At 44.5% G+C, this 72,089-nt stretch overlaps 2 protein-coding genes across 2 annotated transcripts in view; one reads left to right on the plus strand and one right to left on the minus strand.

The window, feature by feature from the left end:
- Window positions 1-1,956: 1,956 nt before the first annotated feature.
- On the minus strand, window positions 1,957-49,752 carry LOC311615847 (melanoma antigen preferentially expressed in tumors-like; the record flags this gene model as incomplete). Its single annotated transcript, XM_084871284.1, has 5 exons — window positions 1,957-2,515; window positions 3,604-4,209; window positions 4,598-4,917; window positions 5,382-5,401; window positions 49,596-49,752. 5 exons carry the CDS (start codon window positions 49,750-49,752, stop codon window positions 1,957-1,959), a joined length of 1,662 nt encoding a protein of 553 aa, XP_084727410.1.
- Window positions 49,753-61,482: 11,730 nt separating this feature from the next.
- LOC311615848 (claudin-34-like) overlaps window positions 61,483-72,089 on the plus strand; it is a gene marked incomplete at both ends in the record, with an annotated part of 10,698 nt that continues 91 nt past the window's right edge. The window contains 3 exons of the mRNA XM_084871285.1: window positions 61,483-61,718; window positions 66,919-67,104; window positions 71,514-72,089. The exon at window positions 71,514-72,089 is cut by the window's right edge and continues 91 nt beyond it. Of these exons, the coding sequence (XP_084727411.1) occupies window positions 61,483-61,718; window positions 66,919-67,104; window positions 71,514-72,089 (998 nt within the window). The remainder of the gene's footprint in view (window positions 61,719-66,918; window positions 67,105-71,513) is intronic.

Raw genomic sequence — 72,089 nt, forward strand, 5'->3', positions numbered from 1 at the left:
TGCCCTTCCTCCCCCCAATCCTGCCCATTTTTATACTTTTCCTCAAATTCCAGAGATTCTAGTTCCAATTATGGACACTGTTCCCTGTCAAGCTGGGATAGGATGACAAGGTGCAAGAAGAGAAAGAGAGTGTTTGATTAAGAGATAATTTTGTTCTCTGATCCTCTTTCATGGGGTTTGGGAGACTCACTGTCTGTTACAGATATCTCAGCATTTTTTCTCCTCTATAGAGGTAGCATAAAGTGCCTTGCCAGTGTGGCTTAGTAGACCTATGATGCAAGAGGACATAGTTCAATTCTCAATTGGGGCACGACCCCAAGTTGAGGCCTTGATCCCAGGGGGCATACAGGAGACAGCCAACTAATGATCGTGTCTCATAATTGCAGTTTCTATCCATCTCTCCCTCTCCCTTTCCCTCTGCAATTATTAAGAACTGTACTTAAGAATTGGTAATATATGCTCCCAAGATGGTGGACCCAAACTAGAGTGGAAGGAAGAGAAAATAAAGTAATGGCAATAAAAAGAAAGAAGGGCCAGGTGCTGTGTGTGGCAAGCTGTGAAGCTGCTGATACCCAGCAGAGAGCAGCAAGCACATGAGTGGCTGGCACTGAGTGAGAGACAGAAATAGCACATTAAGGAAGATGAGAGGAACACGTGGAGGCCTGTCCCTGGGCCTGGGTGTGTGGCCTTCTCCCCAGGTGCTCCTATGGCTGAGCGCTCAGTGAGCCAAATGAGACCGCCCAGGGCCAGAATGCAGTGGCATGTGGGCAGAACGCCTGTTTCTTGCTGGGCAGCTGACTGTCCTTTGACTATGGGAATCCAACGGCACAATATGACTTCTCCCTTTCACTTGGTTGAATTGCCCCTCACGGTGGCCCTCCAAACCCCCAACTCCCCAGAGTGACCTTCACCTGTGTCCACTTAATTGCTCTCCCAGAACTGGCTTGGGGTAGGCCACTCTTCACACACAAAACTCAAGGCCTGTCACTGCTCAGAGTTGGTTTACCACAGCCTTGACTGATAGTAATGAAGATCATGTGGAGAGAGCCTTCTCACATTATGACCTAGCCTCCACAGAGGGGTTCATATTAGTAAGGGACACAGATATTAAGCAAAGGTTTATGCCAGCTTAGCATTTTGGTGAAAGGAATGTAACTGTGTTTACTGGCCACAAGTATTGAAATTCAAGCAGGGGCTGCATCCAGGGGGATGACAGGTTTGGATTTGGAAGTTCAGGCCTCTGACTAGCTGGCAGGATGATGTCCCTTTCAGTACTGGGGACCTGACTTGTGCACAGGGAAGCCTACCATGGAGTGACCACATGCCAGTGATGGAGGCTCCCATTGGGGAGTAGTGTTTTCATCCATGGACTCTAGGAAGTTGTAGTTCAGTGGTGCTAATGGGAGCCACTTGTTCCAGTCCATGTGGATGCACCTTCTGTGGGCTGATCTACTGAACAGTCACAGAGCTAAGGGAAGAGGTACTGGTGCCCCAGAAGAACCACCAAACCAGAAAGGATAAGTGGTGATGGAGCTGCTGGAACCAACCTCACACTAGTGTCTGTGCATCACAGATGCTCATGCCCTCTTATTGGACCAGCAACTGCAGATGGCAGAATTGGTTAGCATATCATAGGGGACTCCAAATGGTTCACATTCAGTTTCCTTTATTGCTGACATTTATTCACAACCATTCAAACAAAGGTAATCTTGCTTCTACCTGCCAAGGCTGAATCACACCTCCGTAGAGATTCAGATGCACATCTCTAACTCCTTAGGACCCATCTCCCCAAAGAAAACATCTGCCCCCAGTCCGCATCTCCCCCCACCACTGAGTAATTGTGAGAAGCTGGCTGCTGGGTTCCTTTAAGATTCACTTATGTATGGGATTCAGTGTCCAAGGGCCCAGAGTAAAGCCTATGAGATGTGCACCCAGCTAGACAGGCATGTAACAGGGTCACAGATTGGGGTTTGGGTTATACAAGGTTCTATAGACACCATGAGGACGGGGGTAAGTACAGAACCAGAACATGCCTGGGAGGCCCAACTCCTGCAGCATATGCTTCAGCCCCGCATGCACCTGGGCAAGTAGGCCCAGATCGATGATGTTGTTGTTTCTTTCCTCGTAACTCTCCAGGGGGGCAGGATACAGCATACAATTCAGCTTGCTCAGCCTTATGGTGTGGCGAAGCAGGTCCTCCAGGACAGTCATGGAGATGGTGTTTTCACAGAAGCTTAAGGTCATGAGCTGAGAGCAGTGGCTCAGGGCAGGCAGGAGGTCCTTGAACTGGGAGTCCATGATCCCACACTCATCCAAGTCCAACTCCTGCAAGGTGGGGGAGGCTCTCTCTAACAGCAATTGGAGGGGCCCAGAACTGACGTGGGTCAGGTTGAGCCTCCTTAAATTCAGGACTTTCAGCTGGCTGACATTGAGATGCTGGGAGAGATGTCTCAAGTCACTTTCTAAGAGCATGCAGCTAGTGATGGACAGAGTCTCCAAGGGGGTCTTCAGGCAGCTGGGGAGACACAGAGCAGTTAGGTGAGTGGGGTTGGAATGGTTAGACAGAGGGAAGCGAGCATGAGACGGGCCTTAAGGTAAAGAGGCCCATGTCACCTTAGTGTCAGGTCTTCCAAATGATGATCAAGCCCAGGACCTTGCACAGTGAAAAGTGTGATTTAGTCAGTGCAAATTTGAGTGGAATCCTTTCTGCTCTGCGAGGGATTCGGCTCCATGAAACATCACACCCTTCATTTGTTCATCTGTCACCATACACCCAACCTCAGAGACACAGATGTTGTGACCATGAATGATGGGAGGTAATGGTGAGAGGCTCAGAAAGGAGCTCAAGCAGTAGGCAACCACAGAAATTTAGTATTGGAGACAGGAACCAACATGCCATCCATTTGGGCTCCCTACCAGCGACAGCCTGGACTCCTGTAACCCTCATCTCTTAGCCCATGAGGATACTGGCATAGTTGCAGAAAGGGCTAATCTGGACATGGTTGGGTATCATCCAGCTGGAGCTACCATCCTGCAGGAACTTAGATCACTGCATCTTCTACAAACTCCCTATCCCTTTATATGATTCCTCCCTCCAGAATCCTGAATTCAGGAGGCAATCCTTAGCAGAAGCCTTTGGCAAGCCTTGTCAAACAGGTGATTAGAAGCAGGTTTAGATTGAAAGGCTGCCATCACCAAATCGATGTGTGGACATAAATCCCTGAAAACTCACTTCTGATGGGCTTTCCTCTCCTCGCTGCCATCCTCATGATTCCATTGCACAATCTTCCCTTGCACACCACTTAGGATTCCCGAGCTCCCATCACCTCACCCAAAGCCCCCATTACCTCCATTCCTAGTAAGGAGTCTCTTCAGTGGCATCTTTCTTATTTCATTCATCCTACCTTTGTCTGGAGGTGGGGGGAAGTTACTTGACAATATGCAAGGGGACAGAGCAGTGAACAAGACACTGACTGTGTGGAGCCTCTAGTGACTCAGGCTCTGTAGCACTGCTGATGAATGGCACCTAGGAGGTCCTGTCACTGTGGAATGAAATGAGAAGGGGCTTGCTCTGGTCTGCAGAGAAACCTCGCCATCCCTCACCTGAGCATCTGGTCCAAGCGGCCTTTGAGGATGGCAACATCATCCAAATAGAGCTCCTGGAGGCAGGAAAGCCTGAGGAACTGAGAGGTGAACAGGCTAACACAGTGCTCCTCCTGCTCCAAGGTGGTGTGAGAAGACGCAAAGACATGGGAGAGGAGGAACCGATGCAGATTGCCCATCTGGCCCAGGAAAGGAGTGAACTTCCTCAGAGTGGACAGTTTCCCAGTACAATTTAACTTCAAATCCTGGACAGAGTTAAGCTGCACCATACCCAGGATGTTAATGTTTTCCTTTGACACAGCATAAACCTTCAGCTTCTTACAGCAAAGGTGCAGCAAACCTCTCCTCTCGCTGACTTTCTTAATAAGGTAACTGAGGGACTCATCTAGGACACCTCTCTTGAGGCAAAGGTCTATTAACACCTCCATGGGGGCCAAGGGTGGCTTTGGCCCCGTCCTTAAGCTGTCCAATTTCCCCCTCATCCTCATGGGCTGTGGGGCCTCAGGATCCAGCAGTGAGCACACATCAGCTCTGGTTCCGGCCCATACGATCCAGAACTCCTGATGAGCTCCCTCCTGTAAATTCAGCATCTGCATTTTCCACCTCCTGTGGAGAAAATAGGAGGTAGACAGGGGTACATTAAGATATCAGGGAATAAGACCATGGCCATGAGTCTGGGAATCTTGACAGCTGGGCCAGACACCCGATGGGACTTTTACTCCTTACTCCAGAAATCAGATGCTCCTTGCACTACTGGGATCCTTCGGGGTTCCCATTTCTGGTACCTTTAAGTGCCACCAGGAAGGGGATTTCATGTCCTTCCTATCACCCTCTCATTTTCAACAGCTCTATATATCTGTAGCTGTTTTCAGAATGACCCTAGTAGTGGCTCCAAGGCCTCCGTGAGCTCTCCCTGTGGTCCTATACGATCCTATATCCCAGCTTTAACTGCTCACACCCCCGGGACCCAACCAGGCTATTGAAACCCCCTCACCTGGGTCGAGTCTCCTGGGCAAGCAGGGCATCTAGCCCATCGAGCACAGCCTGCAAGATATCATGGTAAGGCTGCTGATGGTTCAACAAGGCCCCCAGAGGGAGGCAGGGGAAGGGCCAAGCCTGCACCAGAGCCTTCAGGACATTGCTGTGCCTCCCAGCCAAGGCTGCTGTGAACAGAGGTGGGAAGAGCTCCATAGGCAGCCACTCCACTGCAGCAATAGCAGAGGCTTCATTCCTCAGCAGGCTCTGGCATGCCAGGTCCAGGAGTCTGAGTGGAGCCTCACTGTTCATCCTGATGAAGTGGCGCTGAAAGAGATCCTGGGAAATGGTCAGGAGCAAGGCATCATGTCAGGCTAAGCATGAGCAACCCATTCCCTCTCCCTTCAGAGGAACCAGCTGAGGGCCAAAGGCACTGCTCTGGCATCAACTGGATCGTCCCAACTTACCCCAAACCCATCTTCTGCTTAGGGGCCACAAGGCCACTCAACATTGCCTCTCCTAGGCTTGTGCAGGATATATACCTCATCAGGCACCAAGGAGTGGTGAGATGACCACTGCACCCCTCTGGCATGTACTCACTGCCTACCTGAAATTCTGCTGTGCAATGAATACTGGGAAACCAGAGAGATGGCCCCACCCTTTTCAGGGAAACCTTTCTTATTATTGCTGAGGGACTGAAAGCCCCTGGAGTAGGCAGCAGCCCCTGGTCGATCACATCTCTTGCTAAGCTACAATAAATTAAATGGATGGGAAAGATTAAGGAACACCCACAGAATGCATACCTTGTGTCTTCTGATATATTCTAAAAGAGTAAAAGCAGAACAAAAGTTTTCATAGCATGGGGGAGCTAGAGATGAGAAAAATAACCATTAATTTGAGGTGTACATTTATTGTGTGTCCCTTCTATGAATATTAGAATGACCACTTTATCCATGACAACAGAGAGCTCACATGCCACAACTAAGCCTCCTCCCAAAAGAGACTGCAAGCCCTCGTCAGTGTTACTCAGTTGGTTGGGGATTCCCCCTTGCACCCAAAGCTCATTTGCAGGTTCCATTCCAAACTCCAGTACAGACTAGGCAGGAGCCAGTTGATGGATGATTCTCCAGTCAATATTTCTCTCTCTCTTTCTCCCTTCCTCTCTTTCTAAACATCACTTGGCTTTTATTAAAGAACTCCCTTAAGACCTGTTGTTAGACACATAGCCTGGTCTCCAAAGAATCCAAAAGGGATATTGCTACTTTGGCCTGCAGTAGGTTCCTTGGGAATACTCTATTTCAGACACCATGGAAACTTGCCCTGAAAAACTATATGAATGACACACATCAAAACAGAAATAAAAACCTTTTGGATTGAGTCTAACCTGCTTCTACTGGCAAAGACAACCTTAGTTCATTTATGATGAAATAAACCACAATTATCTGTGGGACCTCGGGAATCACCTTAGGCTTATGATTCACCAGACTGGGTATGATGCAAGAGCCCTCTGCTTGGCTGAAACTGGTTTGGCTCAATGGATAGAGCATCGGCTTGGGGACTGAAGGGTCCCGGGTTTGATTCCGATCAAGGGCATGTACCTTGGTTGTGGGCCTGTCCACAGTGGGGGGTGTGCAGGAGGCAGCTGATCGATTACTCTCTCTCATAGATGTTTCTAGCTCTCTCTCTCCCTTCCTCTCTGTACAAAATCAATAAAATATATTTTTTTTTAAAAAAAAGAGCCCTCTGCTTGAACCTGGACAGTGTCTCTCATGCTCTTGCCTCTGGTCCCTCAGCCTCCTCAGAAACCATTATACCCCATCTGGCCACACCTTCCTGTTGACATCCTAGCTGAAATGGCAACTTCCAACTGAGAGCTGAACCTTAGTACTGGTTCTCCAGGCAGTTTGCCTGATTGGGTTTTGCCCTCCGCACACCTCCAACTGAATCCTAGGTCCTTTCATGGTAGGAAAAGAAAATGAAACCAACCTGGAAGTAGACTTGATGGGTTGTTGGTACCACATAAAAATTCCCTAGTATTCCTGGTAATACACCATTAGCCAGACAAAATATCCTCTCAAGAGGAAAAAGGAATACAATGCAAAAGCATTGAGTACCAAACAGTCCCTGACACATGATGTTACCTCAACTGCAAACTCATGCCTAGTCAAAGAGTAACAGAGGGGCAGTTGTTGTTTCAGATTTTGAGGATCAAGCCTTCCCCAAAGGAGGAAGGGCCAAAATCACATCTAGGGATTGATCATGAGAAGGGAGGGGTGCAAATTTGCAATGGGACCAAGAAAGTGAGCCAAAACAAAGTGCACCCTTGGGAAACTCACAGGCTCTGACTGGGTAAACTAGAGAACTGAAAAGGCTGGTTGTTAAGAAGGAAATGGGTGGATCCCTTAAACCCACGCTTATGGGAGTACAGGCAGGAGGTTCAATCACCCTCCCTCTGTGGAGGTAAAGGCCATTTCCTACAGAAGAACCAGATGAGCTCAGCAAACTGGCTTGAGAAAATTAAATGTAAAAATATGGGCTATGCAGAGGAAAGAGGAGAGGTGTTTATTGGAACCTGGGAAATGACTTACCCAGTTATAAAAGCCTTTGAGAGGCTAGAATTGTGTGTTCTTTTGAATCTTGGAGGCACAGAGAAAAATAAACCTGGACCAAAAGCCCTAAGTATCTTTATCAAAGAGCTGCTCCCAGATGGCATCTATTTAGCAAAGGCCTCCTATTTCACACCTCGGTCTTCCACAAGTAGCAGATTAGGTCCAGGCAAGTTCCAGGGTTCTGGCACTAAACATAACTTCCAAAGAATGTTTGGATAATTAATGTTTGCTCAACCCCAGGGAACAACACATGCTATTTGGCTTCAAAAAGTTCCTTCTAGGCCTAAAACTCTCACTCAGATTGTGAGGGAAGAGTGTCCTCTCTCAGGATTAAGCAGAGTGCAGAGATACACCTTCCCCTTCAAAGATTTGAAAGTGTATAAGTATTTGGAATATTTGGTAAAGCTATGCCATATTATAGGATGTCCCATGGCGCACTGAGTCACAAATTGGATCTTTTGAAATTGAGACTAGAGAGAGACACACAGAGAGAGAGAGAGAAAGAGAGAGAGAGACACATACCCACAGAGAAAGAGAGAGAGAGAGAGAGAGAGAGAGAGAGAGAGAGAGAGAGATAGATCAATTTTCTGCAGGGTCTTCTTTACCTCCTGCAATATGATGCCTAAACAACTCTCATATTCCAGAGAAAGGGACCATGTGACAGCTTACTATAGCGTTGTTCAACAGAAACTTCCAGAATGGTTAATTAGATTTCTGAAGAGGTTCAAACAGTAATGAGTTCAGGAAGTTAATTTAGATTTGTATCCTGGGTTTTTAGCAGGAGTGGTGCCACGTGAGGGCTGTATTTCTCTTTAACACTGACATTACATGCACCAGAAAGAACCTGGAAAATTATAGGAGCCCAAGCTCAGGCAGCTTCTATAAGATCCCAGAGTCCAAGAGATTCAAGGAGGCATGAGGGATCACTTAGAATGACCTAGAATCAAAGTCAAAGCTGAAAATTCGTTGTTTTTTTTTTTTAGAATATATTTTATTGAGTTTTTACAGAGGAAGACAGAGGGATAAGGAGTTAAAATCATAAATGAGAGAGAATCATTGATCAGCTGCCTCCTGCACACCCTCCACTGGGGATGTGTCTGCAACCAAGGTACATGCCCTTAACCAGAATCAAACCAGGGACCTTTCATTCTGCTGATGCTCTATCCACTGAGCCAAACTGGTTTCAGCTGAAAATGCCTTTTTCCTGAGCAAGAACCATTTCTCTTCCCAGGCACAGCATGCTTTCCCAGGGCATGAGCTGGGGCACTGAAAGCAGGAGCATATCTGCATCAAGGGCTGTCCTTCCTACCCAGTATAGGAGAGGACCTGCCACCTCCCAGCACCCATACATGACTCTGGGTGTTTTCACCACATCATGGTCCCCTTCCACCTGCCCTCATCATGGCTCTCACTTATGTACTGGCTACAGCAGCCTTTGAGCACACGATTCCTACTGAGATCCCAAAGCATCTGCCCTTCTGAGCTTTTTCTTTTCTTTTTTTTTTTTTTTTCTTCAGTTTTTGAGTGGGACGGAGGTAAGTAAAATGTGCTACCAAGGCTGGGAGCCCTTGTTATGCATCCCTCGGGTGTCAGACAACCTCTAATAAGCCTGATGCTGAAACACCCACTGACAACAGAAATCAGAAGACCTCCCCAATTCATCTGAGCTCTTTTGGAGAACATGACATACTACAACCTGCAGAAGGGAAAACTACTTCCCAGATATTTTCCTGGATCCAGAGAGGAACCAAAGAGGCTGGAAGAAGCCCTTCCTGTGTTGCAGAACTGGCCCTGCATCTGTGAACCTTCTAAGGACCTGGGGATAAGTCCCCATGGATGGGCTTACCCACATTCAGCTCTCTTTGCCCAGCATTTGAGCAGACATGCATCCACCAAATTGGACAAATGAACACATTCCTAGAAAATCCAAGCTTTCAAAACTCAATCAGGGAGAAAAAAAAAAACAAAAAACATGAAAAGACCCATAACTACTGATGAAATTCAAATAATAATCAAAAAGTTTCCAGCAAACAAAAGCCCTGGACCAGATGGCTTCACAGTGGAACTTTATGAAACATCAAAGAAGAACTAAAATAAATACTTCTCAACTATTCCAAAAATGCAAGAGAGACACATACTTCTGAGATATTTCTATAACTATAGCATTATTTTAATACCAAAACCACATAAAGACACCACAAAGAAAAACAATTACAAACCTATGTTTCAGATGAACATACATGCTAAAATCCACAGCAAAATTCTAGCAATCCGGATCCAACATTACATCAGAAAGATCATAAACCATGAGCAAGTAGCATTTATTCTATGGATGCAAGGCATATACAATAACCACAAGTCAAAAAATGTGATACATCACATAAACTGAGAGACAAAAATCACATAATGATTTTTGGATGATTCCATGCAGAAAAGGCATTTGACAAGCCCAACACTCTTTCCTGATAATCATGCTCAGCAAAGTGGGAGTAGAAGGATCCTATATGACAAACCTATGGCCAACCTCATACTCAATGGGTAATATCTAAAATCATTTCCCTTGAGAACAGGAACAAAACAAAGATGCTACTTTCAACACTCCTGTTCCACACAGTACTAGAAGTGATTGCCACACTAATCAGACTAGAAAAAGAAATAAATAGCATAGCACCCAAATTGAAAAAAAATAAATAAATGAAAAGTAAGTAAAACGTTAATTATTTGCAGAGGACATGATACTGTACATAGAAAACCCTGAAGAGTACACCAATAATTATTAGACAATAAATGTAGCAGGGTACAAAATTAACACCATAAAATCTATGACAGTTTTATACATATGTTTACAGAACAGAAATTTAAAAGCACAAGCCCACTTATTATTGCATCATAAAATTAAGATACCTAGGAATAAACTTAACTAAGGCGGTAAAAGACCACTACTCATGAAACTACAAGATGCTGAAGGAGAAACAGAAAATGGCTGCTGTCAGGACTGCAGACTACAAGATAGTATGTGAGTGAGAAAACAAATGGAGAGTGTGTGGTCCCACAAGAGTGTTTGTTGGTGAGTTGAGGGACAGTTATATTTCAGGTGACTGTGGGGGACTACTGGACAGGGCTTTCCTGAAAAGACAGACCCCTCTGCTGCTGGGTTCCCGCCCAGAGTGACTGGCTAAGATGCAGAGACCATGCCATCTTAAAGGGGAAAGTGGATATTATGGGAAAGAGTGAAAAGCCTGGAGAATCTACAACTATGGCACCCACCTAACAGCTGTGAACCTGAGAATATGGATCCCCAAATGGCGCAAACATGCATATTCAGAGGAACTCTACACTCCCTCACAGAAGGTCAGATTTCACCTGGGATAAGCTGAGGCTCATTGTCCGGGTAGGAGAGAGAAACTCATGAACCATGGGAGCTGGAGAACCTGGGGAAGTCTCCACCAAGAAAAATCCGTGGCCCTTGGGGCTGGCATGATCCCTGAATGTGGAAGTGGGCCCTCACAACTGCTACCAGAAGGAACCCTAAAAAGCAACCCATTTACATCTGGACACAAAAGGACAGCCTAAATATTTTGAAAGTGTGACAGCTGCTTAGACCCCAGGGAGGAAAAAAGACTGCACAGACTTGCATACAGCCCTGGAGTTTGCACACTTACTCTGGCTCTTTTTTTTTCCTCTTTAAATCTTTGCTTCTGATTACTAACGCATTAAATAGGTTCACCCAATTGGGGGCACCCAAAGAGACTGCAGGGGAAATCTGTTTTTCTGGAACCTGGGGATCAGAGCAGAGAACCAGCTCTTGGGCAACCAGCTCTGGAACCGGGGAATAACCATCAGAGAACCAGCTCTTGGGCAACCCATGCCCACAAACAAGTATTAAGTGCTACAGGGAAAACAAATTCTAAGCACCAGCTAAAGATTGACCCAGAGGTCAATCCAGAAACACTGCCACCCAGAGGTTGAATTTCAATTAGACTCCTGTGTAAACACAAAGAAAGCAATAGAGATGTACTAGAGAACTTCAATACTGTCCTGACTAGGAAACAGCTTTGCCAAACAGAAATGTAGAGAAAGTGAATGATCTTCACGACTGCACATTTTAATTTTTTAAAAAATATGTTATGTAAGGAACTATTTTCTTTTTTCCTCACTTGATTTTATCTTTTTAATTATTAAATTTTTATTTTCCGTCAATATTATTACTACTACTTTTATCCCTTTTTTTAAAAAAGTGTCATTTCATTTTCTCTATTTGAGATTAGTATTCTACATTCTATTTTCATCTTTCCTTTAGCATCGTTTTACTCTTTGAACTTTCCCTTTGTGCCAACAATTTTCCTCATTATTCCCCTTTTGTTGTCCTTTTTCTCGTACCCTGTTTCGGCTTTAGATTTTCCCTTTCACTTTTTTCACTCTTAAAATTTCATACATATACTCCAATCTACTGCTGCAAGTACATACACACCTCTCTTCTATTTCTTTACTATCCAGTAACTTTCCTCTCTTTGTTGTTTACTTGATTGTTTATTATATCATTTTTATGCTTGTTTGTGAGATTGTTTTGCTTATTCCCTTTTGCATGTGTTTCTGGTGGTTTGTTTTTTGTTTGTTTTTTTTTTCTTTCTTTTTTTCCCCTCGCCATATATATATTAGTTTTTGTTTCTAGTTTGCCTTCAGCTCCAGGTACTTGTTGCTGGTTTTTGTTGGTATTAGTGACTGTTCTATTCAAGTTTTCTCCCCATATATGAAGTTTGTTCTCCTCTTCTTTATTATTTTCTTTATTTTCTCTATTACTTTTTGTTCTTTTTCCAAATTTCATTTTTGCACTCTTTTTTTCTCTTCTTTTTTCTCACTTATTTCTAATTCACATTTCCCTCGTGGTCACATTTATTTGGGGTTAATAAATCATGAATACATTTCTATTCAATGCCGTGTGCATTCTACCTGGTTGTGTTGTATTTTGTGCCTTTAAATCAATACAGGAGAGAGGAACTACATAAACATACACTTGGAGAAGTGAGATACTGGGGAGCCAAAGAAACAGCACACATGTGAAAGAAAAACAGGCACCACCAGAAAAGGAAGTAAAATTAAAGTGAGCAACCTGTCAGAGAAAAATTCAAAAAAAAATTATCAAAACGTGGTTGAAAAGAATGGAAGACAAACTTGAAAGTATGGGTAAGAACCAAGAGTAAATGAAGAATATCTAAGAAAGAATGAAATGGCTGCTATAAAGAATAGGAAGCATCAAGAGTAGACTAAAAAAAGCAGAAGACCACATCAATGAGCTATAAGTTGAGGAAGGAAAAATACCAATGTAGAAAGCTTCTAGAAAAAAAATTAAAAAGCAGGAGGAGAGCCATAAAAAAATTAAAAAGCTGGAGGGAAGTCCTTTAGGACATCGTGTAAGAAAACAACATCTGCAAAATAGAGTTTATAATTGGAGTGGGAACTGAGCAATGAACAGAAAACATGTTTGAAGGAAAAAAATGACACAATATTTCCCTGATATAGGAAAGAAAAAAAAACACAAAAATCCAAGAAGCTCACAGAGTCCAAAGCAAAATGAACCCCAAAAGAACAACCACAAGGCACATTGTATTTAAATTGGGTAACATCAACCACAAAGTAAGAATCTTAAAGCAGTAGAGACACAGAAAGTTACCTACAAGAACCCCCCCTTGAGACTAGCAACTGCTTCCTCAACAGAAAAACATCAGGCCAGAAGGTAATGGAATGAAATATACAATTCATGCAAAGGAAGGTCTGAATCCAAGAATACTCTACCCAGCAAGGTTATCAATCAAAATTGGAGGTGAAATCCGGAGCTTCAAAGAGAAAAAAGGATTAAAATAGTTAATTAACACCAAACCAGTAATGCAAGAAATGCTAAAGGCCCCGTTGGAAGAAAAAGAAATTAAGAAAGAAAGTCAGAAAGAAAGAAAAGCAAAAAGAAAATAAAAAAAAGAAGAGATATCAGAACTGAAGAAGGAACACAGGAATAAAGAATAAAAATGATGACAAACAAGTACCTATCAATAATAACTAAATGTAAATGGATTAAATGCACCAATCAAAAGACAAAGTGTAACAGATTGGATAAGAACACATAACTCATATAACTGCTGTCTACAAGAAACCCACCTCAGAAAAAAAGATGCACACAGACTGAATGTGAAAAAATAGAAAATTTTATCAGGTGAATGAAAATGAAAAAAAAAATGATGCGGTAGCAATACTTATATCTGACAAATATGATGTTAAAGTGAAGGATATAAAAAGACATGAGGAAGACCATTTCATAATACTAAAGGGAGCAATCCAATAAGGAGAAATAAGTCTAGTAAACATATACATAATTGATACAGAAGCATCCAAATATATAAAAAACTCCTGGAGGATATCAAGGGAGAGATTGACAGCAATACAAAAATAGTAGGAGATTATAATACTCCACTATCACCACTGAACAGAGACTTTAAACAGAAAATCATCAAAGAAACATCAATCCTAAATGACTCACTAGATCAGATGGAATTGACATTTTCAGGACATTTCACCCCAAAGCCACAGAATATACATTCTAATCAAGTGCACATGGTCATTTTCAAAGATACACAAGATATGGGGTCACAGGCAAAGACTATTCAAATTCGAAAAGAGGGAATGCATATCAAGCATCTTCTTTGAAAATGACCCAAACCACTAACCTCAATTAATATTTGACAAAGGAGGCATGAACATACAGTAAAACCAAAACAGTCTATTCAATAAAAGGTGTTGGGTATATTGGACAGATACATGCAAAAAAATGAAACTAGACCACAAACTTACACCGTACAAAAAATAAATTCAGGACTTAATCATAAGACAGGAAACCATAAAATACTAGAGGAATCCACAGGCAACAAAATCTCAGACATACCCCAAAAGCAGCTCTTCATTTATACTACTCCTAGGGAATTGGAAGCTAAAGAGAAAATAAACACGACATCAAAATAAAAAGCTTTTGCACAGCAAAAGGAACCATCAACAAAACAACACTAAAACCCAATGTATGGGAGATCATATTTGCAAATGTTGTCACTGATAAATGTTTAATGTTCAACATCTACTGGGAATTTATACAACTTAATAAAAGATGACCCATAAAAATGGGCAATGAACCTAAATAGAGTCTTGTCAAAAGAAGACGGAAGCCCAACAGACATCTGAAAGCACGCTCAAAATCATTAATTATATGAGAGATGCGAACCAAAACAACAATGCGGTATCATCTCACACCTGTCAGAATGGCTATCATCAGCAAATCAACAAATGGTTTGGATGGGGAGAAAAAGGAACCCTTGTGCATTGGTGGTGAGAAAGCAGACTGGTGCAGCCACTGTGGAAATCAGTACTTTTAGTCAAAAGAATAAAAATGAAACTCACAAATGATCCAGTAATCCACTTTTATACCCCAGAAACTAGAAACACCAATCAGAAAGGATATTTGCTAAGGTGACCAGACATCTGCTTTTGACAGGACAGTCCTGATTTTTAACAATTTGTCCTGCGTCCCGTGCCGTTTTTTGTTTGTTTGTTTGTTTGTTTTTAAATCCCGATTGTTGGAAAGAATCTTTCTGGGACTCTTGTAAAACAGCGCGGGACGCAGACAAATTGTTACAAATCGGGACTGTCCCGCCAAAAGCGGGATGCCTGCTCACCTTCATACATGCACCCCTATGTTCACAGCAGCACAGTTCTCCATAGCAAGGATTTGGAAACGGCCAGACTGCCCATCAGCAGATGAGCGGATTGAAAACCTGTGGTGCATCTGTACACTGGAGAACTACGCTGCCAGGAAAAGGAAGGGCCTCTTACCATTTCAACCGCATGGATGGGGCTGAGGAGCTTCATGCTGAGCGAAGGCCCTCCGTCAGTCAGAGAAAGACAGATATCACGTGATCTCACTCAGGTGTGGGTTATAATAAACAACAGGAACTGATGAACAAAAATGGATCCAGAAACAGGGAAGCAGGGGGCATCACCTCCTGTCTCCAACCTGGCCTCCGCTTTCTCGGCGGCGGAAGCAGAGGACAATGTAGGCCACAGGCCGTATGCTCTGTCCTTTCCCAAGCGGACACTGACCGCCGTCCAGCGGCCACGTTTCTGCCCCTTCTGCCCCCCAGGCCCTGGAGCAGGCCTGAGAGCTGGGCTGGCCTGAGCGCCCACAGACTTGAGGAGCCAGAGGAGCCAGAGGAGCAGATCCCGGGGCAGGGGTGGGGAGTGGGGGCCACTCTTTGTCAAGGACAAAGTCGGCCAGCTGAGATCAAACAATCAACGCCAATGCCGGACGGAGTTCCGTGGATTGTTGCGTGTCCGTCTCCGCAGTGAGCGCCGCCATGTTTGCGCCGCTGGGGCCTGGCCTCGGGCCAAAGAGCCAGGCTGTGCCCTCAGGCCTTCACTCCAACCCCGGGGACCTCATTTTCAGAGGGAAAGTGCCGGCGGGGGAGGGGCTGCGGAATACCAGTGACCAGCTCAAGTTCACCCCGGAGAAAGCAAGAACCAGAGTGTGGACTTACCTTCCCACAGGCCGCGCTCCTCACCACCTGGTCTCCTGCACAGCACAGCGGCTGCAGGGACAGAAGCGGTGGCCGCCTGGCAAGCTTCCTGGAGCTGCGCTCTGGGTCCTTAGGAGCGAAACCTCGCGAGATCCCAAGACCGCGAGCGGGGTCTCCGGGGGGCCCACGAGGGGGGCGCTGGGGCCCGCACACCAACTGCAAGGGGTGGGGACCGGAACTGGTGGGTGGCTGTGTAGGGGACGCGGTGCTTCCGGTGTGAGCGTGGGTGGGTGGCTGTGTAGGGGACCCGGTGCTTCCGGTATGAGGGTGGGTGGAGTGGACTCGCTGGGAGGGAGAAACAGGAGGCCCAGACCCCCAGCTTACCTCCCACGCGACACCCCGGGTCTGTTTCCCTGGAGCCCTCGGCCCCTTTCCCTCTGAGGTTTGGGCTGCCATTCAATTCACGGGGTCCCTGAGCGAGGCTTGGACCCCTCTCCCACCCCCACTGCAGCCCTGTGTCCAGAAAACTGCTCCCTGCCCTCAACTAGTCCACTGTCCCTACTGTCTGGCCCCGGGGACATTGTTCTAGCCCCCTGGGCAGAGGAGAGCTGGCCACATGCAATTCTCTCTCCACAGCTGCTCTCCTCATCTTCCCCTGGGGTTTGGGTAACCAGAACTCTGTCGGGAGCCCCCGGCCCCCCTTTCCTCAGCTCACCTCCCCCTGGCTGTCTTCTCCCCAACAAATGCCTTCGCATGGATTGTTAACTGGGCCTGAAAACAGAAAGAGAGGCAGGAGGCTCCTGAGGAGGGAGCAGGCCAACAAAGCTGAGGAGACATGGGAGGGAGAAAGGGGGCCGAACCTCCAGCTTACCTCTCACTCGCCACCCCTGGTGCATATCCTGTGGCAGAGCTGCCTTCAGATTAACCTGAACCTGAGCTCTCTTCTGGGGTGGTTCCTCTAGGGGACCCAGGGGGCTGATACCTGTCATTCAAGCTGGCCTGAGGCATCTCCCTGGGGTCTTTGAAATGAGCTTCTGACAGGGGGGAAGGGCATGTAAGAAGAACAGGGCCACAGTTGTTTAATCATTACTCACCTAACAGAATATGAATAAGAGGCCCTGGGACCCTGGAGGACGAACCAGGCTGTATAAAAACTTAAGCTGCCTCCATGGGCCCATTACTCAGAAAGGGATTGCATTTTGGAAACAGACCAGGGACAGGGCATGCTTTGACCCTGGGTTGGGGCTAGGTCGACCGGAGGTCTTTCTCAGGAAAGCTCACCAACCATTCTGCCTTCCCAGGAAGAGGCTGAGCTGTTGCTAGGGAGATAGAAGATTAGCTACCATGTTGTAGAGTCTGCGCTCCTGAAGGCTGACTGCAGGCCCTCCCCTCCCCTCTCCCTGTTACACTTGTAGCTGGCAGCTAAAGGTAGCCATCTTCTCCCCAGGGGGTCAGAGCAGCATTGCCAGGGAGGGCGCCTGCTGACTGCATTGTCTGGATAAACGCTAACCTGTGCTTCAACTCTGTCTCTGCTTATTTTGGCTCAAGTAGTGACAGGCAGCCTCAGACACATTGTGTCCCTTTCCCTTCCTCACTCAGGCTTGGGAAATACTCAGACTCCTCAAACTGTGAGACTTTTCCTGAGAGGGATAGTGGCACTAGGCACTGTGTCCCTGCCATGCAGGTGGCCCTGCATCTCTTTACCATAGGGTGTGGGGAGGCCATGGGTCTGAGAGTAACAGGCAGCGTGGTGAGGCTGCCTTTGTCTGTAATTCCTCCAGAAGTTCCCCATGCCTATGAACTAGCAGAGTTTTAGGTTTCCAGCTACATGGATGAATGGATGAGTACAAATGAGGCCACTGCACTCATCCTCAGTGGTTCTGGGACTGTCACCAAGAGCAGAGCACTAGAAATCAACAACTACACCAAAAACCTCAATTGTTTCACCTGGGAGACCCCGCTCAACTACCTATAACCTCAATTGCTTCACCTCCCTCCTCTCTTCTATTATAGATGCATTTGGCATGTATTTGCCCCATGTTGTCTGCAAATGCCATGCTCAGAGCTACTCACAGTCTCTCCTCACAAGGTTTAGGATGCAATAGAACGCACACACACACACACACAAACACACACACACACTGGAAGCAAAGGATACCATTATCTACAATTGCCACTTTGTAAATAATTCTGTCAAGAAACACAGGGTCTGGTATGGAAACTTACAAAGACAGACTACTCCTGCCTGAGGCCTGAGCAAGGAGGGGCCATTGGAGGGCTTGGAAGGATCCTGTTCTGGTGTGAGGACAGACGGCACAAATGCTGGGAGAGTAAAGCGCTTGGCCAATATGAGAACACAAGAGAGACTGGGGTACAAGGGAGATGATAAGTGACAGAGGGCAGAGGATGCATCATTGGAAGGTGATTTTCGAGCCAGACTCTGCCAGGACACTTTGAAGTTTCATGCTGTCAGTTGTTGTTTCTTTCTGTTGAAGACACTGAGAGGAGACAGATTAAGCCAGGAGTAAGATCAGGGTGGGCTAATCAGGAAGGAATCTGGGGCTGACCTGTGCTTCCATGACACCCCCTGTACAATAGCCTCCTGATTTAGTAACAGGCACTTGCAATGGCCTCTGGATGGCCAGTCCGCTGCAGAGTTAGCCTATGTGATAGGTCTTAGGGAGCACTCAGGGTGGCTGGTGTGCATTCCCTAGGATGTGACTTCAGATTTGGTGAACCACACATTTTGAAAAATCCTTTTAGGGTAGTATCCAGGAGCCCAGAGGGAAAAGCAGAGACCTTCACCTGTGGGCGGCATCTTTCTCCCAGATTCAGGCCTCTGAGAGACTGGACTTGAAGAGGGTAGGGCCCTCCCAGGTATGTGACTGTTCTGGGAGAGGTCTGGTGGCCCTCCCAAGGGTGTGACTGTTGGGGGAGAGGTCTGGTGGCCCTCCCAGGGGTGTGACTGTTGGGGGAGAGGTCTGGTGGCCCTCCCAGGGGTGTGACTGTTGGGGGAGAGGTCTGGTGGCCCTCCCAGGTGTGTGACTGTTGGGGGAGAGGTCTGGTGGCCCTCCCAGGTATGTGACTGTTTGGGGAGAGGTCTGGTGGCCCTCCCAAGGGTGTGACTGTTGGGGGAGAGGTCTGGTGGCCCTCCCAGGGGTGTGACTCTTGGGGGAGAGGTCTGGTGGCCCTCCCAGGGGTGTGACTGTTGGGGGAGAGGTCTGGTGGCCCTCCCAGGGGTGTGACTGTTGGGGGAGAAGTCTGGTGTGTAGATACGTACACTCACCTGAAGGTCAGCGGCTCACTGACAGGAGGGGCTCCCACAGCTCCAGGCCCTGGGACCAGCCTCAAAGCACCTTCTTGGGAGGAGGACAGAACGTAGGCTGCCCCACCAGTCCTGGTCCAGTCCTGCCTGGAACTGAGTGTCCATCGGTTGCTATCCCGGTTGCTAAGTCTCACAGCTTGGAACAAAAGAACTTAGAATCCTCAGAGCTCAGGAACAAATTTGCATGGAGATCCCTCCTCACCTGAGAAGCTGGCTCTGGAGAGGTTTAGAGAGTCAGTCGTGGGCGTCCTGTACAAATGTCAGAGTCTCAGGAGGCATAGCTCTACAAGGTCTCTCCCAAGGCCTGGGCTCTACTTCCCTTTCTGTCCTCCCTCAGGACCCAGGAGACAGTTCCCAAGGACAGTTTATGTGGCTAACTGGACTGACTCCTCTCCCTCCCCTCCAGGTTCACCTGAGTCACCCCTCCCTGCCTTCCCACTCTTCTCCAGGTCCTGGACCCAGCCTACCAGATACCACCTCTTCCCTGTCCAGCTGTGGGATCAGGAGGTGTTCTGGGTGAGCTGGAATGCCACCATCTCCAGCACTGGTACCAGCAGCCACTATGGAATGGATAACCCTTCCTCCTGGGACCAACAGTGTCTGGGAAGCTCCCCCACACACCTGATTGATACTGTCATAGGATTGCAGGGAATTCTAGCTAATAGACACCTGCTGAAGCCCTCATGTGTACCATGTTTCACTCAAACCAGGCAAAGGCAACTACCGTCCTCAAGCAGGTTTCCCTCTCTGAGTCTTTTGGACAGGAGTGGGCTGGGGGTGTGCAAAGTTTCTCTCTGAGACTTTTGCCTCTTAAATTAACAGCTGAAATTCAATATCGCCCACAGCAGGTTCAGTGTGGTAGAGTCTTGGTCCTTTAATTCTCAATGATATGCTACATGAGGATTCAAGCAGGTATCTGTCAGCTACATAACCTGTGTCATATGGTTTCTTAATTTTCCTGACACGTGTTTTCTCTTCTTCCTGGACCACCTGCAAATCCCCCACTCTCACTTCAGGAAAGTAATATCCCATTACCCCCTTTCTTCTTTGTTCAAATATGCCATATACCGTCCATCTGTCCTGTCTTAGTGGTTGAGGGTTGCCCTATGAAGCCATGAGGTCAGCATTGGATATCCCATATGGGGACATGCCAGTTTTCAGGCTGCTTCCCCAGAATGGTGCAGCACATCAAGGATTCTCTCTCATTATTGATGTTGATACTTCTCTCTCCCTCTCCTTCCTCTCTGAAGTCAATAAAAATATGTTTTAAATTTTTTTAAATGTCTTATACTGCCACAGTGTCTTTGAAATGTTTATGCATTTATTATATCTATGTGAAACTTCCTTGCACATGTGGTAAACCCTGATGTTCTCCTATTAATCTTTGTTTGCTGGTTGGCTATTAGCCCAGCCTAGAAGAACTTAGCCAACACAAAGATATTAATGAGTATTTTACTTTCATGTTTTCCAAAAAGTCTTATTTTGATGTCTCTCAAATGCCATCTCATTAAGTATTGAGTCCTAATTTTAATCCTTTTTAATCAGAAATGCTGGGTCTTAATTTGCAATCCCCAACATTTAAAAAAATAAATTCCCTCACACAGCCAAGGTGCTCCAAACAATAACTGAAAAATGTGTTACATTGAAAGTTAGATTAAAATAAAAACTCAGTTTCTCAAGTGCACTAGATACATTTCAAGGGATAACTCAACACATGTTGCTAATGGCTATCATACTGGATGGGGAAGCCTGATTATCTGCTATGTTCAGCACAGCAGGTACTACAAGGCTGAGTTAGTTGTTTCCAGGCATGGAGAGGGGCTGTGTTGGTGGTACTGGTCCAAGGGGAGACACCACAAGCACTGGTCCAAGGGGAGATACTGCAACTCTGTTTGCCTGTGTGGCAGCTGCAGCCACAAGAAGGGACACTGCAGGGAGCCTTTGTTTGGGCACCAGTGTCCAGATCTTCAGTCCAGGGATCACTAAGTTTGTGGTGAGCAGAGGTCTGTGGGCTCTGCCAAATCTCCAAGGTGGGTGTAGGGTGTGGGCATAAGCTGTGGGTGAGGCTCCAGGTGCCCCAAACAGCCCTTAACTGAGATTCCAATTGCACCAATTGGTGAGAGAGTGACCTATGCATAGTTATCATGACCATTTGTTTAGACTGTTGTGGAACTGTGGAACAAACCTTGGCTCACAGTTATGGGGACCTCTGGTCCTAGCACTTCTCCCTTGAGTAACTCTGCTCAGGGGCCCTGTTTCCATGAGGAATCCCTCACAGATCTATTTTTAAACATACATACCAGCCACACCCCCTTGGCCATATCCCAAGAAGAAAGGTCACTCTTGAAGACCCCATCCTCAGGGGTCTGAAGTGAGGAGAGACAGGGAAGACAGTCCATGCTCAGAGAAGGCCTTTGAATGAAAAGCCATAACCACCTTCCCACCCCCACCCTCAATGCAGGTCAGCCTGCTATGAACAGTAACCCATGAATAGGCTGCCCTGCCCAGCTCTGGGCTCAGGAGGCCCTCAGAGTGCCACTAGCATGGCTGGGCTTCTGTGATCCTCACCACCCAAGCGAGATACCATCCTTTGGGTTCTTGGGTGACCAGTTTATTTATTGTGACACACCAGGAGCCATGGTCCTGGACTTACCAGTCTGTTTGTGCCTTGTTCTCATTCCCAAGTTCATGAACTCTGTCTGTTCTGAATCAGCCTCTCACAATTCAGGGCTTTGGGACAGAAGCTCTGGAAGAGGCAGTGACAGTGGGGGTGGGGGCAGTGTGTGTGGGATTATAATGAGGTGGATTCACACCAATAAGAATGGGCATTCTGCTGAAGGATGCTGTCAGTTCTTAGCCTTTGGGGATCTCACACTTATTCTCTGGCTGCAGGTTTGGCACCCAGCCTCCCTCACCATTTATAGTCTCCAGTCTGAGAAGGGGGCAGATGTCACAGTTTTATATCCCATCTGCGGACCTTAGCACAGTGCAGCAAGCCCCGTGGGAAAATGAGAGCAAACCTGCCCTGAGCTCACAGGATCCTGCTTGCTCACTTCCTGTTTCCCTGTGTGCATATTTATGTCTCATACTTATGCATATTTATGTTGATATTTATGTCTGTGTGGCTTGAGTGCTCTCTGCACTCCTCTCATCTTTCATCATGGACATGAGGAACCTACTCCAGTTTGGTGTTCATGGGGAAAACAAGTGTACCACAGGGGACACCAGATATTAAACTTTGCTTCCCCTGGAATCTAGTCAGCATTGTCCTTTACTGGGGCCTTGCTTATGCAGCCTATTGCTGAAACCCTGGTAAATGAGGGAAGTCTTGAAGAATTGGTGGGATGAAAGAAGAGAGAGGAGCACAGATGAGACCTTCCATTAGGCTCACTGTCTCCTTTGACACCACACTCAATCAGTATTTCATGGGGACTGAGCTGGAGGAGTTCTGGAGGGACAAAACCTGTGCTGTGTAAAGAGTTAACTGAGGCCCATCCCACTGCCCTTGTACCAAGCTTGGCACAGTTCCCTTTCCATCTTGATGAAATGTTTCCCAATTGGCTTTGCTGTCCTACTCCTCAAAAGATATGATGGGGGTTTGTCTGGTGAGCCAACTTCCTCCTAACTGCATCCTCCTAACAGGACTAGACAACAGCACGAAGAGATTAATCCACACACAGGCATCATGAATGTTCAGTCTAGTGTAGAACTTGTGAACAAACTTGGGCTTGTGCTTCTGGAGTCCAGTGTATCCCTTTTCTCCCTTCAGTATTTTCTCAAACCCAGAGTGCAGCCATCAGTCCACACTTCATGCTTCTCCTTCCTCCCTCTCGAAGCAATGCTTCACAGGGACCACAGGGAGTCCTCTCCTCTCTCAGGTGGAGACAAACCCTGATCACCTGTTCATTTCTTTAATGCTAACTAGGGGCTGGGCCCCGTGCTTCCTCAGCCATCAACAGGTACCACTGCATGTCACCAAGGCTCCACACTGAAAGCCGCTTCCTATCCAGGATGGGAGAGTAGGAATCCCTTAAAAAAAACAATAACAGCAACAAAACAACAACAACAACAAAAACACATGGGTACCAGTATGGGAATTCATAAGAGACTTCCTAAAATGGCTTTGATTGTAGAAGGATATTGTCCTCTTTGGTTATGGTAAGGCATATTTTAATGGGAAGCACTCATGAAGGCTGCAGAAGCGAGACTGTGAGCAAGGCAGGGTTACACTGATGAATATTTGCAGATCTTTCTTTTGCTTTGTGAGCAGACTCAAGCAGTGGGAACAGACTCTAGGCTCTCCATTTATATGAGTACTTCAAAAAAAGGACAGCTGGGTCATCTTAAAGGATGTTTAACAGTCGGTTTGGGGTAGCTCCTGTGTCAGGGACACCTCAGTGAGCTACTGTGCAAAACAGCCTGAGAACAGCCCCTCAGAGAACCTTTCCTGTGTGTGTGTGTGTGTGTGTGTGTGCACATGCACTCGTGTGTGTGTTCGTGCCCACACTCCTGTACAGGACTCAAAGGCTGGTTCTGAGCATGAGCAATGAGTGCCCAGAGATATCCAGGTGGTAACCCCTGGGAACTGGAAATGTTACCTATTAAGGAAAAAGGGAGTTTGCAGATGGGTTGAGGCGTTAAGATAGGACTGTCATTGGTAATTGTATGCCTTGGCTACATGGCCCACAGGACAGGGCAGCGGCCCACCTTACTAATGATTTTTGGGTGTGACTCTGATCACAACCTTCCAGAGAAGGTTAGCATTTGAATTGGTGGACTCCTAAAAAGAGATCACGATCCCTATGTGAACACCATCAATGCACTGAGAGCCTGCCTAAAACAAATGAAGGAGCTCACCCCTTTATTGCTGAATCACTGGGGAATGGGGCATCACAACTCTTCGCATAGGCCTCTGTCCTCAGAATGCATCTTCCACCACCAGCTCCTCTGGTTCTCAGATCCTCAGACTCAGGCCAAATTTGACCAACAGCTTTCCCAGGCCCCCCAGCTTGCAGATTGTGGTTCTCAGTCTTTGAAATCACACCAGCCAAGTATTCATAATCTCCAGCTGCTTCGGAGAACCCTGACTAATGCAAAGGCAATGGATTACTAGTGTGTGAGGAGGCAGATCCAAGGACAGGAGAGCAGCAGGAGATGGGATCACAGAGCAGAGATTGGAGTCATGTACCTACAGCTATGGAATGCTGGCGGCCTAGCAACTGGAGGATCTAGGAATCAGACTCTCCCTGGAATTTCCAGAAGGAACTAGCCCATCTTTCACCTTGACTGCTGCTATTCCAAGACCTGGAGCTTCTCAGTCCCACAGAACCCTTTCTTTGTGCAATCTCCTTTCTCCCCACAATTCCACAAATCAGTCTGTCTTCACATGGGCCCATGTTTCTCATCCAACCATCCTATTTGGGTTGGTTTCAGTTCCTGTGTCCTCAGTCTTGAGTCTAGAGCTACCTCACAAGCAACACCCTTGTGCCTAATCAATTGAGGGAGTAGATAATCAGCACTGAGATGAGCATTTTGGCCACATGTTGTGGCAGGGGACACATTCCAGGCTAGAGGCAGTTGACAGACAAAGGGCAATGAGCTCATGGGGAAATAGAAAGGGTCAAAGGGCCCAGTGTTGAGTTGGAAAAAAAAAGGAGATGCTAAGGAAATAATCAAGGATAGCCCCTTCTCACCCAGCTGCCTTCCCTGAAGAATCCAGGGTCTTGGGCCACCAGGGGCTGTACCATCTTAGGATCCCAGGGGAAGCCAGGGCCACGATGAAGGGAAGGTACTTGCTTGGCTTTATGCTGTCAGAGGATGTAGTTTGAAGCACTGCTTCCCTGGGAGCCAGCCACAGTACAAGAAACAAGGTACTTACTGGTTGCTGGGCACTAAGGGCCAGTGTTCTGGCCCATTCCTGGGGAAAGCCCTTCCTTGATGATATGGGACCTTCTTGCTGGCCTCCAGTCTGGAGCACCAGAAGATGGGGCTTTTGCACCACTGGAGACCCCCATCCTCACTCACAGGGCCTTATCCACTGGACCATTTTCCGGGTGTTGACTCTGGCCCCAATCCATTCTTGGCCTGGCCGCTTCTGGCTGATCATGGAGCCAGCCCCACAAAAGCCCAGCCCCCTTGTTCAGGTCACTGCTGCCTGGCAGCTGGCCTGACTACCAGCAGCAGTACTTCCCCAACACCCGCCCCCGTGTCCCTGGCGACGAGCCTTTCTCCTGCTTAGGTCAAAATTTCCTGCTCTTCAGCTGGTCCTGCCCCCTTTTTGACATGACTGCCTTCAGCTGTTCACCTGCTCGCGCCCCCACATTGACTTGACCACCTTCAGCTCTGGGCCCTGCCTCTTGCCCTTGTTTCAGAAACCCCACCTCTCGTGCATTGGACCAATGAGCGAGCACCGCTGGCCATGCTGTACTGCTCCTCACACACAGGAGCCTAGGGACCCACTTCTGGAAGTGTACTTTGGTACCTAAAAGCCCCAAATGCAAATGGCTTTCTTCTCACATGTTGCCAACCACCCATGGCACAGTTACACAGCATGGAAAGAACAGCCTCCCCTTTTGGACAGCCATGGGCTTCCATGAGACTTGGAGGACCCCACCACAGAGTATATATCACAACAGAGTGCCCTGGGACCCCCACGGCCCTGTCTATGGGCTTTGACATCTGGGAGAGAGCTGTGTCAAGTCCCCAAAAATCACTTTCCACTCTGGGAGCACTAACCTGCCCCTACTAAGATACCCTGTTCCCCTAAAAATAAGACATTGTCTTATATGAATTTTTGCTCCCAAAGATGCACTAGGTCTTATTTTCAGGGGTTGTCTTATTTTTCCATGAAGAGCAATATGGTACACATTTATTGTTAAATGAAAATAAAGGAAATTTATTACCTGTATAAGGTACAGCAGTACAGTAATTGTCAACAGAAACCAGACAAACTGAGAATTCTACAGTATCAAGAATATACTTATTTATTCAATGACAATCATTTCGACATCTTCTGGAACATCATCATAAAAATCCAATTCCTCAGTTTCCTGGTGAATTTTTTTGACTCCATTTCTTTCAGGATCAGTGGACCAAAACTCTCATGTTTAGCCTAGGAGGGGCCTTATTTTCTGGGGATGCCTTATATTTCATTCAGAAGGAAACCTGTAAGTAGGTCTGATTTTCAGAGGATGTCTTATTTTGTGAGGAAACAGGGTACTTACTGGTCGCTGGCCCTGAGAGCCGGCTTTCTACCCCATTCACGGGAACAGCCTTTCGTTGAAGCAAGGGACTTTCTTGTTGGCCTCCAGTCTATTCCACATGAAGATGGGGCTTTTGCACATCTGGGGATCCCCATCCTCATTCTCAGGGCCCCATGGCCTTATCACTGGACCATTTTCCGGGTGTTGACTCTAGCCCCAATCCATTCTTGGCCTGTCCACTTCTGGCTGATATTGGAGTCAGCCATTCAAAATCACAGCCCCCTTGTTTAGGTCCCTGCTGCCTGGCAGCTGGCCTGACTGCCAGCAGCAGTACTTCCCCCACACCCGCCCCCGTGTCCCTGGCGACCAGCCTTTCTCCTGCTTAGGTCACAATTGCCTGCTATTCACCTTGCCCTGCCTCTTTGTTGACATGACTGCCTTCAGCTGTTCACCTGGCTCGCCCCCGCATTGACTTGACCACCTTCAGCTCTGGGACTGGCCTTGCAACCTTGTTCCAGAAACTCCGCCCCCTCGTAAATTGGACCAATGAGCGAGCAGCACTCGCCTGGCTGCCCTGCTCCTCACATACAGGGGCATAGGGACCCAACTCTTTAAGTGTTGTTCGGTATCTTAAACCCCCAACTGCAGATGCTGTTCTGTTGTCAGGTTGCCTCCCACCGACGCCCCAGGTCCACAAGCAACGGGAGACCAGAACCCACTTTTGGTCAGCCATGGGCCTCCATGAGACTCGGAGGACCCCCCCCCCCATCATATCACAATGGAGTGTCCTGCGACACCCACGACCCTGTCCATTGGTTTTGATATCTGGGAGAGAGCTGTGTCAAGTCTCCAAAAATCACTTTCCATTCTGGGGGCACTGACCCGCCCCTACTGAGATACCCTGTTCCCCTGAAAATAAGACATTGTCCTATATGAATTTTTGCTCCCAAAGATGCACTAGGTCTTATTTTCAGGGGTTGTCTTATTTTTCCATGAAAAAGAATATGGTACACATTTATTTTTAAATGAAAATAAAGGAAATTTATTACCTGTATAAGGTACAATAGTATGGTAGTTGTCAACACAAACCAGACAAACTGAGAATCCTATAGTATCAAGAATTTACTCATTTATTGAATGACAATCATGTCAACATCTTCTGGAACATCATCATAACAATCTAATTCCTGAATTTCTTGGTGCATTTCTTGTGACTCCATTTCTTTCAGAATCAGTGGACTAAAACTCTCATTTTTAGCTTAGGGGTGGCCTTACTTTAGGGGGATATCTTATATTTCACTCACAAGGAAACCTGTAAATAGGTCTTATTTTCAGAGGATATCTTATTTTCGGGGACTGGCTTAAAGGTAATAATTGCAATATAGATTATACAGCTCTTTAGTTGTATTATTTAAAGGCTCGTATAAAGAGCTCTGAACCTCCTTCTACATATGAGAAATATGATGTCTCCCATAAATATTACTGTTTCAGTGCTAATTCTTACCCTTATTGCCCAAAAGTGAACCTTTTACTAGTTTTATTTGCTGACTAGATCATTCAAAATTCAAGTTCAGAGGTATATGATCATCTTAACTACACTGATGCTCTCAATACTTTCAATTTCACAACATAATTTTATTTATTTTATTTTTTTTTTAATTGCTCAATACATTTATATGATAGAATGCCATTCAAATCTATGTTCGTAAGTATAGATGGATCTCAAAAACCCAATGACAAGTTTCCAAACAATCTTTACAGTATGACACAAATTAGGTAAAATATACCAACAAACAATACAATACATTTACTAGGAGTACATGTGCATGTGTGCAAAGATATTTAAACAAAAATCTGGAAGGATAAGCACTAAACTCAAACAATAGTTTTCTCAATGCACAGGAGAGAAGATCAGCATTAAAAGTGCTGCATTAAAAGTGGTGCCCAACCCAACCAGCGTGGCTCAGTGGCTGAGCACTGACCTATGAACCAGGAGGTCATGGTTCAATTCCCTTTCGAGGCACATGCCCAGAAGGCAGCCAATCAATGATTATCTCTCATAATTCACGTTTTTCTATCTCTCTCTCCCTCTCCCTTACACTCTGAAATCAATAGAGTGCCCACCCCTGGCAGGTGTAGCTCAATTGGCTGGATATCATCCCTGTGCAAAAAGAGGTTGCTGGTTCTATCTATTCCTGTTCAGGGCACCTGCTCTGTTTGAGGACTCGATCCCCAGTAGGGGGCGTGCAAGAGACAGCTGATGGATGTTGAGCTTTCACATCAATCACAACATAATTTTAATGTGAGGGATTTATCTTAGAATTTAAGAAATCTCTATAGAAATAATAATTAGTCACTTTTACATTGTTTTTCACATCTATGTGCACACTGTGATTTGGCAACCTGCAATGCATAACTCTTTCAAGTGTGCCTTTCTACCAAGTTTTTTTTTTTTTTCTTTATTAAAAACAAACCATCTGAATCCACATTGATCACTTTCAGCCTGTTGAAAAAGACTTATATTCTATTGATTAAGATTAGTTACTTAGTCTATGTATTTCCTAAACAAGTATACAATTCTTGGAAGCACGCAATATATCTTTATTTATTTATGTGCTTCTTAGAATGTTCATTCAACCAATATAATGTCTTGTCCTTATAAAGGGTACTGGCCTTATAACTAACCATCCTAATACGTTTTAGGTAAGGACACCATATTATCAAGGTTTCCTGAAAAGAATAAGTGTTGAAATCAAGAGTGCATCCTTCCACACTATTGAACCAAGAGCCTTAATTTGGCTCCTTCATGACCCAAACACGGAAAGAAACAGTAAGAGACATAGCCAGTTTCTGTTATTATATGCATATTGATCATGCCTCAAAACACATTCCCTGATGGTGCTATCGATCCGAATATGCACTCACAGAACCTTAGGGCCTTCATGCAAAACTCCATCCTGAAACCAAGTGAAAAAGAAGCCTATTGGACAAAATTGTAGCAGGAAATTTAAAATTAAGTGGAATCTAAAGAGGATTAAAAATGCTGCAGAGAAAATGGATGTTACAGGGACATGGCCCCAGAAACAAACTGATATGACAACTAAAACGCAGAAAAACTCCCTGAATAATCAACAGAAAACTCACAGGAGAGAATCCTGACAACCCAATACCTAAAGTAGAGACCACATACACGCTGGTAGAAGTGGAGGAGGCAAGAAAGGGCTAGCCAGATACCAGCAAACAGCAACTGAGGACCCGGAGAGATATCTCAGCTGTGGGGGTTGCCACTGGAATTCTGGGGTCTAATCCCCAAGCTGGGCCCTCCAGTGGAGAGCACCAGAACTGAGAAGGGTACCCACAGAACATCTCGCTGTGAAAAGCATCAGGGCTCTGTCTGACAGCCAGAGGTCTCTGGAAATTCAGGCACCCTCTTAAAGGGCCAACACACAAATTTCACCACATGGGGGAGGCCATCTCTTGTTTTTGAGTGATGGTCAATTTGTATATTATCCTTTGATTAGATAGGTAAGTGACCATCCAACTGTCCAACTGTTCCCTATTATGTACAATGACCACCAGGGGGCAGAGGCTCAATGCAGAATATGCTGAGCTGTGGTGACTTGGCAGCTGCAGTTTTCTGGAGATGCTTGGTCTGATTGGCTTGTGGGTGTGGCTGGTGGGAGTAGTTTGTTGGTGTAGTGGAGTGATGGTTAATTTGCATATTACTCTTTATTTTATTTTTTTAAGTAGGGAATGGGAGTTCTTTTATTGAGCCTTTAATGTACAAGGGAAGGAAATAGTCTTATTCTTCCTTGATCTTAAAGTCCAGCCAATGTAAGTGTGTCTTATATCCTTCAAAGTTGTGGGTACTTGTTGCACAAGTATCTCTCAAAGTCACTCCATTATAGTCTCTATTTGGGTATGTATTTTCTTTGGTTCTGTTATTTTTTAGACATTTTCAGTACATCCTACCATAATTTTACCCTTGTTCTTTTGGATTTATCAAGAATCATTTTTTCCCCAGGACAAGGAAACGTATGCAGATTTCTACATCAATAACTGAGTTTGTGTTTTTGCAACAATTTTTTAATCTTTTTAAAAATATACATTTTATTTATTTTCCACAGAGGGGAAGAGAGAGGAATAGAGAGCCAGAAACATCCATGAGAGTGAAACAACAACCAGTTGCCTCCTGCACAACAACCAGTGGGCAGACGCTCAATGCAGAATATGCTGAGCTGTGGTGACTTGGGAGCTGCAGTTTTCTGGCGATGCACCATAAAACTAGAGAGGAGGGAGCCTGATTCTGGGGTGCCTGAGAATAATCCTCTCGCAACCCATGACCCCTACAGGGATGTAGGAGCCAGTTTTGGCCTCATCCTCACAAGCCACACCTAGGGACCCCACCTGTCAGAGGGAACCCCACTGGTTCTGCACATGACCTTTGAGCCATGGCACCACCTCAGGTGCTGCTGACCTGGGAGGGACCTGGGAAGGTTAACTCCAAGGCATATCTGGCCCATGCCAGCCTTGCGGCCACCTTTAACTAATTCCCTGTAAACGGGCAGGAATCTATTTAGGAACTTGAGTTTAGGAATGATATCTACACATAGTACATTTTCTTGTGCATAGGACCTAGTAAAAACATCAACTATGTTTCATAAATCAAATAAAGAAAATTCTGAGCTCAACCAAAATCATGAGGCAAATCCTACTATTGGCTCCCACCCAACCCTAAAAGATAAAGGTCAACAGGTCAATATGGACTGCCTTCCTTTAAAGTACCATAAACCAAACTCTCCAAATGAAGGACAGGGACATTAGTGAGTTATGTACTAGAAGTCACTGAATGATCAACAACTTAATATATGGTATAAGGAGTATATACAGAAATTGACATATATAAGATTAAAAAGCCTAAACCTGTTTGGTTCAGTGGATAGAGTGTCAGGTTGTGGACTGAAGGATCCCAGGTTCAATTCCAGTGAAAGGCATGTGCATAGGTTGCGGGCCCAAATCTAGTATGAGGTGTGCAGGAGACAACTGGTTGTTGTTGCACTCTCATGGATGTTTCTGGCTCTCTATTCCTCTCTCTTCCCCTCTGTGGAAAATAAATAAAATGTATATTTTTAAAAAGATTAAAAAATTGTTGCAAAAACACAAACTCAGTTATTGATGTAGAAATCTGCATATGTTTCCTTGTCCTGGGGAAAATATGATTCTTGATAAATCCAAAAGAACAAGGGTAAAATAATGGTAGGATGTACTGAAAATGTCTAAAAACATAACAGAACCAAAGAAAATACATACCCAAATAGAGACTATAATGGAGTGACTTTGAGAGATACTTGTGCAACAAGTACCCACAACTTTGAAGGATATAAGACACACTTACATTGGCTGGACTTTAAGATCAAGGAAGAATAAGACTATTTCCTTCCCTTGTACATTAAAGGCTCAATAAAAGAACTCCCATTCCCTACTTAAAAAAATAAAATAAAGAGTAATATGCAAATTAACCATCACTCCACTACACCAACAAACTACTCCCACCAGCCACACCCACAAGCCAATCAGACCAAGTATGCAAATTATCCCAATGCTGCAGCCACAGAAAGCAGGAGGGAGGCTTGGGTTACACTGGCAATGGATTAAGCCGCCCCATGCTCCCAGGGAACTCAACCTGATTTGGACACCATCAGGGCAAACCATATGGCCCCACCAATGCACCAGCCCTCTATCCTATCTAATAAAAGAGTAACATGCATAGTGGCCATCAGTCCAACACACAAGATAGCTCCCCGCACGTGGTCAAAGATTCTGCCCCCAAGGGGACACAAAATGGCCAACAGGGGAGGTCAATTGGGAAGGACTAGGCCTGCAAGGTAAGGAAGTTGTGGGTGATCAGGCAAAGCAGAGGATGACAGTTAGGGGTGAACAGGCCGGCATAGGAGGGAAGTTGAGTAGGAGAAAGCCTGCAAGGGATGGCAGTTGGGGGCAAACAAACCTGCAGGGCTGGGAAGTTAGGGGTGATCAGGCCTTCAGGAAAGGGCATTTGGAGGCAAACAGCCTGGCAGGGGAGTGGTTAGGCATCAATCAGCCTGACATGGGCGTGGCTAGGGGGTGATCAGGCTGGCAGGCAGAAGTAGTTAGGGGTGATCTGGAAAGCAGGCATGTGAGCATTTGGGAGACAGCAGTCCTGGATTGTGAAAGGGATGTCGGACTGCCCGTTTAGGCCCTATCCTACCAGGATTGGCTCTAAACAGACAGTTAGACATCCTTCAAGGGGTCCCAGTTGGAGAGGATGCAGGCTAGGTTGAGGGACAAGCTTTCCCCACACCCCACCCATGCATGAATTTCTTGCACCAGGTCTATAATATTTACACACACTTATTTTATTTTATATTAATTTTACTTTTTTATTTTTTTACAGAAACCAGTTTGCTTGCACGATTTAAAAATAATTAACTTGAGAAAATTTAGGTGTAAAAAGGGTGTTCAATTTCTTGTTTTAAGAACTGAATTCCTAGCAAGGCTGCTGTGACTCAGTGATGGTTGAGCATCCAATTTTGAGTCTGGAGGTTCCCTTTCCATTCCTGGTAAAGGGACAAGCCATAGTTGCAGGCTCAATACCCAGTTGGGGACAAGCAGAAGACAGCCGATCAAAGATTTTCTCTCATCATTGAGGTTTACATCTCTCTCTCCCTCTTGCTTGCTCTCTGAAATCTATACAAATACCTTTAAAAAAAATGAATACTTACTTTAGGGTAAAGGAACTGCACATAGCAACTTTTCAAGACCTTTTCCCCAAAGTAATGGGAAGTCATCTGTTCCAACTTGCTTTGTGGACTTCTTTTAAGCTAGGGAAATGTTTGCATTAATTAGCTTCTTACCAACAGTGGCCTGATTTATGTTGTAATAGTTTTCCTGAAGTGAACAGGCTGCTCTAAATTAGAAAGGTCTTTAAAGGCTTAAAGCCCAATTACATATGTATTCATATACTAACGTAAAAAAGTTTAATGTAGTATTTTGCTTTGCCAAAAGGACATCTCAACATCTTTCCAAACCCACACCGCAGCACTTGTGTGGAAAAAAAAAGTGATGGCTAAATAATCATGGCTCATATGGCATTATGAATGTTTAAAATGAGAAGAAGGAAACCTGGAAATACTATTACTTGAACCACAGTGCTAAATTTTATTAAAATGCTTTAACATTAATTTCTTTGTCAGAATCTGTCTGTAGTAGCATCTTTAGGATTCTCAAGCACAGTGAAAGCAAAGCCTCTGGATTTGTTCATTGCTTTATCCTTTATCAAAAGTATTGGAATTTAAAATGTTAAATGTCACATGTCACAAAAAATGTTACTATTTCAGTCTCTAAGGTTTTGTGAATTCTCACAGAGCCTCTTAATTTGATGCAATGGACACAGTATAGTACCAATCTTCTGAAACTTTTTGTAAAAAGAACACACACAACATTTTGCATCCTCATTACCTTCCTAAAAGTTTGCATGGAATAAATGCCATAGCTAAGCTATCTTATGACATTCCATGCACTAACCACACAATGCCTTACTTTTCCTTCTTATTTCCTGGGATTGCAAGGGGCTAACATTGATTCCTGGGCAAGTGGAACAGAGAACATGAGACAAGAAAATCAAGCCTGGCCAGTGTGTACAGCTTGCAGAAAGACCTTAGTCTTCCCACATGAGGGCTCTATAGCTAAGTGAAACTGGAACTGCTCAGGCATGAGTGGAGAAGAGGGATGAGAAGAAGGGGTAGTTTTGTCTTCCCTACTAAACAAACCAACTTTCGGTCTTGGGAAAGGGGGGAAAGAGGAGTTTATCTCAGTCGCTAAGCAAAGAAGTCAACAGTCTTGAGAATTGCCAAGATAAAAATTGTCAGACATTTTCATCAACTATGAGACAGCCTCAATCTTAAAAGGAGACCTTGAAATGCAGTCTGTGCCCAAGATACTGGGCAGAGGAACCTTGAAACCTATACAATGAAGGATTTATAATAACCCTCATATCCCACTGGGAAAGCCAGAGTAGCTAAAAGCACTCCTGTGCTTTACGAAAGGTGAAATTCCACAGACTGGCCTGCATTACCTTTTTAAAAAATATATTTTATTGATTTTTTACAGAGAGGAAGGCAGACAAATAGAGATCTAGAAATGTTGATGAGAGAGAAACATTGACCAGTTGCCTCCTGCACACCCCCCACCGGGGATGTGCCCGCAACCAATGTACATACCCACGACCAGAATCGAACCTGTGACGTTCCAGTCCGCAGACCAATGCTCCTCACTGAGACAAACCGGTTTCAGCTGCATTGCCTTTTAAATAAATTTGCTAGCTTTGCTCCTTTAAAAGGTTCCTTGTGGTACTACAATGCTGCCACCTATCAGTCTGCTGAACTTCTTCTCATGTGCATGCCAAGAGCTGAGGGGGAGGAGGGAAGAGCTCTTTCTTCCACTCAGGGTGCTGTCCAGGAACAACCTCTGGGTCTTTTGGGGTGTCCTAAAGCAAAATGTTTAACTCAGTGCTAGAAGTGCTTTCACAATGCAATAGGGAGAAGGAAGTTTTCCTAATACTTTCAAGAAGAAAAATAGTCCTAAGGTATGTGGCCAATGTACTATTTGCTAGTTTAGTCTGAGCAGGTAGGCATTTTGGTTCTAAGACATAACTTCTCTTAAGGTACGAAATCTCCCAAATATCGTTTCTAGAGTTTTTTCATTGCTCCATATATCCAGGCCTCCCACAAACAGCTTTCTTGTTCTCTCTACTTCCACCATTGTGCTGTAAATGGTCAAAAAAAGACACACAGAACAAAATAGTTATAAACCGAAGAACGTCATTTTTATTAGACTGCCTTTCAAATATTCAAGTGAAACAACATACACGAGCTCACTTTTAAAAATATGTGTTTTTATATTGTATCTTTAATACTGATGAGTATATTACTGGGCCCCCTCCCCCCATTTTGCCCACAATGGCCCACTCAGCCAGGTTCCAGCCTCATCCTGGCCCCTCACTAGCCTATTAAAACTGTGCCAGGGCAATGTATGCATGAATAAGTGTTATTTAGTTATTCTATTTCCAGCACTGCTGCCTCCTTCCCTCTGAGCTTCATCAGTCTGTTCCATGTTTCCATGCCTCTGGTTCTATTTTACCCATCTGGTGATCTTGTCATCGAATTTCACATGTAAGAGTGATCTGTCCTTCTCTGACTGCCTTAGTTCACCTAACATAATAATCTCCAGGATTCATGCTGTCTCTGAGGGAAAGAGAGCCTTCTTTATAGCTGCATAGTGTGCCAATTGTGCAAACATAGCACAGCTTTTTTACCCACTCTTCTACCTATGGGTACTGGGGCTGCTACCCCATCTTTTTTATTGTAAGGAATGCTGCCATAAGCACAGGGGTGCATATATTGTTTCTGAATGGTATTTTGGGATTTTTAGGTTGTCATTCCTAGAAGTGTGTCCCTGAGTAAAATGGTGGTTCCATTTTAAACATTTGTAGGAATCTTCACACTGTGTTCCATAAAGGTTACAAAAGCCTGCATCCCTTCAGAACTTGCTGTGTATTGATTTATTCATGATAACAGTTCTGGCATGTTCCAGGTGATACATCATTGTCGTTTTCATTCCCAAGTCTCTGATGGTTAGTGATGTTTAGCATTGTTAAAAAATTACATTTTATTGATTTTTTACAGAGAGGAAGAGAGAAGGATAGAGAGTTAGAAACGTCCATGAGAGAGAAACAGTGATCAGCTGCCTCTTGCACACCCCCTACTGGGGATGTGCCCACAACCAAGATACATGCTCTTGAACATAATCGAACCTGGGGCCCTTCAGTCCACGGGCTCTATGCACTGAGCCAAACCGGTTAGTCTAGCATTATTTTTTTAATATGACTCTTGGCCATTTATATGCCCCTTTGGGTGAAGTGTCTATTCAGGTCCTCAGTCCATTTTTAGCATTGGGCTTTTTTGTCCTCATTTTATGAAGTTGTAAGAGATCTTTATGTATTTTGGAAAATGCTCCCTTATCAGATTCATTGTTGGCACATATGTTTTCACACATAGTTTCTCTTTTCATGTTGATGTCTTGCAGTCCCATCTGTTTAGTTTTTCATTTGTTTCTCTATTCCTAGGCAAAGTGTCTGTGAAAACTCTGCTAGAAGAGTGTGTTGTTGCTGTCTAAGTCTTCACCAATGATTTTTATGGTTTCAAGACTCACATTTAAGGACTTTATTCCTTCCTAGAGTACTGGTGCATGACATTTGTGCATTGTGTGTAATTGTGTTTGTGTGTGTGTGTGTGTGTGTGTGTGTGTGTGTGTGTGTGTGTCTGTGTGTGGCTGGTGGTGAGGGGAGGTTGGGATCCCTCAGCCTGACCTGTGCCCTCTCTCAGTCCTGAACTCCTTGGGGGCTTTCTGTCTCCCAGGGAGCAGGCCTAAGCCAACAGACAGACACCCCCTGAGTGGTCATTAATGTTACTGAGGAGGCAAGAGAGGCTACAAACACTGCCACTGCATTTTCCAGCTGTGAGCCCAGCTTTTGACTGAGCAGGGCTCCCCCTGTGAGAGCACACTGACTACTAGGGGGCAGATTCTAGGTTGAGCATTTTCCCCCTGGTGGACAGGGCACATCATAGCGACTAATAGTTCTGCCATTCAGTCCATTTACATATTACCCTTTTATTATACGGGATGGGTTTATTTATTTATATGTGTAAGTTGTGATCCAGCTTAATTTTCCTGCATATATCTGTCCAATGTTTGCAACACCATTAAATGAAGACACTGTTTTCACTCCATTGTGAAAGGTAAAAGGTAAAATGACAGTTTTGTAACCTAAACTCCCTTTTACCCTTTGTCAAATATTAATTGAGCTTAATGGCTCAGGGTGATTTCTGCAATCTCTTTATTGTTCCATTGAGCAATATGGTTGTTCTTGTGCGAACAGGAGGCTCTTTTGTTAGCAAAGGTTTTGTAGTATAACCTGATACCCAATACAAGTACAAAATTGTGATTCCCCTACAATTTTGTTTTTCATTTTCAAGATTCCTGTGCGAAATCAGAGCCTTCTTTGGTTGCTTATACATTTTTTCCAGTGTTTATTTGAGATCTCTGAAATAAGCCATTGTTATTTTAAGAGCGGTTGCTTAGGATCTACAGATTTTCTTTTTGGTTACACAGACAGTTTAATGACGTTATTTCTTCCTGTCTATGAACATGGTAAATGCTTCCACTTTTTGCATCTCTTTTTGCAAGCATCTGTAGTTTTCCGGGTACTGGTATCTACCTCCTTGGTTCAGTTTATACCCAAGTACCTTAGTATTTTGTTGCAGGGGTCAGCCATACTTTTTCTTATTTATTCATCCTGTGAGTTCATTATTTCTTTATAAAAATGCCACCAATTTAAGCATGTGAATTTTGTATCCAGCCATTGTGCCAAATTCAATGGTTAAATGTTACAGTTTTATGATGGAGTCTTTAAGGAATGCCATGTACAAAATAGTGCATGTTATCTGCAAAGAATGACAGTTTTGTAACCTAAAGCACAAAATGAGTACTGGTCTAATCCACAAATGCTCCATTTTTCAAGAGAAGATTCCATTGGAAAACTAAGGTAACTTTGAGGTGCAGAGTCCAAGAGGTCACTGTTTTGAAATGCACTATTCAACCTAAATAAGCAGTTGGGAAAGTGTTGGTAGGTTCTGGACTTCAAAGTCTAGTAAATATCTACATATCCAAATATACATATACACACATATCTATAGCTGTATCTGTATGTACCCCGTTTCCCCGAAAATAAGACATCTCCGAAAATAACACCAACTTACAGGTTTCCTTCTGAGTGAAATATAAGGCATCCCCCCGAAAATAAGGCCCCATTGACTAAACATGAGAGATTTGGTCCACTGATTCTGAAAGAAATGGAATCACAAGAAATTCATCAGGAAATTCAGAAATTGGATTGTTAGGATGATGTTCCAGAAGATGATGACATGATTGTCATTGAATGAATGAGTAAATTCTTGATATTATAGGATTCACAGATTTTCTGCTTTGTGTTGACAACTATTATACTACTGTACCATATACAGATAATAAATTCCCTTTATTTTCATTCAACAAATATGTACCGTATTCTTCTTCATGGAAAAATAAGACATCCCCTGAAAATAAGACCTAGCATCTTTGGGAGCAAAAATTAATATAAGACACTGTCTTATTTTCAGGGAAACAGGGTATATCTATATCTGTGTGTGTGTGTGTGTGTGTGTGTGTGTGTGTCTACTTTTTCCTTAGTCCTCACTGGGAAATATTTCATAGAATCATTTCCAGAGGGAGTGCAAGAGGAGGAAGAGGGAGTGGAAGAGAGGGAGTGGAAGAGAGATTGGAAGAGAGGGAGTGGAAGAGAGGGAGTGGAAGAGAAAGAGAGAGAGAGACAAAGAGAGAGAGAGAGAGAGAGAGAGAGAGAGAGAGAAAGAGAGAGAGAGAGAGAGAGAGAGAGAGAGAGAGAGAGAGGAAGGAAGAGAGAGAGAGAGAGAAAGAAAGAAAGAGAGAGAAGAGAGAGGGGGGGGGAAGGAAGGAAGAGAAAGAGAGAGAGAGAGGGAAGTAAGGAAGGCACCTGGATTGGTTAGCTATCACCCTCAGGGATCCCACTGAGGGTGGAGATCATCTTTCAACCTGGCAATGCAACCCCTCACCTTCCCAGGAGTACCTGACCACAGAGTGACAACAGACCGGGCAAACAGCCATTAACTTAAGTGTCATTAAAATAATGCCCAACAGTTCTTGCCATTATCAAGAGTGCATAGCACTGTTAAAAATTCCTAAAGTCCGCTTCTATTATACTTCCAAAGGTTTGAAAAGCACAGATCCTTGCTGGTCAGAAGGAAGTTAAAGACTGCCATGGGCAAATTTAAAGGGTGATTATTTGTGTTGATAGATTTGGGCAAACACTGGTCAAAGGGAAAGGTGAATTTTAATGCTTCCTTCAAGTGGAATGAGCCAGCGAGAGAAAGACAAGTATCACGTGAACTCAGCCATATGGGGAATGTAGTGAACCAAATAAAGGGATGCCCAAGAAGAGGTCGGACACACAGAAGCATGGAACAGATGCCCAGACAGCACAGGGAAGGCGGGGGAGGGTATGTGGGAGGGAGCCAAGAACTTGTATGCATAGATTCATTACCCATGGGCACAGATAATAGCGGGGTGAAGTGAGAAGGGTAGAGGCGGGCGGGCTGGACTAGAAGAGGTCTACGAGAGGAAACGGGGGCTTATGTACTCCTAACAACAGAGGCTTTACAAAACTTCGAGGATGCTTCCGCAGCCATTGGGCATTTATGCGAGTACGCTTCCGCAGCCATTGGGCATTTTGAGAGGAAACGATGAAAGGGGTTTTAAGTGTGCTGAGGATATTTTTGAATCTTTCCAGGTCTCTGAGAAAACCAGAACAAAGGAAACGTAAAGATCCAAAATGCGACCAGCATTGGGCCCCAGGAGCAAACCACTGCTACCCGCTGTGGGTGGCAAGCTAAGCTCACTCACCCAGGAAACCGGTCACAGGAGCGCAGCCCAAGTGAGTTCTTAGCCCGCATGGGCTCCCCACCCAGCATGCCCTCGCCCAGCCAGCCCCCTGCATTCTGCCCCTCCCTGCCAGCCTCTCACAAGGGCAAAGCCTGGGACCTTCACCCACTGCCCTCCCCCGCCTCCAGAAGACACAACCAGGGGGGAATCAAAGGGCATTTTCTGGAAACAAGCCTCAGCACATGAGTCCGCCAGGCCCCTCCGGGTTGGCATGGGAACTGCCTGGGCCTTCAGACAGGAAGCGGCCTGACAGGAAGCAGAGTGTCAATTACCCATAACTCCCCAGCCGCAGGCATCTGCACAGCTGGGCGTGTCTCCTCCTGGGGATGACTTGCTCCCAACATTCTGAGGCCCTCACCTTTCTGTCCTCGTGCAACAGGAGGCCAGGGATCAAGCTCCGCTCCGCCCAGAGGGTCTAGCCCCTCTAGTGGCTGAGCACAGCCTGGCTCTGGAAGTAGGGGGCTGAGAGTCCCGGATGTTATCGCGAGAGGAGCTGCACAGGCTGAGGAGTGGAAGGGAGGGACCCTGGCAAAGGCTGGCGGGGGAAACAGGACCTCCTGGGCAAGGTTGCAAGGCCTGGAGACCAGCAAATGCTGTCCGCCTCTCTCAGGGCATCTGTCTGCTACCGGCCTGTGTGCATATCGTCTCTGGTCACCCATCCATCCTCTGCCCTGCATGCATCATCTCTTTACCCAGTATCCGCCCTGGCTGCCAGCCACCACGCGGCACCCACCTGCCATGCTCTGTCATTCCTCATCTACCTCTCACTCCTCAGTTGCTAAGCTTAGTAATCCTGAGCCACTTTGTGCTACTGTGAGTTTCTCTTTTCACCGGGGGTCCCAGTCCTCCTGTAAGGGGACAAACAATGGAGGCGTGCTGCCTGTCACTACTCCAGCAATGAAGCAGAGACAGGGTTGAATCACATATGAGCGTTTATTCCAAAACTGCAGGCATTATGAGACAGCAGCAGGTTAGCCACAGAAATCTGCTCTGCACACAGCATAAGCCAGTGGCTTAGATAGAAAAAGTAATAAGGAAAAGTGGGCAAAAGGGCAGCTTACACGTCGTATGCAAACAACCAGAGTTCTTCAAAGGGCTTAGGGACATGAAAGGGTTGGAGTTACATGGGAAATAGCAAAAAGGAGTGGCAGAGGCCTGCTTAACAAGTAAGCAGGCTGCAGAACTGCAAAGGCCTGCAGGGATGCAAAATGGAGTTCTGGGGACCTTCAAAGGCTGGCCACTGTTTTCTGCAGGAAGGCTGTTCTTCTTTCCAAGGGAATAGGCAGCTGAAATGGGGAGGAAGGGCTGCTTCTCCAGATCAGCTGCAGCCAGGGTAGAATGAGCCCTCTGTAATCAGAATTAAACAGTCACGGTTAACAGAGCATGATTCCCATTTCTTTCAATTCTAGCTGCTTCGCAAAAATTCTATTGCCGCACCCTTTCACGTTGTTTTTCAGTGGTTGTTTTTCAGAGATTCTCCTCTCCCAGTGGTTGTACTCTTGATGAGTCATGACAATGCTCCGTGTGCAGGCTTAGCGAACCTGTGTCTGAAGAAAGGAGTTGCAGTCACGCCCCTGGATGGGGCAAGGAGGGCATGCGCCTCACCTGCCTCACTTTGTGGGTAAGGCAGACGCTGCTTCCTGGAACGTGCCAGGCCTTTGCCCACAGAGTCTGCTACCCTGAGAGCCAGGATACAGCCGCCTGCTTCATTGAACCTGCTGCCTGGGTGAGGGCAGGTGCTGTGTGAACATGACAAAGGAGGGGCTCTCTATGCCCAAATACTCCTGTTGGGGTTATTGTCACAGTGCCTGTGTGCTGCTCTGAGCTCATCCCCTGTAATCCTCCTCATGTTCTTCATCCCTGAGCGCTGCACATTTCCCTTTTTCCAGACACTGAAGCTTAGAGATGGGCATTCACTAGCCCAAGGTTACACAGCGTTTGGACTACGGTGTGGGAACTGAGCTCCATCCCAAGGGCAGAGTCTGTGGTTGCTGTACCCCCAGATGTCCCACCTCACAGAGGAACAGTACTCATGGTCAACATGAGAGTGTGCCTGTCAGTGTAGTATCCCCTACCAGCCACTGCATCCTGGCAGAAACCCTTTCTGGCACATAAGACATCCACTTCCCTATTTTCTGCCGAGTCTGAGCATAAACACAGGGCCCACAGAATGAAAATCTCAGCCACCTGCATGTGGTGGTGAGAGGAGGCCATTGGGCACAGCCTCTAAGACATCCCCTTGTATGGTGTCTTCCCTGTCCATGGGACCAGTTGGCCAGTGTCAGTTCCCATTGCTAAATACTTTGACCCTCAGTCTGGGGCACAGTGAGGCCTGGCAGGGTGAATAGGAAAGGTCACCATCATGTCTGCGGGAGGGATGAGCAAGGAGCAGAGGGACAGGAGATGGGTAGGGGAGAGCTGGGGGCCTCTGGCCCATTGCAGAAGCAGTGAGCAGATCTCCCTTTGATAAGGCCAACAGCACCACCCTGAAAACTGGGTATAGGTACCATAAGGACCCACTGAGGCCTCTAGCTGGCTCAGCAGACTCTGTCACGCCCCCTGCCAGCTCTAACCCTGTGCTGTGGCCTGCAGTGTCTCAATCTCTTTTTCCCTTATGCATTGGTGCACTGGGAGTTTCAATCACATTTTTGAGCCTGGAGAAAATTTTTTTCAATGTTGGTTTTATCATACTTATGCACAATAATGTATCTTTTGTGTTTTGTTCTTGCTAATCCACACTGAGGACCTTTTTCCATTGTTGTCATTTTTCAACAGAGAGTTGAGAGCAGGGAAAGGTAGGTGGGAGGGAGGGAGATAGAGACCAAAAGAAACATCTATTGATTAACAATAACCCAGGGGCATGGTGTCCTTGACCTGGAATCAAACCCCTTATCCTCGAGTGCCACAGCTGATGATTGAAACACTTAGGCACACCGGCCAGGGGTGTATTTAAACTTTTTTTTTTTTAATCTGAAGGGACATTTGACAGTGTGAAGCATAGGAATAACACAAAGGTCAGAATTTCAGCCCATTTCCAGGCAAAGTACATTCATATTTACTCATAATGAATTACTTAAGTTAAAACATTATCCTTCCGCTGTATTTTAAATATATATAATCCCCCTTGCCTACCTCAGCATCATTGATATATTTTCAGTACCGCCTGATAAAAGCATAGGTTTCAAAAATAGGTTTCTCTAGGGTCATCTCCTACTGAGATAAACATCATTCACAAAGGGGTTCAAGAATTGTTATTTGGTCACTGACTTTACAGAAGTCTCAGGTTGCAAACTGCCATCATGAAGGCCCCTTCTGACTTAGGGTAGACCATTAGCTGTGATGATTGCTGGAGCAGCAGACGAGGAGGTTTTGATAGTGGCACAGCAGTATTACAAGAGCCAACGGGACACCTCTATAAGAGGTCCAGAGCATGGTGTTGGTGGAGATCATAAGATTCACCATCTACATAAGAGAGAGTAAATCCCGCAGAATAGTTGCTCAACTTATTGGGCTCCTCTGGGAGAGTCAGCAGGGAAGCCCCTGTGACAGACTAAGTAGACACTGAAATTAAAAATGATGCTAAGGTATGGATGTCATTTTATTTGTAAAGAAGCTGCCTTCTGTTATTTAAGAATGACCAAAAGCTAATGGTGGGATTGGGGAAGAAACAAGAATTGTAGGTCCCTTTATGAAGTTTCTGCACAGGCTGCAAAGTTTGAATTATTCAAGGTTCTTTCAAAATTGTTGATTTAAATCACAATGTACTTAAATGTTTAAATTGAACATTCGCATTGTTAAAATAATCAGAATAATGCTTTCGAAAAAATGGAATTCCTTATCTGATTTTACTCAAAACATAGAAGCCAAGTGTGTGAATGGCGAATTGAATTCTTGCTCCTCAATTGCACATAGTGTCTTTGACTATAAGTGCATAAAGGCTTTGAACTGAACTTCCCGCAAAGTAAATCAGCATGTTCTTCTTCATGGCATGCTACCCTGTTTTCAAGTTAGAGAGGGTAAACAAATCAGGTATTCTCCCTGGAAAACCTAAGTGAAAAATTTATTGAGGAACCTCCCACAAGGCTGCAAAACAATTGTTCATATCACTGTGACAACTGGGATCAGGAAGGATTCCTGCAGCTCTGTGGAAGACACTTTGCAGCCTAACCTACTGATAAGGAGCAGACCTCTCCTGCTGGCCAGGGAGGAAGTGGAAACCTTAGGGAAACAGCTGATGGTGGTCAGCAGCAAGGAGTAAAGTGGCATGGTGGCACAGCAGCCTAGGCTCTAGGTCGGCAAACTGCAGCTGGTTAGTCAAATGTGGCTCTTTGGCCACTTTAGTGTGGCTCTTCCACAAAATACCACAGCCTACGTGAATCTAGTTTGAAGAAGTAGCATTAGAAGAAGTTTAAGTTTTAGAAATCTGTCTCTCAAAAGAAACGTCAATCATTGTACTATGGATATTTGGCTCTCATGACTAATGAGTTTGCCGACCACTGGTCTGGCCTGTGCATGAGGAAGACTCAAAGACATCTGTGGAAAGGGGTGTAGGAAGAACGTGCCATGCCAGCCCCTGTTGAGAGGCAGGTGGCAAGGCCTGAGGGTGGGGTGCGCGGCCTGGAGGGAGAGTTTAGAGGAGTGGCTCAAGGAATCTGCTTTCATTCTGAGTGACAGTGGGCATGCACCCTTCTTCCTCCTGCGTAACCCTCCCCTACCTGAACCACAATTACACTGCCCTTGTGGTGCAGGTAGTTCCTGTCTCACACCCATGCCCTGAGAACCCAGTGTCACAGGCTGTATCCCTCCCAGCCTCCAGGTGTCCCTGGGAGAGAAAAATAGGGGCCCAGCTCCTGGCAGCACACCTGGTGAGAGCCCAGGCTGCCCCTCCTCCCCAATCACATCCACTCATCTGAAGCCATTGTACTATAGTACTTCAGGGGGTTGAGCCACAGGTCCTTGCTGATGATTTGGTAGGGCAAACAGGGCTGGGCCAGGAGAGGTCAGGGACATGATTACACACTCAAGCAGCAAGGCCACACATGATGCCAGGAGCTGGCCCGCTGATGTCCGACCTCAGCAATCCTGCCAGATCCTGCCAAGCTGTGGTCAGAGAACCAGTTGAAGAGGGTGAGGGTGCTGTCCCAGTGCCTGTGGCTGTGGGCTTCCCTTTCACAACGCTGGTACCACTGAATGGGAGTGGCATGGGACGCCCTGTAACCTGCAAGAGAAGGGTATGTGACACAGGGGGCACCGCCTCCCAACTTCTGCCCACCACCAGTTATGGCCCATGCAGGGAGCCTTCTCTTACCTGTGACTCTGATGAGATACTCCTTCACAATCACATTGTTGAGAAAGTAGGGGGTGTGTGGAAGTACAGGCTGATGGTGCAGCGATCTTCAGGATGCCTGACTTCCCTCACCTGCAGAAGGAAAGTGGATCCAGAGAGTGAAGTCGCAGCCCAGGGCACCCACCTTTAGCTGTTTCCAGGGACAGGCCATTCACTCTCCTGTCCTCCCTCCACTCCTAGGAGTTGGCAGCCTGACCTTCAAGTCGATCTTGTGGCGAAGCATGTTTTCATCTTGCACGCTGATCATGGTGGACAACACCGGGTGGTTGACAAACTGCTTTGTGTCAAGGAGCCTGCACGCTGGACACTGGGCATGAGAGCTGGAAACTGCAGCTTGGCCTGGCCTCTCCTTCCCCTAAGGCCACTCCCTCTCCATAAAAGGCAGAACGGGCCACAGTGCCACTGTTTCCTGACAGACCCGATGCCCAGCAGATGGTTGCAAGCTGAGGGCTTGACGGGATACACATCACTCATAGCTGCTTTTGACTGAGGAGCTGGACATACAGAAGGCCTCAAGGGAAACATTGGTTAGTCCCGGAAGTCCCTGTGCAGCATAGCCCCATCTGTGGGCAACAGTCCCCGGTCTATGTGTGCATCTGTGATGGAGCTCTGGCCCTGGACCTGCATTTATTGGTTCTGCGGTGCCCATAAAAGAGAGAGGTTGTCACCATGATCCTGAGTCAGACTGGGGCTCACTACCCTGAGCTTGTCTCCGATGTGTCTCTTTTCCATTCAAACCATCCCCGCTGGCACCTTTCTCCTGCACTGTCCCATGCACTTTGGGGTTCCGTGCTTTTACCCTCAAGGATACAGCAGAAGAACAAAGTAGGTGAGAATCAATACCAGACATCAAGCTGTATCACAAAGCCACTGTTCTCAAAACAGCCTGGTAATGGCACAAGATCAGACTGATAGACCAATGGAATCAAATATAGAAATCAACCCAGACCACTATGCTCAATTAGTATTTGACAAAGGAGGCATGAACATACAATGGAGTCAAGACAGTCTCTTAAATAAATGTTGTTCAGATACTTGGATATGTGTGTGTGTGTGTGTATATATATATATATATATATATATGCAAAAAAATTAAACTAGACCACCAACTGACACCATACACAAAATTAATTCAAAATGGATAAAGGACTTAACCATGAGAAGGGAAAACAGAAAAAAATACTAGAGGAATCCATAGACAGACATATGCCATAACAATACTTTTACAGATTCATCTCCTAGGACAATGGAAGCTAAAGAGAAAATAAACAAATGGGACTACATCAAAATATTGGCAGCTAAGTAATTGCGGGTTTCACACATATATGGCTTCAGTTGAATTTTTAGGTTTGCAGACATAGTACAAATGTAAAACACATTTTGTTATTTGATAGTTGGCTATTCAGCTGTTAATCAGTAAAAAAAGTTTTTTGATCTGTTTTGTAGTTTTCGTTTGGCGTTCGTTGAAAAATGGAAAATCAAAAGGAACATTTTCGTCATATTTTGCTTTTTTATTTCCGCAAAGGGAAAAACGCATCGCAAGCTCATAAAAAGTTATGTGCTGTTTATGGTGACGAAGCCTTAAAAAAACGGCAGTGTCAAAATTGGTTTGCCAAATTTCGTTCTGGTGATTTTTCACTCAAAGATGAAAAACGCTCTGGTCGTCCAGTTGAAGTTGATGACGCCCTAATCAAAGCAATAATCAATTTGAACTGTCACAGTACAACACGTGAGATTGCAGAGAAGCTTCATGTATCACATACATGCATTGAAAATCACTTAAAACAACTTGGCTATGTTCAAAAACTCGATACATGGGTTCCTCACGAACTGAAAGAATCACAGTTAACGCAACGCATTAGCAGCTGCGATTTGCTAAAGAAACGTAATGAAAATGATCCATTTTTAAAACGACTGATAACTGGCGATGAAAAATGGGTTGTTTACAACAATATCAAGCGGAAAAGATCGTGGAGCAGGCCAGGTGAACCAACTCAAACAACATCAAAAGCTGATATTCATCAAAAGAAGGTTTTGTTATCAGTTTGGTGGGATTACAAAGGAATTGTCTACTTTGAACTCTTACCACCCAACCGAACGATCAATTCTGATGTCTACATTGAACAACTAACGAAATTAAACAATGCAGTTGAAGAAAAGCGGCCCGAATTGACAAATCGAAAAGGTGTTGTATTCCATCATGACAATGCAAGGCCACACACATCTTTGGTCACTCGGCAAAAATTAATGGAGCTTGCTTGGGATGTTTTGCCACATCCACCATATAGTCCTGACCTTGCACCATCTGATTACTTTTTGTTTCGATCTTTACAAAACTCCTTGAATGGTAAAAATTTCAATAATGATGATGATGTCAAATCGTACCTGATTCAGTTTTTTGCTAATAAAAACCAGAAGTTTTTTGAACGTGGGATTATGATGCTGCCTGAAAGATGGCAAAAGGTCATTGATCAAAATGGGCAATACATTACAGAATAAAGTTATTTAGTTCCATGAAAAAATTGTCTTTGATTTTCTTTAAAAAATCCGCAATTACTTAGTTGCCGACCCAATAAAAAGCTTTTGCACAACACAAGAAACTGTCAACAGGAGCAGAAGAAAGCCCACTGCACTGGAGAACATATTTGCCAATGTTCTCATGGATAAGGTTTTAACCTCCAACATCTACAGGGAACTTATACAATTTAACAGAAGGAAGATAAACAACTCAATCAAAAAATGGGCAATGGACCTAAATAGACACTTTTTCAAAAGAAGACAGAAGAAAGGCCAGGAGACAAATTAAAACTTGGTCAAAGTTACCAGTCATCTGAGAGATGCAAATCAAAACAACAATATGGACCATCTCACACCTGTCAGAATGTATATCATCAACAAAATACAAGTGCTGTCAAGTATGCAGAGATAAAGGAAGCCTTGTGCCCTGCTGGTGGGAATGCCAGCTGATGCAGACACTGAGAACAGTATGTAACATCCTTAAAAAAATAAAAAAATGGAACTCCCATTTGACCCAGTGATTCAACTTCTAGGAATATATCTCAATGAACTATAAACACCAATTAGAAAGGAAACATACACCCCTATGTTCATAGCAGCACCATAGCTAAAATTTGCGAAAAGCCAAACTGCGCTTCAGCAGATGAGTGGATTAAAAAACCGTGGTCCATCCACACAATGCTATGGAGCAGTGAAAAATGAGTTCTTACCATTAGCAACAGCATGGATGGAACTGGCGAGCATTATGCTAAGTGAAATAAGCCAGAGAAATATAAATATCACATGATCTCACTCGTGAAATATAATGAACAATATAAACTGATAAACAAAAACAGATGCAGAGACTGAGAAACATTGATCAGAATGTCAAACCTCAGAAGCGAGGGTGGGGTAAGTGTGAGAGATCAACCAAAGGATTTGAATGCATGCATATAAGCCTAACCAATGCACACAGACACCGAGGGTGTGGGTATGGGGAGGGTTGGCAAACATATAAGGATTAGGACTCATATATAATACCTTACTCAGTAAAGAATTTTTAAATAAATATATATATATAATATTTTTTAGAAAGAAAGAAAGAATGAATGAAAGAAAGAAAGAAAGAAAGAAAGAAAGAAAGAAAGAAAAAGAAAGAAAAGGAAACAGCTGTGGCCTAGAACCCAGGGATGCGCTGGATATTGAGGCTTCTCAGTTCTAAAAGGGCTTAAGCCTCTGCCCCATCCTGCGCCTGAGCCCAGAGAAGACCCCGCTGGCTTGCTCATTTATGGGCTCCATCTGCAACTGAAGGTCCTGGAGCACCCCCAACTATATGCCCACAAGCTGGGCCATGTGGATATATTGTATAACTGCACAAGGCACTTGCCCCAGGGTCCTGGCTGGGCCTGCTCCTGCTGCACTGGCTTCTTTTCTTGTGGCTTTGCCTCTGCCTCAGCCTGTGGTTCTGCATCCCCCACCAGCTCCATTACCTCCATGGTGCCCTCCCTCTCCCCATCCTGGACAAACTGCTCCCCTGCAATTAATTGCTCCTCCATGCACCCCTGATCCTGGCAGTAGGACCTTTCTAGGACCCCAGCCCCCTGTTCCTCCAGCCTCACCTCTTCACTCACCACCTCCTCCTGCCTTCCCAACTGCAGATCTGCGAAAACTTCCTCCCCTGGCCACATGCCCTGCCCTGAAGGCCCTCCTGCCACAGGACTAACTGCACCTGTGCCTGCAACTCCTCCCCTCTGTCTTCCCCTTGATCTTCACTCTGGGTTCCCTGCTGCACCTCACCAACCTCGCCCTGCATAAACTGCTCTGCAGCCACACATTCCTCCTCCCTCCCACGCTCAACATCTAGCCAAACCTCCTCACCTGCCTCCAACCTCAGCTCCAGGGTCACAGAGTCTAGCACCTGCATGTCATTCTCCTGCTCCTGCCCCAAGGCTGCCCTCCGAACCTCCTCTGCCTTTATGTCCTGGTTATCACCACCTTCCTGCTCAGAGGTGAAGCTAAAAGCCTCCTGGGCCATCCCTCTTGCCCTGACCTAAGTGGTGCAAAGGCCCTAGGGTGCGCTCTGTGGCCCCAGCCACCCTTCAGCTGAAGGCCCCCTAGCGGAACTAAGAGGAATCCCCGCGGCACCTCGGAACCTCTCTGTCTCCCAACACAGCCTTCCTCTGGGTGCTCCCTGCCTCTGATACCAGTCCAGTGAAGGAGCAGGCGTGTGCAGAGCCTGCTGAGTCGAGTCAGGACATTTGCTCACCGTGCATGCATCCGGGCTCTGGCTATCTGGAGTGGACTGATACTATGCTCATGCGCAGGCCCTGGCGATGTGAGCACCTGGAACCAAAGGCCTCTGTCCAGGTCCTGCCTGCTGTCTCTGGGGAGCTCCTGAAAAGTCTCCTCCAATCACAGACAGGATAGTGGGCGTCACCCTGAACAGCGCCGCCCCTCACTCACAGTCTGGGAGTATGAGCCTGGCCCCTGGAGCCGGAGGTCCTGAGGAAGCCCACCTACTGTCCTTGCCTCTGCCTCTGAGGCTTCCTGGGCATCCCTTAGACCTGTGCACCTCCTCCTGTCCAATCACAACTCTCCAGGGCAGAACTCGCTTGCTGAGTGCCATCCAGGGCCTTTTCACTTATGCCCCCCTCTCGCTTCCTCACCTGTCCCCTGCTAAAGGAAACACAGGCATGTGCCTTGTGCTGTTATATATCCACATGGCCCAGCTTGTGGGCATATAGTTGTTCATAGTGTTTTCTTAAAATCCTTTGTATTTATGTGGTGCCAGTGGTTACTCCTCCCTTTCCTTTCTGACTTCATTTATATGGGTCCTCTCACTTTGTGTCTCGATCAGTCTGGCTAGTTATTTATTGGTGTTGTTTATCCTTTCAAATAATTAGCTCTTGCTGTCATTGATTTTTTTGTATTTTTTTTCAGTCTCTATGTTATTCATTTCTGCTCTAATCTTTACTATTTCCTTCCTTTTACCTATTCTGGGCTTTTCCTGTTATTCTCTTTCCGATTCTTAAGTTGACTGGGTGAATATTTTATTTGCAGATATTTCTTGTTGTGTGAGTGTGTGTGTGTGTGTGTGTGTGTGTGTGTGATTTTTGGTGTTTTTGGATTTATTTTATTTCATTTTTTTTTTTTAGATTTGCCTGTATTGCTATGAACTTCCATTTCAGGACTGCTTTTGCTGTTTCCCAGAAATATTGTGTTGTTGCTTGTTCATTTTCATTTCTTTCCAGGATGATTTTGATTTTTCCTTGATCTTATCGGTAAGCAATTCATTGCTTAATAGGATGCTGTTTAGATTCCAGGTGCTTAAATGTTTCTGTGTGTTTTTACTTTAGTTGATTTCTTATTTCAATTCCACTGTGATCTAACAAGATGCTTGAAATGATTTCAATCTTCTTTAACTTGTAGGGACTTGTTATGGGGCCAAACATGGTCTATCTTTGGGAATGATTCAGATGCACTTGAGAAAAATGTATATTCTGCTTATTGGGGTGGAATGTTCTATCATGTCAATTAAATCTATCTGATACAGTATATCCTTTAGAGGATCTTTTTCCTTGATTATTTTTCATATGGAAGACCTAAGTGAAGTCAGAGGAGAGTTAAAACTCCCCTACTGTGAATGTCCTGTTGTTGATCTCTCTGTTAAAGTGCTCTAGAAATTTAATTTGTTTCTTTTATATATATACATATATATACATGTACATATATATATATATATATATATATATATATATATATACACATACACACACACACACACACACACACACACATATATATATATATATATATATATACACACACATACATACATATATATATATCCAGGGGCATGAAATTTTTGGGGCATGAAATCTGTGCACATTAACAGGGAATTAATTAGAGGAAATATTTTAATATTGCTAATTGCCTTTCCCAATAGTAGTAATGTCAGAGATGAAAAAATTAGTAAGGTCTATATGAATACAATATATAAACTTAATAAATAAACAACACAACATGATATAACAACAACAAAACATGTATAAAAACTACAAAAACATGATGTTAAAACAACACTGGTACAATGACTAATAAATTGATTAAACTCATTCTAACATCTCCTTGTGTTCCACATTAAGAATGAAAACACATTCAGATTGCTTGACTAATGTCCTTTGATTTAAAGTATTTATAGTTTTGACTTTAACATTGCACCCTCTTCAACCTTGAGACAAGGCAACATGTGTTAAAATAAATTCAGTTAGGAATATTCCTAATCTGTCTAGAGTTTGCCCTTGTTATTTATTAATAATCATGGCATACACTGGCATCATGGGAAACTGTCTTCAAATTAATTTAAATAGGAGGCCAGTGACAGATGGGGACAAATCGATTCATGGAATCAGAACAAACACCCCTTATGCAGATCCTATTAATAATTCAGCTTGGATAATGTTCAGTCACAATCTTTTGATAATAAATCTAGTGCTATTTAAAGAACCCATTTACTATTAAGATTTCTCTGTAGCATTATGTTTGTACCCACTTTCTCTTTTTATTTATGGCATGGATTTCCTTAAGGAGTAATACTATTGGGAAATTTGCTGGGAACATTTTCCTTTTCAGAATCCTCTGTTGAGTCAATGGAATCATCACTCAAATATGTGTGAAAATCTCCATCAAGTATATCCAAAATTTCTTTATTTAATTTTTTAACATGTTCATTTTCTGGACAAAGAGTTGCATATTTAGATATATATTTTAATGTTATCTATAGATACAGTATTTCCAAAGTTAGCTTCAATAATTTCAAAGCGGAGTTCAATAATATCCGTTCCTAAATGAAAACTGCCCTCCAGTTTCTCATTTCTAACTTTTATTAGACACTCACTATAATCAGAATCCTCTGATCTCATATTTGTTTTAAGATACAACTTTCTTAAACATCCCCAAACACTACAATACTTTAAAGCTGTCTGTACTATAGCAGATTGTATTGCATTGCAGCACAATACTGAGACATTGTTGAAAATATCCTTTGAGAAGGAGAATGTTCCCACCAAATGCAACATTCAAATTCATAATTTTCTTAGTAATCCATCTATAACATTTATAGTATGGCTGGGTGTCATGGAGCATTCATCGATAGTAAGAAGTTGGGCCTTTTTAATCGTTTTACCAACTTCACTCTTTATATCAAGTCTAGAAATTAAAGTTTCATTGAACAGAATGGGTAATTTATATTGGGAATGAAAGGTTCTTCCACAAAGATGTAAATTTGCAGCAATTCCTGTAGACAGTGTGGATAAAACAGGACCACCATGGCCTCTAATATAATGTATTAAAACTTTATAGAGATATTTTTTTTCCACTATCACCTGGGCCATACTAGAGAAAGCCTTTGGGGTGTACCATTTGATCTTTGATGGCTGAAGTTATAGTCTGAACTGCTTCCAACTGTTCATTATTCAGAGAATTAGTTGCCCTAGGATTCATCACTTGTATTTGTACATATTCCTTAATAAAGAATCGTCTGGGAGTTTAAAATGTGAACATTTCATTCCATGCAATGTGAATGCCTCTTGAATTTTGTTAAGGGCATGCATTTCACAGTTCACAAAGGCACCTTCTCTTCAGTGTAATTTTCAACAAAAATCTTCAATAACATGAAATTTATTCTCCGCCATATTTTGTCTACATCTGAAGGACATCCAAACAAAGAGATATATGCAAAAACCTGCCATAGATGTTTGGGCATATTAAGGATGATGGCACTGTCAATCGTATGTTTCCAGATATTGTCCTCAATAATATTTCTCCAGGTTATCAACTTCACGAAATGCATTATAAATTACACCTTCTACAGTTTGCATATCAGCAAAACTTATGGCACCTTTGATATGCAGAAGCAAAAGTCTAAGGTAATATTGATCTGCTCCTCTGGCTCCTCAAGTCTGTGGGCGCTAAGGCCAGCCCAGCTCTCAGGCCTGCTCCAGGGTGTGGGAGACACAGAAGGGGCAGAAATGTGGCCACTGGACGGTGGTCAGTGTCCGCTTGGGAAAGGACAGAGCATATGGCCTGTCACCTACATTGTCCTCTGGTTCAGCCTGTGAGAAAGCGGTGGTCAGGTTTGGAGACAGGAGGTGATGCCCCCTGCTTCCCTGTTTCTGGATCCATTTTTGTTCATCAGTTCGTGTTGTTTATTATAACCCACAACTGAGTGAGATCATGTGATATTTATCTTTCTCTGATTGACTGACTTTGCTCAGCATAAAGCTCCTCAGCCCCATCCATGCTGTTGAAATGGTAAGAGGCCCTTCCTTTTCATGGAAGCATAATTCTCCAGTTGCAGATGCAGCACAGGTTTTTAATCTGCTCATCTGCTGATGGGCAGTCTGGCTGTTTCCAAATCTTTGCTATGGTGAATTGTGCTGCTGTGAATATAGTGATGCGTATATCCTTTCTGATTGGGGTGTCTAGTTTTTTGAGATATATTTCCACAAGTGCTTATTACTGGGTCAAATGGAAGTTCCATTCTTAATTTTTTGAGTACTCTTTATACTGTTCTCACCATAGCTGCACCAGTCTGCATTCCCACCAGCAGTGAAGAAGAGTTCCTTTTTCTCCCCATCCTTACCAGCACCTGACCTTTATTGATACGTTGAAAATTATCATTCTGACAGGTGTGAGATGGTAACTCAGTCCCATTTTTATATTTGCATCTTTCAGATGATTATGACTTTGAGCATGATTTTTATGACTGTTGAACTTCCTGTGTCTTCTTTCAAAAAGTATCTATTTAGATGTTACCCATTTTTTGATTGGGTTGTTTATCTTCCTTTTGTTAGTTGTACGAGTTCCCTATAGATATTGGAGATTAAACCCATCTTAGAGATAAGATTCTCAAATATCCTCTCCCATGTGGTGGGCTTCTTGTTGTTTTGGTAAAGGTTTCTTTTGCTGAGCAGAAACATTTTATTTTGATGTAGATCCATTTCTTTTCTTCACTCTAGTTCCTTTGTCCCAGGAGACTGATCAATGAAGACATTGCTTTGGCATATGTCTGAGATCTCTCTGCCTGTAGATTCCTCTAATACTTTCATGGTTTCCTATCTTATGTGTAAGTCCTGTATTCATTTTGTGTTTATTTTTCTATATAGTGTAAATTGGTAGCCTAGTTTCATTTTTTTTTTTTTTGCATGTATGTGACCAAATTTCCCAGCACCATTTACTGAAGTGACTGTGTTGACTCCATTTTTTGCTCTTGCCTCCTTTGTTAAATATTAATTGAGCATAGTGGTTTAGGTGTAATTCTGGGTTCTCAATTTTATTCCATGGGACTATATGTCTGTTCTTGTGCCAGTACCAGGACATTTTGGAATGGTGGCATTGTAATACAGCTTAAGTATGTGGTATTGAGATTCCTCCCACTGTGTTGTTCTTTCTCAGGATTGCAGCTGCTATTCGGGATCTTTTCATTTATTCTGGATGAGTTTTTGTAGAGTTTGTTCTATGTCTGTGAAATATGCTGTTGGTATTTTAATGGGGAGTGCATTGAATCTCTAGATTGCTTTGGGTAGTATACACATTTTAATGATGCTGCTTCTACCAATCCATGAACACAGCATATTCTTCCATCTGTTTATGTCTTCCTCTATCTCTTTTTTCAGCATCTTGTAATTTTCTGAGTAGAGATCTTTTATCTCTTCAGTTGCACTTATTCCTAGGTATCTTGATTCTTTTGGTGCGATGATAACTGGGATTGTTTTGTAAATCTCTCTTCTGAAAGGTTACAATGGATATATAAAAATGTCCTAGATTTATTTTCCTTGATTTTTTATCCTGCTATATGGGAGAATTAACTCTAATTTTTATGGAGTTTTTAGGGTTTTCTATGTACAGTATCATGTCATTATAAATAATGACAACTTTACTTTTTTATTTTTTTTCATGTTGGGTGCCATTTATTTCTTCTTGTCTTAAGAATTTTTTAAAATATATTTTTAATGATTTTTTTTTTTACAGAGAGGAAGGGAGAGAGATAGAGAGCTAGAAATGTCAATGAGAGAGAAACACCGACCAGCTACCTCTTGCACACCCCCCACCGGGGATGTGCCCGCAACCAATGTACATGCTCCTGACCGGAATCCAACCTAGGACCTTTCAGTCTGCAGACCGACACTCTACCACTGAGCCAAACCGGTTTCGGCTCTTCTTATCTGTCTAGCACTACTTATACCATGTTGAACTGGAGTGGTGAAAGCGGACATCCAAGTCTTATTTCTGTTTTTAAGAGAAATGGTTATAATTTTTGCCTATTGAGTATGATGTTGACGGTAGGTATGTCATATAAGGCTTTTATTATGAACCTGCTATTCCCACTTTGGTGAGTGTTTTTATTAGGAAAGGTTGTTGAACTTTGTTAGATGCATTTTCTGCATCAATTGACATGGTTATTTAATTTTTATCTGTTTGTTTATGTGATGTATCATGTTTATTGATTTGTGGATGTTGTATCAGCCTTGTATCCCAGAAATAAATCTCACTTGTTCTTGGTATATGATCTTTCTGATGTCATGCTGGATCCAGTTTGCCTGGATATTTTTTTGTGGAAGTTTTTTGATTACTTTTTCAAGTTCATCAGTATTTATTGGTCTATTAAAGTTCTTTTCCTAATTTATTCTTCCTAATTAAGTTTTGTAAACTTGTATTTTTTAGGAATGTGTCCATTCTTTCTAGGTTGTCCAATTTTTTGGACTAGTGTTTTTCCAAAGAATTTTTTTAATACAATCTATTATATATTTGTGGGTATAGTTGTTACCTCACCTATTTTATTTCTGATTTTGTTTATTTAGGTTCTCTCTCTTTGATTCTTGGGGAGCCTGACAAAAGTTGCATCAATCTTTTTCAATCCTCTCAAAAAGCCAGCTCTTTTTTTCATTCATCTTTTGTATTGTTTGTGTTTGTATGTTTGTTTGGCTCTCTGTTGTTTATTTCTGCTATGATCTTTATTATATTCTGGGTACTGTGGGCTTTTCTTGTTGCTCTCTTTCTGATTTTTATGTTGCAAGGTTAGATAATTTATTACCACTTAGGATTATTTCATGGATGATTTTTTGTTTAGAGGAATAATCTAGGGTGTGATGGGGTACTAAAGGCCTCTGATATGAATGTATTGCTAGAGATCTTTGCCTTGACATCTTCCAGAAGTTGTTTTAAGTATTTGGGTGTTCCTATATGAGTTCATATATGTTTACCAGAATTATATCTTCCTGTAGAATTGCTCCCTTTAGTATTATGAACTATCATTCTTATTTCTTACTATGGCCTTTACTTTGAGGTCTATTTTGTCAGATAAAAGTGTTACAATCCGAGCTTTTTCTATTTCCATTTGCTGGAAATTTTTCCCATCCCTTCACTATCAGTCTGTGTGAGTCCTTTGTTCTGAGGTGGAGATCTTGCAGACACCAACAATATGGTTCAGGGTTTTTCATTTGTTTCTTTGTATCTTTGTTTGTTTTTAGTCCACTCAGCTACCTTATGTCTTTTGATTGGAGCATTTAATACATTTACATTTATTTATTTTTAAATATATTTTATTGATTTTTTTTTAATAGAGAGAAAAGGAGAAGGATAGAGAGTAATAAACATTGATGAGAGAGAAACATAGATCAGCTGCCTCCTGCACACCTTCTAATGTGTATTTGCTCACAACCAAGGTACATGCCCTTGACTGGAATCAAACTTTCTGTCCACAGGCCAAAGCTCATCTACTGAGCAAAACTGGTTAGGGCAATGCATTTAAATTTAATATTATTATTGGTAAGTAGTTTTTGTCATCATTTTTATTTTTAATGCTTGTGTTTCTTCATGCATTTCTGTTTTTTCTTTTTACAGCACCTTCAGCATTTCTTGCATTGCTGGCTTGGTGGGTAATAAATTCTGTTAACCCCTTTTTTTCTGTGAAGCTCTTGTCTCCACCTTCAATTTTGAATGGAAGCCTTTCTGTGTTTCAGTCACTTGCTTTGCATCACTTTGTACATTTCCTTCCAATACCTTCTGGCCTGGTGTGGTTTTGGCGAGAAATAACTTGATATTATAACGAGATATCTCTTGTATGTAACTTTCTGTCTCTACTTGTGCCATTGTTTGGATAAGGGCTTGCCCAGCTGGGGCTCAATTTAAGATTCATACTTTGTCCTTGATGTTTGCCAATTTAATTATTATGTGTCTTGATGTTGGTGTTTTTAGGTTCATGGTATTTGGGATTTTGTGTGAAACACACATGGTATTTGGAATGGCATAGTTTGTAGTTTTTGTTGTTTTGGTTTTTTTTCCAATGTCAAAAAGTTTTATATCATTTATTCAAACACGTTTTTTACTCTGTGCTTAGGTTCCTCTCCTTCTAATATCCCTGTTGTGCGAATGTTGTTTTATTTTATGTTGTCCTAAAGCTGCCTTAGGCTGAACTCAGGCTTTTTAAGTTTTCTGTCAATGTGCCACTCTGTTTGTGTGTGTTTTATTTCCTAACTCATCTTCTAATTTGCTGATGTGGTCCTCAGCCTCTTCTAGTCTACTATATAAGCCTTACATTGTGTTCTTTATTGCAGCTCTGTCATTCTTTATTTCCTTATCCGAGCTTTTTCTATTTCCATTTGCTGGAAATTTTTCCCATCACTTCACTATCAGTCTGTGTGAGTCCTTTGTTCTGAGGTGGAGATCTTGCAGACACCAACAATATGGTCATATTGTTGGTGTCTGCAAATTCCTTTTCATATAGGTCATATTTTCATTCAGCTCTTTATAATTCTCATTGAGTTGAATATCTGCCATTTGAGCATCCTTATAACAATTACTCTGGATTTTTTATCTGACATTTTACTTGCCTCCATTGCATGTAACTTCTTTTCTGTTGATTCCGCTTTTTCTTTTCTTCGGAGATTGCTTTTTTGTCTCCCCATATTTTGCTGTAGCATTGTTATAGTTTCTGTGTCCTAGGTCCAAATGCATTGCTAACCCAATTTTTTTTTGGGTGGTCCTATGATGTGATCTCTCATGTCACCTGGATTTTTTAATCTAATGGATCTCCCTACTTCAACTATTTGTGTTCTCTTGAGGTAGTTTTGTCTTGGATATAGTTTCCTATTCATGGGTGAAGTCTCCTCAGGGGTCAGCAGTATGACTTACCCACATCTTCATTATGAAAGCTATGTTGGCTGTAATTGTGGTTCCCACTCTTGTGGAAAAGGAGGTCAAAAGATTCTCAGGTACATGCTCACTGTTGATTCCCAGAATTCACAGCTTGGGAGGAAGGACTCTCAGGGCCTGAGACTCAGTATTGTGACTTTGGTCATGTGTTATTATACTTGCTGGATTAGCATCACTCTGTAACTCACTACAAGGGGATCAGAGCCTAACAGTGGGTAGTGAGGGCAGGTCTCTTCTAGTCTGTGTTTGGGACACTTGTCACATTGATTTCCCTCTCTGAATCATGAAGGGGTTCATTATCCAGCAGCAGGCTGACCAGAGGTAGTTGGCCAGGAGCAGGATGTGTGGATCCTACAGAGGGAGCTGTGCACCATTGGGTGGAGAGATATATGCCCCATGGCAGACACAGAGGGGACAGGACTATTCTGCAAGGGGTGTGTGCTTGTGGGACACACACTCTGCATTGGAGTGATTGTGGTGTTTCACTAGCTTCATGGAGTGACAACTCTCAGATGTTGCTTTGGGGGATGTGTTCTTTTTATTGGATTTGGATATCCATTGGCTGCTTAAAGAGTTGTACAGGAACTATCTGCTGGAACAGTGGGCTCCAGGGTCCCTTGTGCTGTAAAATCACCACCACAAGCACTGGATGCCTGTGGCCATGATTTTACCTTGTGGTGGCTCAAAGAATCACTCAGGGTTGCTGGCTGAGCTGGCAGGCTCATGGGGCTTGCATGCTTGATCAGTGCAATGCAGTGACTGGAGGTCAGCAGCTGAGGAGGAGGAAGTCCAACTTTCTGCTGCCAGAGCCTTGAGCCCTTGGTTAGGTACTAGTGTGCCTCGTGGCAGTTCATAGAGGCACCAGGGAGTTGTGTGCTGGGGTGGTGACCTCAGGGATCTGTGTGCTGAAACCACGCAACTGCAGTGTCTATGAGTAGACAGCCAGGAAGGGGGAAATCCAAATTTTTTCTCCTTGGGAGGCACACCCTGGTTTGGATAAGAGCACACCCAACCAGGTCTCAGGAGGCACCTCTTATAGTGGCCGTGGGCTCCATAAGCCTACTTGCTGTAAAGACTCAACTGTGGTGGTGGAGTCAGCAGTCTGGATGGTGTGTGCCCCAATTGTTGCTGCTTTGTGGCCCATGGTTGAAATAGCGTGTGCCCAGCTGGGGCTTACAGAGATACCCAGGAGCCATCTGTTGGGGTGGTGGGACTCAGAAGGACTGCACACTGGAAAGACACAATTGTGGTGTCCAGAGTTCTGCAGCTGCAGGGTGGGAAGCCTCAGTGTTTGCTGATGCATCTGTGGTTGGATAAGCGCATTCCCCGTGGCAGCTCACAGGAACCCAAAGGTGTGTTTGCCAAGAAGGCACAGTGATGCACTCTGAAGGGCTCTGTCAATGAAACACATAAAGGTATCTGTGGGCAGGTGTCCAAGAAGTGGGAATTCAAAATTTCTACAGCCATGGTCCTGTGCCCTTGTTTGGGTAAGAGCTTGCCCAGGGTGGGAGGGGGCAGGGCTCTCATAGCAGCACCCAAGAGCCAATCAGGTGATTTGGGATCTGTAAAAGTGTGACAGTGGTGTCTGTGGTCTACTGCAGGGGAAGTGGGAAGTCATACTTATTGCTGCAGAAGCCATGAAATTCTTGAGGAAGAGGTCTTTGGGTCTGCAAGTGGGACAGCTGGGTTTTGACTGGAATGGCTGCTGGGCCACTGACAATGTCCAAAGCCTGTCTGGATGGTGGTGTTAGGAGTTCCTAGAAGCGGCCACAATCCCCTTCAAGATGGCATGGGCTCCGTGTCTAAGACCTACAGCCTGGGGAGTGTCTCCAATGGGGTAGGTGCTCCCTGTCCAGGAGAGCCTGTACTGCTAGCTCCTACTACCCCTACTGAATTTACCTGTCCCTCACTCACACACACACACACACACACACACACACACACACACACACCACACATCCAGGTATTGTCCTTTCAGCCTAACTCAATGCTCTCCCTCACATGTATCCGGCCAGTTGCTATATTCTCAAGTAATTTTGGTATCTTTTCTTTTCATTGAAAGATTAAGAGGAGTTGGGGGCTGAGGGAGAATGAAGAGAAAAATACTGTTGACTCCGGTACGAGCTCCCACCATGTGACCTTCTACGAGCAGGACAATGCCCAACCAGCCAAGGCGTGTGTCCAGTTTTTAGTTTCCTCCTCAGTGTTCTCAGAGATTTTCACAAGAGCCCAGGCTTATGGTATATGTGCATGAAAATGATGTTTCCTTGTTGGCGAGCATTTGGTTCTTTTTGTGATTTACTCATTTTTCAGCTCATTTGTTTTTTGTTTGTTTGTTGTCTACCCAATAGAGTGAGGGTGCCTGCCTCAGAGATGCTCTGACAGAGACCATGATATTCTCATGAGGTGTCCCTGCTGATCACCCATAATAGCAGTGGATGTACCTTCAGCACTCAGTGAATGTTTTTTAGTAAACCAAAAATTGAGGAGAGAAGAGAGGTGTTTGGCTATGGCAGGTTAGGATCCGCTGACCCAGGACATCCCTGAGAACATGTCCACCCTGTGCCAGTGTCTCCTGCCAGCCCTCAGCACAGGGCAGAGCAGGTTTTCCTGTCCAGCATGGAGCAAGTCCTTCTGTGACCCTGAGGCTTATGGCGCCCCTCCTGGTTTAAGGTTCCACAGGCTGCAGTGGAACAGGGTGTACAGCCTAGAGCATCTGGAGTTGCTCTCAGACACAATGGGCTTCCTCTGGCTTGGAGTTCTGGATTTAGGGCCACTGGATTCCAGGTATGCAGTTGTACACACCATTCTCGCCCTCAGTGGTCAGATGCATAGTACTTTCCAACTAATGAGGCAGAAGTGCAAACATCAGTAGGATCATCCCTCCGCAGCCTAAATGCCATGATTGGGCCATTCACTTCTCTGCAGAATCAGTGCTTGACACTCTCCCACCTCCTGGCCTGCACTCTCCATTGGATATGTGGGATACAGCTCTGTCAGAGTCAGGAAGAATGCCCCCTGCTCTGCTGCAACTTTTCTCCTGTCTCTCATTCTAAGGTTCCTCATGGGAGTCTCTTGGTCATTCCAGCCTGAAGGGAGTGCTCCTCCTCAGCCACTCCCCTGTGCCTCTAGAAGCACCTCCCTTGGCATTAAATGCCTAGAGACAGTTGTGCCCTGGAAGACAGGCATGCCCTCCTTGGGGAGGAAGAAAGAGGGGCAGTCCATTGTTTAGATGCCACTGGGTCTGAGGTGAAACCAGGCCTTGTTGGGCACAGGCAGGGCAGGTAGGGCGAGCATAAACTTTTGAATTTCCAAAAGGCAGAGGACAATATACCTCAGGATAAGAAGAGGTCTGACGTCAAAGGAAAAGACGCCAGGTGGAAGCATGTCTGCTCAAAGGCTGGGTTAAGAGAGCTGAATGTGGGAAAGCCCATGCATGGGGACTGATCCACTGGACCTCTGAAGGCCCAGAGTGACAGGAAACCAAGAAAGGTATACTACCACCTCTCTGTTACTTCTCTGGATCCAGGAGAGCAGCTGGGATGTTGCCTTTCCTTCTCTACACTGTAGCAAGTCATGTTCTCCAAAAGAGCTCGGATGAATTGGGGAGATCTCTCTCCTGATTTCTGTCGTCAGTGGGTGTCCCAGCGTCAGGCTCATGAGAGGTTGGCTGACATCCCAGGGATGCATGACGAGGGCTCCCAGACTTCTGAGCACATTCTAAGTACCACTCTCTCACTCAGAAACAAAACAGAAAACAAAAGTTTGGAAGGACAGATGCCTTGGGATCCCAGTAGGAATCATGTGCTCAAAGGCTTCTATGGCCTGTACATAAGTGAGAGCCATGATGAGGGCAGGTGGCAGGGGACCGGGAGGTGGTGAAAACATCCCCAGATTCATGTATGGGTGCTGGGAGTCGGCAGGTACTCTCCAATACTGGGCAGGAAGGACAGCCCTTGATGAAGATGTGCTCCTGCCTCCAGGGCCCCAGCTCATGCCCCAGGAAAGCAGGCTCTGCATGGAAAGAAGAGTGTTTCTTGCTCTTGAAGAAGGCAAGTTCAGCTCAGACTTTGTTTCCTCGTCATTCTAAGTGGTCCCACCTGCCTCCTTGTAACTCCTGGACGCTGGGATCTCATAGAAGCTGCCTGAGCTTGGGCTCCTACAATTTTCCAGGTTTTTTCTAGTGCATGTAACGTCAGTGTTAAAGAGAAATGCAGCCCCCACGTGGCACCACTCCTACTAAAAGCCCAGGAACAAGTCGAGATTAACTTCCTGAATTCATTACAATTTGAATCTCTTCAAGAAATCTAATCAACCATTCTGTAATTTCTGGTGAACACCACTGTGGTAATATGTCGCATGGTCTCTCTCCCTGGAATAATAGAGTTGTCTAGGCCAGTGTTTTTCAACCTTTTTTGGGAAAAGGCACACTTGTTTCATGAAAAAAATCACGAGGCACACCACCATTAGAAAATGTTAAAAAATTTAACTCTGTGCCTATATTGACTATATATAAAGTAATTCTCTTGAATAGGAATCAAATAAACACAAAGAACGTATTTTATAATTACTTTATTATGAAATATTAAGTAAACAAAATAGTGAAAAATTATAAAATTCTTGTCTTGTCTGCACCTACAGCACACCAGGCAACATCTTTGTGCAGCGGAACAGCGGTTGAAAAACGCTGGTCTAGGCATCACTTTGCAGGAGGTAAAAGAGACCCTGCAGAAAAGTGGTGCCTCTCTCTCTCTCTCTCTCTCTCTCTCTCTCTCTCTCTCTCATCTCAATTTCAAAAGATCCAATTTGTGACTCAGTGCACCATGGGACATCCGATAATATGGCATATCTTGACCAAACATGCCAAATACTATTGTAGTACACTTTCAAATCTTTGAAGGGGAAGGTGTATCTCTGCACTCTGCTAAATCCTGAGAGAGGACACTCTTCCCTCACAATCTGAGTGAGAGTTTTAGGCCTAGAAGGATTTTTTGAAGCCAAATAGCATGTTGTTCCCTGGGGTTGAGCAAACATTAATTATCCATACATTATTTGGCAGTTATGTTTAGGGACATAACCCTGGAACTTGTCTGGGCCTAATCTCCTGCCTGTGGAAGATCAGGGTGTGAAATAGGAGGCCTGAGCTAAAGAGAATGCCCTCTGGGAGCAGCTCCTTGATAAGGATACTTAGGGCTTTTGGTCCAGGTTTATCTTTCTCTGTGCCTCCAATATTCTAAAGAGCCCAAGATTCTAGCCTCTCAATGCCTTTTATAACTGGGTAAGTCATTTCCCAGGTTCCACTAAACACCTCTCCTTTGGCCTCTGCATAGCCCATACTTTTACATGTAATTTTCTGAAGCCAGTTTACTGAGCTCATCTGGTTCTTCTGGAGGGAATGGACTTTACCTCCACAGAGGGAGGGTGATTGAACCTCCTACCTGTATTCCCATCAGCTTGGGTTTAAAGTATCCACCCATTTCCTTCTTAACCACCAGCCTTTTCAGTTCTCTAGTTTACCCAGTCAGAGTCTGTGAGTTTCCCAAAGGTGCACTTTGTTTTGGCTCACTTTCTTGGTACGATTGAAAATTTGCACCCCTCCCTTCTGATCAATCCCTAGATGTGATTTTGGTCCTTCATCCTTTGAGGATGGCTTGATCCTCAAAATCTGGAACAACTACTGTCCAGTTATTCTTTGAATTTGTATGGAATTGCAATTGAGGTAACATCATCTGTCAGGGACTGTTTGGTACTCAATGCTTTTTGCATTGTATTCCTTTTTCGTCTTGAGAGGATACTTTGTCTGTCTAATGGTATATTACCAGGAATACTAGGGAATTTTTGTGGTACCAACAACCCATCAAGTCTACTTCCAGGTTGGTTACATTTTCTTTTTCTTTCATGAGAGGACCTAGTATTCAGTTGGAGGTGTGCAGAGTGCAAAACCCAATCAGGTAAATTGCCTGGAGAATCAGTACTAAGGTTCAGTTCTCAGTTGAAAGTTGCCATTTCAGCTGGGAAGTCAACAGGAAGGTGTGGCCAGATGGGGTATAATAGTTTCTGAGGAGGCTGCGGGACCAGAGGCAAGAGCATGAAAGACACTGCCCAGGTCAGAGCCAAGGGCTCCCTGCAGCATACGTACTCTGCTGAGTTAGGAGCCTAAGTTGTTCCCCAAGGAGCTTAAGGTCACAGATAATTATCATTTATTTCCTTAAAAAGAAGCAGACTTTGCCTTTGCCACTAGATTTTTGGCTTGCCTTAATCTAAAATGTTTTGATTTCTGTTTTGATGTGTGCCATTCATAAAGGTGTCTGAATGTAGAATATCCCTAAGGAACATATTGTAGGTCAAATTGGCAATATCCCTTTTGGTTTTTTTAATGGTCAGGCTGTGTGTCTGAAAATCAGTATTAGGGGAGGTTTTTTATTAAAGCCAACTGATATTTAGAAAGAGGGAAGAAGAGAGAGAGAAACATTTATGGGAGAAACATCCATCAGATGGCTCCTGTCCACCTCCTACTGGTGTTCGGGAATGGATCCTGCAAGCTACCTTTGGGTGCAAGGGGGGTTCTCAGCCAACTGAGCAACACTGACCAGGGCTCGCAGTTTCTTTTGGGAGAAGGCTTAGTTGTGGCATGTGAGCCCTCTGTTGTCATGGATAAAGTGGTCATTCTAATATACATAGAAAGGACAGAGAATAAATGTACATCTCAAATGAATTGTAATTTTTCTTATCTCTAGCTCCCCCATGCTATGAAAACTTTTGTTCTGCTTTTAATCTTTTAGAATATATCAGAAGACACAAGGTATGCATTCTGTGGGTGTTCCTTAATCTTCCCCATCTATTTAATTTATTGGAGCTTAACAAGAGATGATGTGATGGACCAGGGGCTGCTGCCTACTCCAGGGGCTTTCAGTCCATCAGCAATAATAAGAAAGGTTTCCCTGAAAAGGGTGGGACCATCTCTCTGGTTTCCCAGTACTCATTGCACAGCAGAATTACAGGTAGGCAGTGAGTACATGTGGGAGGGGTGCAGTGGTCATCTCACCACTCCTTGGTGCCTGATGAGGTATATATCCTGCACCAGCCTAGGAGAGGCAGTGTTGAGTGGCCTTGTGGCCCCTAAGCAGAAGATGGGAATGGGGTAAGTTGGGACGCTCCAGTTGTTGCCAGAGCAGTGCCTTTGGCCCTCAGCTGGTTCCTCTGAAGGGAGAGGGAATGGGGTTGCTCATGCTTCACCTGACATGATGCCTTGCTCCTGACCATTTCCCAGGATCTCTTTCAGAGCCACTTCATCAGGATGAACAGTGAGGCTCCACTCAGACTCCTGGACCTGGCATGCCAGAGCCTGCTGAGGGATGAAGCCTCGGCCATTGCTGCAGTGGAGTGGCTGCCTATGGAGCTCTTCCCATCTCTGTTCACGGCTGCCTTGGCTGGGAGGCACAGCAATGTCCTGAAGGTTCTGGTGCAGACTTGGCCCTTCCCCTGCCTCCCTCTGGGGGCCTTGTTGAACCATCAACAGACTTATCATGATATCTTGCAGGCTGTGCTCGATGGGCTAGATGCCCTGCTTGCCTAGGAGACTCGACCCAGGTGAGGGGGATTCCATGGCTTGGTTGTGCCCTGGCATTTTGAGCAGTTACAGCTGGGATATAGAAGTGTACAGGGCCACAGGGAGAACTCAGGAAGGCCTTGGAGCCACTGCTGGGGTCATTCTGGGAACAGGCTTCAGATGTATAGATATGTAGGGCTGATGAAGATGAGAGGGTGACAGGAAGGACATGATACCCCCTTCCTGCTGACACCAAAAGGTACCAGAAATGGGGACCACGAAGGATCCCAGTAGTGCAAGGAGCATCTGATTTCTGGGGTAAGGAGTAAAAGTCCCATTGGGTGTCTGGCCCAGCTGCCAAGATTCCCAGACTCATGGCCATGGTCTTATTCCCTGATATCTTAATTTACCCCTGTCTACCTCCTATTTTCTCCACAGAAGGTGGAAAATGCAGATGTTGAATTTACAGAAGGGAGCTCATCAGGAGTTCTGGATCGTGTGGGCCGGAACCAGAGCTGATGTGTACTCACAGCTGGATCCTGAGGCCCCACAGCCCATGAGGAGAAGGTGGAAACTGGACAGCTTAAGGAAGGGGCCAAATCCACCCTTGGCCCCCATGGTAGTGTTAGTAGATCTTTGCCTCAAAGGATGTGTCCTTGATGAGTCCCACAGTTACCTTATTAAGAAAGACAGCGAGAGGAGGGGTTTGAAGAGAGCTGAGTGTTTTCTGACTCAGGAGTCACTTTGTCTATTCACTTCCTTGTTTTCCATGTTTGGCACCCCTTTGGCCCTTTCTCCTCCCTGCCTACCACCATCCCCAGATGATGTGTCCCATGTGAGGTGCTATCAGAAACTCTTTCAAGGAGACAGGAATGTCCAACTGGAAGCAGAGTAAGGTGACAGCCAGGGCCCAAGTTAGTTTCGCCCCAAGGTCCTGGTCCAAGGACCGATCAGGGAGGCCATCCCATGTCCTGGCACTGGCTCCCTAGCATGACACTTGCTCTCCATCACAGTGCTTCTTCTTCCAGTTTTTCTACTTAACACCCGGATGGATAACAGTGACTATTTGTCCTAAGAACTCAAAAAGGACATTTCTACAGTAGAAAGACTTCAACTCCTGAAGATCTGTTCCTGGACTCTGGCCCTTTAAGGAGACTATTGTCACAGGCCTGCAGGCCAGGCCTGGGAGCCATGGAAACATAAGAATGTTTGGTTTCCTCATCTCTGTTTGAGCCTGGCAGTTGCTTCCATTTGTACCTCTGAGACGTCCTCCTCCTGCCTTCTGTACTAGTTGGGTAAACATTGGGATTTATTTTTTTACTCTAGTTAAGAGAGCCCTGAGATTTCTTAGGGTGGGGGAGTGTCACTCTATGTAACTCATTCATTTGCTCATTGAACAGGTTAAACTTTCATCGGCAATTCTGCTGACAGGTTAATGTAGGACACCTTTATTTGCCTATCCTTTATGTAAGACTTGTCTTGTTTAAAAACATGTTTTTATTGATTGCAGAGAGAGAGGAAGGGGTATCGAGAGGGAGATAGAAACATCAATGATCAGAAACACTGATTGGCTGCCTACTGCACTGCTCCTACTGATAAAAGAGTATCCAACTGACCAGAAATTAAACCTTATCAACAACTGAGACACAACAACCAGGCCCAACATGCCATTTAAAGTGTTCCTTCCACATAATTTGTTGAGGGTTGTGTGGCCTGAAAGAAGGAACTTTATAAACAAGGCATCTTCCATAAACATCTGGCCATGAGAAGGAATTTCTGGTATCAGGCTAGAAGATCTCTCCTCCTTTCCCTTCCACTGAGGGCCCCTTGAAAGTTCTCCAAGTACTGGCTTCCATGTCCACTCCTGTTCACCCTTTGTTCATTTCTATTCTTGTATTGCTTGTGAATGCTACCATTTGTTTTCAACTTGAAAAATGCCTGGTAATCTCAGCAGATGCTATCTCATTTTATCTTCCCGGTGTATTTCAGAATGGGCAAAAAAAACAAAACAAATCTACTACATACTTATACTTTTTTTGGTCCTCATTTTGTTTATTTTTAATTTTGTATTATGAATTTTAAATGATTTTTAGAGAGAATAAGGGAAAGAGAGAATAGAAAGGTATGTCAGCTGCCTACTGCATGCCCCCTAAATGGGACCAAACTGGCACCTCAGATATGTGCTGTGGCTGAAAAATCAAACCAACAACTTTTAGTGCACAGGACAAGGTCCACCGAGTGAAGCCACATCAAGCAGGGATCTTATTTGCATTTTAAATGCAACCCACTATGACCTTTTCCCATAATACCGAGTTCTCTTCTCTAAAGTCTGCTTGGTACTACAGGAAACGAATTTATTACACAAAATTTTGCAACATATTTGTGTACCAGAGTTAATCCTCCATTGTTTCCTAAGTTTTTGTTTGTTTGTTTTTTTACTTATGGTTTTTATTTCAAAAAATTATGCTCATTTCAAATAACTGAAATTTTCGAACAGGCACAGATTATTTTTAAAAATCAGATTGGTCAGTTTGCCTTCAGTGGCTGAGCATCGACCTATGAACCGAAGGGTCATAGTTCAATTCCCAGTTAGGGCACATGCCTGGGTTGGGGGCTTGATTCTCACAGGGGATGTTGAGAAGGCATTGGATCCATAATTCTCTCTCTTCATTGATGCATCTCTCTCTCTCCCTCCCTCTCTCTCTCTTTCTCCCCCTGTGCCATTTGCTTTGAAGTCATAGCCTGAGATTAAGGAGCATAGAAAGCCATTTACACAGGAATGCCCTGGCTACAAAACCTGTCTTCAAAACAAGGCACAAGGGAATCACCATGTTTGGGGATTCCTGCTGAGGTGGGAAACTAAAGACAAGCAAGAAACCAGGGATATTATCTCTTTTAAGCTGAGCGGTGGCGACAGGTGAATTACCCTTGACACCCACCCACCCACCCACCCACCCACTTTCCTTTGTCTTTCTTCCAAGACTCTTCCCTCTGTTCCATACTTCCATGTCATTGCACTGGTCTTTGACAGGTCATTGAGCTGTACACTTAGATTTGGTGCATTTTTCTATATGAATGTGATTCTGCACAATATTAATAACTTTCAAGCTCACTGGCCCTCTGATCCCATTGTCTGTACAAGTTTGTAACATGCTGCTTCCCTTTCATCACATTACATTTTATTTTTTATTTTATTTTTTAATTTCTCCTCAAGGTTCAAAGTATTGCAGATGTCCTCTTTCCCTGTTCCATTAACACCCTCCACTGCACCAACCCCAGGCATTCACTGAACTATTGCTTATATCCACAGATTATACATATACATTCTATGATTGATCTCATCACATCCCCCCTCTCCTCTATACACAAACACACACACACACACACACACACACACAAACATACATGCGGACACAAACACACTGACACAAACATACACTCGGACACAAACACACACACACTCACACATACACACACACACATAAACCAACATTTTCCTTCAGAGATTTGGATTTCTCTCAATGCCTCCATGTCTCTGGATTTATTTTGTTCATCAGTTGTTTTTTATCTTTATTGTTGAAAGATTACATGTGTCCCCTTTTGCAACCATCCACCCACTCCAGCACATCCTGTCCAAAACCCAGGGCTTCAGCACCCTTTTGTCTGGGTTCATGAATTCTTCATATGCATACAAGGTCCTGTGTTAATTACTACCCACCCACCCACTTTCCTTTGTCTTTCTTCCAAGACTCTGCCCCCTGTTCCATACTTCCATGTCTCTGGATCCACTCCATTCCTCAGTTTATTTTATTCATTAGATTCCACATAAGAGTGAGATCATGGGATCCTTGTCTTTCTCTGACTGACTTCTTTTGCTTAGTATGATACTTTTCAGGTCCCTCCTTGCTGTCTCAAAGGGTAAGAGATCCTATTATTTGATACGAGCCCACTATTCCATTGTGTAATGAAAAACTGCTAAATGTTGGAGAAGGTGTGGAGAAATTGCAACCTGAATATAAAAAAAAACTCCCAAAACATAATTCCTACATTCACTGCAAAGAAGCAGCCACTAGGAGAGGCAGCTTAGTACTTTGTTCAAAGTTAAAGACACATACAGTGACAGCATGACCCATGCACTAGTCTCTCTCCTACCTATCTACACTCCAGAAATTAGAACATACACCCATGTAGAGTTTTAGACACAAATGTTCACAGCAAGGGAATTTGTAAGAGACAAAACTTAAAAGGATCTAACTGTACCCAAACTGACGAAGGGATAAACAAACTGTGGAGCATCCATACAATGGAAGATGGCTCTGCCATTGAAAGGAATGATCTGCTCCCAGGAGCTACAATACAGATGAACCTCGACACCATTATGCGAGGTGAGAAGGGCCAGACACCAAACATCACACCAGGTGTAACTTGGCTGCACTTGTAAGTTTGGTATGGAGCTCCATTGTATGGCTGTAGCATACATTACATCACCAAAACCTACTGTTGGGTTTGACATGGTTTACCATTGTTCAATGTCACACAGCACTACTTTGATGCCCATCTCTATCATAAAATATCTGTCCCTAATCTTCATTGGGTCTTTCCACCAATGCCCATAAATGGAACTGCCTGTTTGAAAGTTTGAACATATTTTGGCTGATTTTTGAGACAGGGAGAGGGGGGAAGACAGAGAGGAGAGGAAGGAAGAAGGGAGGGAGGAACATTGACTTGGTATTCCAGTGAATGATGCATTCATTGGTTGCTTATTGTATGTGCACTGACCAGGGATTGAACTTGCGATTTTGGCTTATTCGGAAGACGCTCTAACCACTTAGGTACCCTGCAACGTGAAAGTCTACATATTTGAAAGCTATCAGTAAAAATTTCCCAAGGACCATTACTCAGCAGAGCACGGGGGTCAAGTGTCTCCATTGTAGAATTTGGAATTTCCCTCTCCAATATAGCCCCGCTGATCCCCAGGGGGCGGTTCCAGGACTGTTTGACCCATCCTAATGATGCTCTATATTGGTTTGCAGTTCCCCGGGATACATGGCCATGGCCTCCCTGGTCCACAGTGCCAGCTGCCAAGTAGCGGGCTTCATTGTCACCACCATAGGATGGATCTTCTCCATGACTTGCATGGGCCTGGCCGAGTGGCGCGTTTGGTACATGGAGAGCAGCTCCGCCCCCTCCCCAGGGCTGGCCTGTGTAGGGATGTGGAAGTTCTGCACTTACCAGTCCAACAACCTCCAGAGCAGAGCCATAGCGTGTCACCGCTACACGTACAGTGACACCTACCTGCCTCTCAATATCCGCATCACTCAGCACCTGCTGCTGGCTGCCAACCTCCTGGCTCTCCTGGGGAAAGTGCTTACCATCATGGGTCTGCAGAGAGTGTGTGTGGCTCATCTTCAGAAGGAAAACACCTGCAATCTCTTCTTAGCTTCCGGAGCCCTGAGCATCATAGCTGGGGTATTTATCTTCATTGTTCTGATCTGGAACTACCACGCTGTGATGAATGAAGACGGCATACGCTTCCCACCATCCTTCCACATGCCCTTCAGGCCAGACCGGCAGGAGATTGGCAGCACAGTCCCCGTGGCAGTTCTGGC

The sequence above is a fragment of the Pipistrellus hanaki genome, assembly GCF_964339955.1.
Source record: "Pipistrellus hanaki genome assembly, chromosome: Y".
Taxonomy (NCBI): Eukaryota; Metazoa; Chordata; class Mammalia; order Chiroptera; family Vespertilionidae; genus Pipistrellus; species Pipistrellus hanaki.